Source organism: Triticum urartu, chromosome 6A, assembly GCF_056163025.1.
Source record: "Triticum urartu cultivar PI428250 chromosome 6A, HENAU_Tu73, whole genome shotgun sequence".
Classification (NCBI taxonomy): domain Eukaryota; kingdom Viridiplantae; phylum Streptophyta; class Magnoliopsida; order Poales; family Poaceae; genus Triticum; species Triticum urartu.
This window is the reverse complement of record NC_141878.1, coordinates 14,989,841-15,061,929: the sequence shown is the minus strand read 5'-3', so window position 1 is coordinate 15,061,929 and position 72,089 is coordinate 14,989,841. Positions and strand designations below refer to the sequence as shown.

Below are 72,089 nucleotides of genomic sequence, written 5' to 3'. Positions count from 1 at the left end.
CTTGCAAGCATTGCAACTAATGAGTTAGTTGCGAGATGATGTATTACAGAACGAGTAAAGAGACTTGCCGGTAACGAGATTGAACTAGGTATTGAGATATCGACGATCGAATCTCGGGCAAGTAACATACCGATGACAAAGGGAACAACGTATGTTGTTATGCGGTCTGGCCGATAAAGATCTTCGTAGAATATGTAAGAGCCAATATGGGAATCCATGTCCCACTATTGGTTATTGACCAGAGAGGTGTCTCGGTCATGTCTACATAATTCTCGAACCCGTAGGGTCCGCACGCTTAACGTTCGTTGACAATATAGTACTATGAGTTATGTATGTTGGTGACCGAATGTTGTTCGGAGTTTCGGATGAGATCACGGATATGACGAGGAACTCCGGAATGGTCCGGAAGTAAATATTGATATGTGGAGGCTTTTACTCCAAGTTTCGACCCCTCTAGTTTATCCTCCGTCATAGTTTTCGTAGTGCTTAGGCGAAGCCCTGTGGAGATTGTTCTTCACCAACACCGTCACCACGCCGTCGTGTTGCCCGAACTCATCTACTACTTCGCCCCTCTTGCTGGATCGAGAAGGCGAGGACGTCACCGAGCCGAACGTGTGCAGAACTCGGAGGTGCCGTGCTTTTGGTACTTGGATTGGTCGGATCGTGAAGATGTACGACTACATCAACCGCGTTGTTATAACACTTCCGCGAACGGTCTACAAGGGTACGTAGACAACACTCTCCCCTCTGGTTGCTATGCATCACCATGATCCTGCGTGTGTGTAGGAATTTTTTTGAAATTACTACGTTCCCCAACAATGTGTGCACCATCATCACATTCTCATCAGCATCTAGTTCGGTTCTTTTGCCCGTTTTGTGCCATGTCATCTGTCTGGCCGTCTCTTCGACCATGAAAAGACGTTGAAGTCTTGGTACGATTGGCATATACCGAAGAACATTAACGGGTATTTTGGTCTGCGTCTTCTCACCCATACCGTTGTCTACCACAACATACCTGGAAGAATTGCAAATGGGACAATAGTTCAAGTCCTCATACTGAAGCCTAAATAAGACACATCCTTTCTCACAGGCATGTATCTTCTCATAGGGCATCTTAAGAGCGCGGAGGATTTTGTCTGACTGGTACAGGTTTGGAGGTAGCACATGGCCTTTGGGTAGAAATCAGCCGAATACTGTCATCATCGCGTCGTAGCATTCTCTGCCCAAGTTGAATTGAGCCTTCAAAGCCATTATTTGTGAGATGGCATCCAGTTGACAAAGCTCAGTGTGCTCGTGGAGACGACATTTTGTGGACTCCAACATTTCAGTGAAGGCCTTTGCAGATTACTCCATCTCCTCGTCCGAGTCCCGAGCATCGTCAAAGTCTTGCATCATGTCTGCGGTCCCGGTACCATGCTCGTCGGTGCGATGACGAACCTCGGCTCTAGCACGTTGGGCAGACTCACCATGTAATGTCCAGACCGTGTAACCAGGCGTAAAACCAAACTTCTGCAGGTCTTTACTCATTTCAAGCTCGTCCCTCTTTTTATAGTTGTCGCAACGGGCACAGGGGCACCAGCTAAATTCCTGGCCATTTGCAAATGCGGCTCTAACAAACCCCTTGGTTTTTGTTAACCATTCCTCGGTCCAAACTTTCTGACTAGTGTAACCGGTGTACATCCATGCACGATCACTCATATTGACTTCCTACTGGACACACAAGAAATATATACATAATTAAGCAAACCACATCCATCAGTTAATGGAGTTTGTTAGTTTTATGACGTCCATGCAACCTACACGCTAATAGGTAAAGATAGGTCCTAATCCCACCCGAGTATGTGTAGATCGGGTTCGTTTTCCCATGCTCTGCTCCGGATCCGACGCAAAATTTCGGCAGCACCTCCCCTCTGTTCTCCTGATACACATCTCGGCAATAAGCAGAGAGAATGTGTACCCGGAGAACAACAGGGAGGCACTGACGAAATTCTGCATCGGATCCGGAGCTGCGCATATGGGAAAACGAACCCAATCTACACATACTCAGGCTGTCCATGGATAACGTTGGACAATTCGAAAGAATCATGATTATAAATATGCAAATGCATGCATATTTATAGATGTAACCCTTTCGAATGGGAGACGCATAGTGGTTACGCATACTGATGATTGACACCTATAGCTAGCAAGTTTCATCGGCACGAAGACCGAAACAAAGCAAATGAAGGGGGGAGGAGGAGGAGATGTCATTTGTGCTCACCAACGAACGCAGGGGCGGAGCTCGTCGAACACTAGACCATTGCAGTGACGAAATACCTGCATATTTAAATCGAAAGATGAGTAACATAGCAAGTATTCTTCTTCTTCTCCTCCTTTTTCCTCTTCTTAAACCGAGCACTAACCTAAACCTAAAAACTCAAAACTACACCTAAACCTAAAAACTCAAAACTACACCTAATTAAACCTAGCACTAACCTAAAACAAATCAAGAAAATAGAGAACAAAAAACAAGAAAAAAACAGAAAAAATTACCTCTTGCTCCGGCGAGGTCGACCGGTTGGGCGGGGCTGCGCAGGGGCCGCGGGGAGGAGGACGGCATCGGGGCGGGGCGGCGCAGGGACCTCTGGGAGGGGTCCGGCACCGGGGCGGCCCGGCGCAGGCCACTCCGGTGACGGGGCGTGGCGGGGCGACGGGGCGCAGCGGGGCGGCGAGGCGACGGGGGGCGGCGGGGCGACGGGGCGGGGATGGCCGGCGGCGGCGACAAAGGAGAGAGGCGGGCGCACGGGAGGGAGGGAGAGAGAGAAAGAGAGAGAGGGGGGAGACGGCTCAGCCCGTTAAGTGGGCCTTGTTTGCCGTCCGTTAGCAGACAGCAACGAGGGCCACCGTTAGGGCTGGCCCACATCTCCTCTTTGCCGTCCGCAAGCAGACGGCAAAGGACTAACATTGCCATCCGCCAGCAGACGGCAAAGTAATCACCTCTTCTGCCGTCCGCCAGCAGACAGCAAAGTAATCACCTTTTTTGTCGTCCGCTAGAATCTGACCTAGCCACGCCGTGCCCTATGGGGCCCACCTGGCTCTTTGCCGTCTACCTTATAGCTCTTTGCCGTTAGCTGGCCGACGGCAAATAGCATTTTTGCCATCTGCCCTTTCTTTGCCGTCCGCTTTGTGGAAGCGGACAGCAAGCTGACGGCAAAGACCCAGCGGACGGCAAAGAAGCTGATTCCAGTAGTGATTGAGCCGCTGGCCACTGCAGCCATGACCGTGCGGACTCGTCAATCGGCAAGCACCACTGCTCTTCCATGTCGCCATGCAGCGCTGCCTTCGCCCACCACCACGCCGCCCCTTGCGATGTTGCCGAAGATGATCCGCCGCCCCTTGCGCTGTTGCCGAAGGTGATCTCCCGCGCCATCGCGACCCAGATCCAGGAGAAGTGCCTCGGCTTCGTTGGGTGACCCGCCTCACCCGATCCCGACACGGGAGGCATCACATCAATCATACTGCCCCGTTCTATAATGTAGTGTCTATAATTTTTATTGGGAAGTTCATATTTATCAATTTTGACTAATTAATAAGTAGAAAAAGGTATGTACATATATAATACCAAATCCATATGCACTAGTAGAAAAACTACTTTACGTGAGACATATTATTCCCGGTTTGTAAATGAACCGGCACTAATGGTACCATTAGTCCCGGTTCATTTGTGACTTATAGTACCGGTTGGTGGCTCCAACCGGTACTAAAGACCCCCCTTTAGTACCGGTTAGAGCCACCAACCGGTACTAAAGACCCCCCTTTAGTACCGGTTAGAGCCACCAACCGGTACTAAAGGTGGTGTGCTGCCACCCGCAGTGCACAATGTTTAGTCCCATCTCGCTAGTTGAGAGGAGCTCGCACCGGTTTATAAGCCCCACCACGGCTACCGTGTCGAGCTCCACTCTAAGCAGGCCTTTGTGGGCTTATTTGCAAGTCTTCTGCCCTGTAGGGCCTACTGGGCCGTACGGGCCTGCATCCTGGCCCAACTAGAGGTTGGGTTTCTAGTCGTATGTAGGCCGTGCCGGCCCAGTAGGCGGGCTTTTTTCCTTTATTTTAAAAAAAGTCCCCCAGACCACGACGCGCCTCGTGCCACGTGGTGGGCCTTTGGTCCCGGTTCGTATTGAACCAGGACTAAATGAGGGACCTTTAGTCCTCACCCTTTAGTGCCGGTTCTAGAACCGGTACTACAGGTCCTTACGAACCGGTATTAAAAATCCTTTTTCTACTAGTGATGATAGCATAAAACATAAGATCTACTTTCATGTTATATTTACTTTGTATATTATTGTTGATATTTTTTCAATAAACTTGATCGAACTTTGTGATGTTTTACTTTTACAAAAAACTATACGCACTACATTGTGGAATGGAGGGAGTACTATGGAATTACGGACAGTTATGGGTGCACATTTACACATGCAAAGGATATATACTATGATATTGCTTTACGTTGGCGCTGCACGAACCAAAGAGGAAAGCACTTGATGGAAACGGAAAGGGCTGGCCAATCTGTAGGTTAATTGGCCTCACCGGCTACCGGGGGTCAGCCATGGGGTGCTCAAATTCAAAAGCCGTCTCCATGCATGGGGCCGGCTTAATTGGGAAGCGATGCAGTGTGAAGTCACTCATGTTTTTATTTCTTATATATGTAATTGTCACTCATTAGGATCATGATCTTAGTAACTTTTGTTGGGTTTCATATTATATAGAAGTGTCACTGAGTAGGATATCACAATCTCAGTAACTACATCCAATCTTTATGTGCCGTTTTGGATATCCAATGTAGATCCTGTCCATTTCTTTTTCTATCTACATGTAGCTAAACTATGAACAGTCCACTTGGTTTTAGGTGGAGGCAATGTCAGCACTTGCCCCGTTGCTCGCTGGGACGCGTTGCTTCTTGAGCTAAGCTTCTGTTTCGCCCTTGATGCCCCAAACGTTTTCCCATGGGATCTCGACGACTCGGGCCATTTCTATGTGCGATCCATGTACGACAAGCTAGTCAGGGGAGGACTGGCTAACCTCACGCCAAGCTGTTGTGGCCGGCGTCTTTGCCCTTGCTTGAAGACCAAAGATTTTCACTTGGCAGTTGGTCATGCTCCCATCGGCTATGAACATTGACATGGTCCTAGTAGTGATGGCTCTTGTACTTTGTGCCTTGAGCCGGAAGATGCTAACCATATTTCCTTCACTTGTGTGCCATCGAAACTGACGTGGAGCTATGTTTGGGACATCTCTGGTCTTCCGTGGAAACCACAACGTTCTGCGGAATAAACAGCTATTATGTGTGGGCTTAGATGTACCCCACGTAGGGTCATTTTTTGCTTTATGGAACCGTCAAAATAATTTTGCTATTGAGGTTGTTATCTCAGGGCATCCAACTGATTATATCTTCTGTTTTTGCAGCTTTGGCACTCCCGGATGAAGTGTTGCGTCAACTGAGTTAACTTCATGCCATCATTAGACTTCGACAATAACAACACCTAATAGGGCTTAGCGATGTTTGAGTCTCATGCTTTGTCTCGATCTCGAGCATGCTTCCTACTCAAGCATCTTTCAATCTCGATCGATCTCATGCTTCCTACTCGATCTCGTTTTTTCCTTCGAAAAAAATGAAACCACTTCATGAAAATAGAAGGGTTAGTTAGTCAGCAGTTTGATTAAATGGCCTCATCGCTTACCTGGGGTCAGTCACGAGGTGCTCAAATTGATCGAAGAGCCGTTACCATGTATTGGGCCGGCTTAATTGGCAACACATGTAGTGCAAAGTCAGTTGTGTGTAGGATTAACTTTTGTTGTGCTTAGTTTTATATGAAAGTGCCACTCATTAGGACCATGGTCTCGGTAACTTTAGTTTTGTTCCATTTTATATGTAAGTGTTACTCATTAGGGTCATGATCTCAACAACTTTTGTTGTGTGCGTTGCATTTTATATACAAGTGCCACTGATTAGGATCTTGATCTTACTAATTCCATCCATTCTTTATGTGCCATTTTGGATATCGAATGCAGATCATGTCCATTGCTTTTATAACTACATGCATCTAAATTGTTAAAAGCCAAATGATCTGCGATAAGCATATATATGAAGATAAACCTCATGTCAAAAGGAAAAAAAATCAATGTATGTCCATCTATCACTCTTCTTTCTAAATTTGTGTCCATGTTGTAAACCTTCCCTTAGAGACCTGGTCTATAATTCTTCCATGTTACGCCGTGTATAATATGTGTGTGTGTGGGGGGGGGGGGGGGGGGAGGGGAATCCTCGACTCAACCCGGACTACCATTTTTTTTTTGCAAGAAACTTTCAATCTATCCATCTTCAATCATGGCAGTAAAAATATAACAAAAGGTAATAAAAATTACAACCATGTGCATGGACCACTTAGCGATAACGACAAGCATTGGAGCAAGCCGAAAGCGCGCTGTCGTCATCGCCCATCCCTCATAGGAGCCGGACAAATCTTATTGTAATAGACAGTCGGGAAGTCGTCGTGCTAAGACCCCATAGGACCAACGTGTCTATGTAGCAACCATCGCCGATGAAGGAAGTCCTAGATCAAAAGGACCGAACCTATAAACACCGTCTACCATCACCTCTCTACCGGTCAATTTTTCAACCTAGACCCACCAACTCTGGCTACAACTGGAATAGGAATCCCTTCCAATTTTCATAAACTGGATTACCTTGTATTTACTCATACTGTTCCGATGGTCAGTAAACACTATGCACAAATATTGCTTGAATAATTAACAATCCTATAAATAGCTAATATAGATGTTGTTTTTATTACAAACCTTGCCTGATACACGACTCAAAAGTTGTGGCAGAAAATAAGGAAATATTCTAGCTTAGAGATATCTCAAGCACACAAGGAATTAGTTGAGGTGCCTACTGCTCGAAATCAACAGTTGGTAGTTCTAGAAGCTAGTAAACCTTGATTGCTTTTGAAATATGAGGGACAAATGAAAAAAAAAATACTACTCACTCGCCAAATTATAGTGCATACAAAATTTGGTTAAAAGTCAAACTTTGTAAATGTTTACCATATTTATAGAAAAATATCATAATTCAAAATACCAAATATATAACATACAAAAATATATAACAATACAATACTCTTCCACCAAATCCAGTTAAGCTAAATTTGCCCGAAAAATGTAATATAAAAACATGATGGAGGATCCAAATAAAGAGCGGCGCTTCAAAATCATTGCACATGGAAATGTACGCCGGGCACATAATAGTAAGCAATTAAGTATCTCCATGTTTTGTGATCATTTTGTGTGACTCGGCCAAAAATTGATCGACATTACTCCACTCGATGAACATGTTCAGATACGGTGCTCATGTTTGTTTTAGATTTTTTAGGTTTCGTTTTTGAGATGGCTCATGTTTGCAAGCGGGTTTGCCTTTTTTTTTTCTAGGGATGCCTTGATTATTATTACTTTGTGAGAAATTGCCTTGATTATTTTTGAGATTACAATGTGTTTTTGAGATTCTCCAGCCCAGCCCAGCCAGCCCATCCAAGCCCATTATCAGATGGCATGTGAGGTGAGAGACACGACGCACGAGTCCAGCCACAAACCCACTCCGTCTCTCACCACCAACCACGCCGCGCCGCCACCGGCCATCCCGCCGCCGCCGCCGCCATGCTCCGGCTCCGAAGCTGCACCCTCACCCAGCTCCTCTCTTCTCCCTACACCTCCCATCTCTCTCCTCTCCACCGTCTCCTCTCCGCCGCAGCCGCCTCCGCCGTTTCCCCGGCCGCCACCCCTGGCTTTGGCGCCGAGGAGTACCTCGTCTCCGCCTGCGGCTTGACCCGAGCCCAGGCCATCAAGGCCTCCACCAAGCTCTCCCACCTCAAGTCCCCCGCCAAGACCGACGCCGTCCTCGCCTTCCTCGCCGGCATCGGCCTCTCCGCCGCCGACGTCGCCACCGCCGTCGCCAAGGACCCGCTGTTACTCTGCGCCGGCGTGGAGAGGACCCTGGCCCCCGTCGTCGATGGGCTCACCGGCCTCGGCCTCTCGCGCTCTGAGGTCGCGCGCATCGCCGTGTTCGTCCCCAGCAAATTCCGCTGCAGATCCATCGTCTCCGCTCTACACTACTACCTGACCCTCTTCGGCTCCATGGACCACTTGCTCCGGTTGCTCAAACGCGGCTTCTGGCTACATGGTTCTGACCTCGAGAGGGTGGTCAAGCCCAACGTCGCGTTCCTGCGGGAGTGCGGGCTACAGGATTGCGACATTGCCAAGCTGTGCATCCGTGTGCCAAGGATCCTCAAAATCAACCAGCAGCGCCTCCGGGCGATGGTGGCATGTGCCAAAGCTCTCTGTGTGCCGCATGGCTCCGGGATGTTGGGACAAGCGGTGCAGGCTGTCGCATTCTTTGACGAGGAGAAGATCGCCACCAAGGTGGAATACCTGAAGAAGACATTTAGGTGGTCGGATACTGAGGTGGGCATTGCTTTGCCCAAGGCTCCGGTGCTGCTGAGGTCTTGCAAGGAAAGGCTGCAACGTGTCGCAGAGTTCCTCATCTCCGAGGTGGGGTTGGAACCAGGGTACATTGCTCATCGGCCGGCGCTTCTCACTTACAGCCTGCATGATCGGCTCAGGCCCCGGTACTATGTTGTGAAGTTTCTCAAGGAAAATGGATTGCTACATCGCGACCGGGATTACTATTATGCAGTCGCGGTGACTCCGAAGGTATTCATGGAGAAGTTCGTATGCCCACACAAGGAAGCTGCGCCGCACCTTGCTGAAGACTATGCAGCAGCTTGCAGAGGGGAAGTGCCGGCTAGATTCAGATTTACATGAACCATGACCAGCATGAAAATTGGTATGTTCATTTTCTCATTCAATAGAGAAGAAAGCATAGTACTGCTATCAACTTGTCCTTCATCCTGTCATATTGGCACACATATCATGACTGAGAGTGAGAGATCAGGGCATCCTGCAAACGCTTTGAAGTATCAATTAGTAGTATTTCTGCACACTCTGTATCTTTATGTTGTGAAATGGCCATTGCAATTTCAGTGCAATCTTCAACCTAGCTTTCCATGAAAGAATGTTCCCATTTTGGCCATGAAGATGATTTGAAGCCTCAAAACTTTCCTTTAGATGAAAATCGTGGACTTCTTTTTCCATGGGAAACAGTTTTGGCCGCACTTTTGAACATGTATACCACTATGTAGGTATTTTAGGTCCCCTGGTATTTGTATGGGAGAAGCAAATAGATGCTTGTACGGTATGATGCTGAAAAGCAGAGTGTATTTCATACAATAAGGGAACATATGTTATGGTAACCTTAAAAAGGGTTATGACCTTACCAAGTTAATTCTACCATATCTTTTAGCTAATTTTGTTCCATATTAGCACTATCTGTATAGGTAAAGAGAACTTCTTTACCCCTTAGCATATTTTGTTAAAATAGTATAGTGGTCTTATGTACCATCCCCTTTTTTCTTTTTGCAAATTTCTATCTGTAAAGTCAGAAAAGTAGTCAAAAGTGGTCTTATTTATCTCAGTTTAAGAACCAAATTGTGTGAGGATGGTGCCACATTTGTTTGTTCCTGATGTGAGGCTGTAGAAGTTGGAATAAATGAGATCTCAGGTGTGTTGCCTGCCTACCGAGTGAACAATTCTGTACCTCAATAAATCAACTGAACCGAGTGAGGCAACCTGAACAAAATAACTAGTTGAATAACTATCAGCATCTGGTGCTTTAGTGAATTCATACATTGAGCTCTGTGCTTCCTCTTGCTACTACATGTTGGATCTTCATTTGGACCGTTGGACAATTTGAACTAGTTATGCATGCATGTAAACAGTAAGCTTGATTGAAATTTTGTACTCTGAACTCTGAATTTGAATCAGAGTTGAAAGTTTAACTCTGAATCTTTCAGACGTCATGGATGAACTCTGAAGCTTGTTACACCCAAGTCAGTTGTGAAGCTATAATAAGCGTATAGAAATCCCGAGGAGCCAAGTTAACTTGAAGTAGAGCTGAAAGTTAACTTACAACAAAGTTTTTTAACTGTTTCTTTTCACCAACAACTTGATGTCTTCATACTTGGCTGCCAGAAGCAAATACTGTATATTTCTTATATGCTTCAGTTTAGACTCTTTGGAGCCAGACCTATTTTGTCAATATTTTCCATTCTCACAGCCCCAACTGTGTGACATGAGTTCTTATGTTTGAGAACATTGGGACTGAGCTTAACAAATTATGTTGACAAATCACTTTCTTATCTTAAAATACATCAGTGGTTAGTGTTTTTCTTCAGGGAAGAGGTCATCTATTGTTTTCATATGATCAAGATGTGGCAAATCCCTTGATGGGATTTAAAGGGAAACATCATGTGGTACCTTTCATAAGCTTAGCTGGGCTGTTTGAGTAATAATTCTGTAGGTATCCTCCTTTGCATTTTTTTGAGATGATGGCTGATTGATATAGCTGTTTATAGAGTGTACCGTTTTCTCGGAATAGATTACCTTTGGCTAACATATCGTAAACATGTGTGAGAGATTCCTTGATTGGTTTTGCAAAGATTGCTTGTCCAGTAGCTTCCCTTTACTGATTATTCTGTTATTTGTGTTTTGATTTTGGTGATGCACGTGAATGGTTATAGCACAACCACTGCCCATTGGTGTTGACGATGGTGTCTCGTCACTCTAGGAAGGCGGATAAAGAGGTCAAATTCAAGTTCCAAGTAGATTGGTGTTGATGAATGTGCAATGCATTTTTCTATTTAGGACAAACGTTAACACAAAAAGGCATAATGCCAGGGGCATAAAATTGTTTCACCTGAAAGTATAAATTGTACATTTTGGTTTCTAATGTGTTGAAGGCTTGCGATGAAACCATTTATGTTTCACCTGATTGCCTCATTCTTATTTCTGAAATTTATCCGTCCAGCATTTCGCTAAACTTGGTGTGTGCAGATCTGGAAAAGAAAAAGATGCGGAGGAATTCAGGGTGAGATTTTGGTGGAGGACTGATCTTCTCTCTCTAGCTTCCAGAGTGTTATGGTCCTCTGATACCGATTTCATTGTTTGTAGTTAATGCACACTCTGGATATTCAATCCTTTTACTAGTGGCTCATGCCCTGTTTGTTGTTGCATGGTTTGCAATGCAGTCACGCCAGTGTAGTTACATGTATAGTAACTATCTGATGTCATCATGATTAATTATTTATTTAGTGAAGCTGTGCGTAGAGAAGATTCTCTTTTATGTCGCCAGCATTCATATGCATGGTTTGGTTGGCTTCTGATGGGAAAATGATGAATACTGCTCCCACTGTAAACTAATATAAGATGTTTTAGGTCACTACTTAGTGACCTAAAACGTCTTACATTAGTTTACAGTGGTATCTACTCCCTCCGTTCGGAAATACTTGTCAGAGAAATGAATGTACCTAGATGTATTTTAGTTCTAGACTAGATACATCCATTTTGGTGACAAGTATTTCCGAACGGAGGGAGTAGCTGCTAAATAATCTGCTTCTATTTTGGTTCCATTTTCTTTGAGTTTCAAGGCTGAACTGGTTGCTGTTATGCACAGGGTGGCGACTGAGCTGAGTGTCATGGTGTTGTACCCAGCGAAGAACACGTCCTCGATGGTTACGCGGATGTCGACCACGGCGGCGTGCGGGGAGGGGAGGGGGGCAGCACCGGTGGTGCAGTAGGGGAAAGCGGTGCATGGTGACGCACCACTGGCCACGGCAACTCCACCGTTGTCACAAATTTTTTCGATACGCATGCTGTAGCTGCTACTGCAGGGTCGCCTTCTCCTACGGGAGCGGGGCATCAATGATGAAGCCGCCGCCCTATCTATCCTTCTCAGCGTCTGTGGTGCCGGGAGCTGGGGTGCGTCAACCGGTCAACGGGAAGCACAGCAGGCTTCACATGGGAGGGAGGGTGGCGACTTGACGTGAAACTTCCCTATCAAGTAGTTGCAATTGCTGCCTCATTTTTTGGTTGAATGGGTAGCGTGGGTGGTGCTACCGGTGCACCGGATGCCGTACAACATTTTAAAAATTCTGAAAAAAATTGAGCACATCAATGTATGTCATCACAAAATTTCGTATCAGAATTTGAAATATTTTTTGAGATACAAAAATGACAAAATTTACATCAGTGTGATAATGGGCCAAATCTAAAGCCCAACCTATGTTATATACTATTAGTGTTGAATTTGTCATTTTTGTTTTCGGAGCTGTGTTTCGAATTTTGACTTGAAATTTTGTGACAATCTACATTAATGATGTATCAATATGCTACATTTTTTTTAGAATTTTTCAAACATTTAAAATGTGCGACTTGAGTTCGGTGCACCCCGGGTGTCAATACCCTTTTTGAGTATTTGGGTGCAAAATATGGCACCTACCCAAAACACATGGGTACCCATGGAATTAAATACACATATTTTCTGTTCTTGTGTATTCTTTGAAATATCGGTATACTATCCGAGATACTCTTACACAGGTGTGGTAGAGGACGGAGATGAGGGTTGAATGGGGAAGGTTAGCTACCTGGACAACCTGGTGGTTGTCTTGTGGGACATAACTTGGTTGAGAAACAACATGGTATACTTTGGGAGATAAGACCTGATTCTGAGGTAATATACACCAGGACATGCAAGATTGAAAGTGTCACATATGGGAGTAATAGTCTGTTATTAATGGAATGAATGGCGTTCTCAAGATGGAACGGAGGTCAGCTCCTTGCAGCAATTCAACATCTCATTGATTACCCTATTCTCCATTGCTGCCAATTTTCTGGTTTCAAGCTACTCCCAATAGTGTTGCCATGTCGTGTTCTCCACTGAGCACCATTGCCCTCTTTCCTGGAGCCTCCTACTCCCTAACATTTTTAATTTCAAATCCTCCTCCTCTTCTCATTTCATGTCTCTGGCTACTACTTCCTTTGTCTTTCTCATCCTAGACCAAGATAGTAGTAAGCCTGCCACTACTTGGCTGAAGTTTGTGAGGTATATATGCACACCCGTCTCGACAGTGTCAAGTAGATTGGTTGGTGGGTCGATACTCTTTATTCACATTGATTTGATTCCACTGTATGATAAAGAAATAAAGATATAACAAAAAGATATGTTTTACCCAACCACGGAGCACTACCACCATGTATGGCCAAGGCCATAAGGATGATGTCACTAGTGGGCCCTTGATGTCAGGAATCCTTTACAAAACTTATGAACCGTGCAATTTGGGCTCGCTGGTAACTTCCTATTTTTTTTTTGTCAAGCATGTGCTTTTGTATTACCTAGGCATAATTTTCTCAAAAAAAAAACCTAGGCATAAAACATGCAGTAAACTCTGTTCCAAACTGAAAGTACAGTTCTTTATGTGTACTGAAATCTGTGTTTGATCAGTGTGTTCCTATTAGTAGATATCCTCTTTCTAAAGTTTGGTTGCTCCTGTCCTTCAGTTTGCTAGTAGATAGCCAGTCTCCCTTTTCAAACTTGGATGCTCATGTTGTTTATGTTCTGCTGAATGTGTAACTAAGAATCTCAGCATCCCAGCAACCCATGTGAGCTAGTAAATTCAGTTTTCGGTTTCAGTGTAATCTGCATGTGTTTTGCAAAATCTTGAGGTTTCCAGCAACCCTTTTGAAAGTTCTACTGATGAACCCCAGTAATCTTCATGTGTTTTGGACAAGTTTTCATGAATTTTTACTGTTTTTGTTCCTCAGTTAGTTAGTATTCCTCAGTATTTACTGAGCAGTACTGGGAAGAGCAATGCTAGAGTGGCTGGAGTTGCTCCCATCCTATTGTGAGGAAAACGAACAAAATATTGGATGTACATGAAGGAGTGCATCTTCTCCATCTTGTTGACACAGCCACCGCGTCCCATTTTTCCTTACCTTGCATCAGAAACCTATATATTCGACAAAAGTAGTAGTCATTGGAGTGTGTACAATGATCACTATTCCTTTGAAGTTCTCTTTACTGTCTAGTTAGACATGATTTACAATGTTGAGCTAATGTGGTTTTTGTGCCATGAGTTTTGTATCGTGCTTTTCTGTATAATTTAAAGTGGCAATGTTCTTATTTTTACCCTTTACAATGACTGGCTATGTTCTAATTATGTTTTGGTATTATTCCATCATGCTTTACTATTTTTAGATATGGCCCATTTTTACAATGAATTTATATATAGTTTTTAGTGGCAATGTTCTTATTTTTGTATAATTTACATAATGAATTTCCAGTGTAATCTATTTTTGGAAAACTGTAATTCACATTATACACTCCTACATAACCGTACATTATTAATGCAATGGAAAGTGATCCCAAGGTGGAAAGAGGGTACACATCAGTGAGGGGAGGTCCTGGAAGCTCCTCAGCATTTCCCGGTTGTTCTTGTGCTACTCAACTATACATTGAATTCTACTATTCTCCATGGGTGCTAATCCTCCGCCTCAAACTACTCGCGATAGTGTCGGATTGTCATGTTCTCCACTAAGCATCATTGTCCCCTTTCCTGGCGCCTCCTTACTCCCTAAATGCTTTTAATTTCAAATCCTCCTCTTCTCATCTCATGTCTCTGGGCTACTTCTACCTTTGTCTTTCTCATCCGAAACCAATCTGATAGCAGTAGATCGTCGAGCTTACCACTACTTGGCTGGTGGGTACTCTTTATTTGCATTATTCTGATGCCACTGTATGGTAAAGAAGGAAATAGATATAGTTTTGCCCAACCACATAGCAGCACATCCATGTAGGTCCAAGGCCATATGGATGGTCCCACAAGTGGGCCCTTGATGTCTGAAATCCTTCCAAAACTTATGTACCGTGCAAGGCTCCTGGTAACTTTTACCACAAATGTAATTGGGGGAAAGGCTTTTGTTCTGCTGACTGCATCTGCATGAATATCACTAGCACAAAGAAAAAAAAATAGAAATAGACAGCAGGTCTTGTATCAAGGTAGATAGATGGGGTTATCTGATATAAAGGAAAATTCATAGAACAAGGTGCAAGATAAGCAGTACCGATAAGGTTGAACAGATTTTTTTTTCAATTCTCGGGCTTGGCCTCGTGCTACAGTAGCTTATGACTGAGTGCCCGCCCAATCTGACAATGACAAGGAATCAACATAATATCTGAATTTTGCATTCTAACATGGCATGTATCGACAAGGAAGCAATGCTACATCGATCAGCATCGCGGTGGTTGAGACTCGGCCATGGTCCAGAATGTCCTGTCTCGTTGGATTATGTTCTGCACTAAGCACAGGTAACCTCATGCTACTCAAATGTGTATTGAATCATTGTGTCCTCCATTGAGAATTGATGCATTCCTGCGCTCACAAACTATGGAATGTACCACTGGATAATCATATCGTCCACTGAGCATCAGATCCCTCATTCCCGGCGTCTCCTACTCCCTAAAGCCTTTGGTTCCACATTTTCCTACTATTTCTCGTCCCATCTCTCTACTACTACTACCTCCTTTGTCTAGATGGTGCGCTATATATGCATATGGCCATCTGCACGGTGTTGGGTATGTACTGTTTTTCCTTAACTATTTAATGTCATTGCTTGGTAAAGTAGTACATAATGTACCTATGACAAAGTTAAATTTTTTTTGCGAGTATATGACAAAGTTAACTTTTTTTTGCGAGTATATGATAAAGTGTACTTTGACGTGGTTTGATATATTGTCTTGCATACCACCGGTTGTTGGAATACATTAATGCAATAATATGTACATCAAAATATGGTGCATCTCTTTTACCATCTATGGCATACAGTGGTTTGCGATAGTTCTATTCTTATAACATGGAATTGAATGGGTGATCTACAGTGAGTGCAGCATTTTGGTGCTCGAGCAACAAGTATCTCGTTATCCCAATAGTCCACCGGCCCATGGGGATCTCAATTGTTCACCGGCCCATCAGGATTTGAGCGAAAATCTGTTTCTGGAGAAGGTGAATGTGGCCATCGATGTGGAGCTCACATTTGAGGCCAAGCTATTCCTGTTAAAAAAAGGGCACGTACTTTAACGTTCTTGTCACAGCCTAGGCATGCCAAACCTTTTTTGGTTTCCCTCATTTGATACACCTTTGCTGCAACCTACATGACCTAGGAAGATGGTCTTGATCTTTCTTGGAAACCTGATGACAAGATCATCGTGTTCTACAACTCCCCTGACTCACTATAGTTCTTGGTGGTGATCCCGAATTTGTAGGCATGCTATAGCTATATGGTTCTAGATTATACTCCGCAACTTGCTGCCGGAATTGGTTGCAATGTATTTAAATGTTTTTTTTCTTTTCTTTTGTAGGAATACGAATATTGTTAATAAAATGACAACCGGAACTGAAAATAATACTATGATTTACTATACTTGATTATTGTATAGTTTTAAAATATCCATTACATATAAGTAGCATAATAGAACGCATGGTGGGTTTGTGTCCATGCAAGGATTTGCCAGACTCCTTTCAGGAAAAGCAAAATGAACAACTAGATTAGCATAATAACCATCAAGGATGTATGGTGGCAGCATCTCGCATCTCTGTAATTTTTTATAGTAATATTTCACTTAGAGTGTTCACACTGTTATTCCCTAAACACATTTTACTGGAAGGTAGTAATGTCGATGGAATTAAAGGCTGGCAATGGACTCTGAATTGAAATACATGACCTATGCAATTCTATATGAAAGGCTTGTAAGTTTGCAAACAAAATATAAGTTTCCAAATACATATCCCAACATGTAGTGACATATTTGTATATCAAAAATCATGTGCTCGAGATACAAACATGTGCAGAATTACACAGGGTAAAAGGGGCGAGCAAAATATGTGTTACATACAAGTTATTCTGGAATGACACAAAATAGTTTGTAGTATGGTGCGACGCAAGTGCTTCTGATCAACTCTGGTGGATAAGCTGAAGTGTCTTCCTATAAGTGACTGAAATTCCGCAATGATAAAAATTAGCTCGATTCAAGAGTAGAGAAAAAAAAATCCTCACCCGTCGGTCATATGTGGGATCGAGTCCAAGGGCAGAGAAGGTTGTTGGCCATCAATGTTGTGTGAGCCAATATTAATATGGGGATAATATAAAAGAATGCCTGGAGTGCAACGTGTACATATTTGGCTCCTGCACAAATGAATAAACCATGTTATTGCCAGAACATCCTGATCATAGTATAGAGATAATAACAAAGTAACTATATGCCTCTACTTCAATATTACACAATCATTCAATTTGCTCTGATTAATTCTATGTCTGGTTCTTTCTGATTGTGTGTTTTACTGTGATTAATCGTGTATCACGTGGATTTTATTTACCTTTGACTTAGGTGCAGTTTATTGCTTCCGCGAGATGCACGGTTTTGCTTTCGCAAGGGGCACGGCCGTGCCTCCATCGAAAACGAAAAAAATAACACAGTTTGTTGTTTTTTCCTTTCGCGTGAGGCACGATTTTGCTTCCACGAGAGGCTTGGTTTTGCTTTCGCGAGAGGCACAGCCGCGCCTCTTTTGGAAAGGAAAAAAAACGTGCTTCCGGTTCAGGTTTTTTCTTCCAGGTTTTTTCATAAAAAAAATGTTTGTCGAAACCTATCAACATACGATCTAGTTTTGTAGATCTCGACGCATGAAATCTAATGATGAAAATGGTTTGAGATTTGGACACGCGATTTAAGAGATGAAATATTTTGAATAAACGAATCTACAAAAAAAATGAAAACTGCCAGATTGCGACATGTGGCGCACATGTAGTGTGCCACTTGTCACAACCTGGGTGTGGGGAGTGATCTTTAAAAGGAGTACTCCTTAATAGCGATTTTGGTAATTCAATCTTTTCTCTTTGAGTAAACCAACCCGTCTGGACATAGCAGGAAACTGTGAAGCCTGCCCAGTTAAACGTGTGGGCGCAACAGCAAAACCGTGCGAGTGCTAATGGGAGGATAGGGGATGACGTGGCCGCACGAGAAGCGAGAGAAATCAGCTAGTGAGGCAGCTATTTCGATATAGAAGATAAAAACACAATAACATTCCTGTTTGATCCCATTAAATATGGGGAAAAAATTTGGAGTCGGCGTGCCGGCCAAATCTTCCGCGAGCCGTGAGCCACGTCGACATCCCGCGCCCACCCAAGCGACGACCCGCATGAGACCCATATTTTGTTGTACCCCACGTGGACCACCCCTCCTCCCTTATCCTTTTCTCCAACACACGTCTTCATCCCCTACCTTTAACCGCATCCTTGCCCCGCGCCATGTTTCTTCTTCCTTTTCCCCCGTGCTGCTGCCGGCCGGTGGCCTCTGCCGGCTGTGTGCTCCACCGAGACGGGGGACTACCCGATTGGTGCCGGTCGGGAATGCTGCATCGAGCTTTCTTCCTATGACCGGTGTACCCGTGTTCGAGGATGCTACCACCGACGGCCGCTTTTTTTGCTACAACCGAGAAATAGAAATAGAAATGCATGCAACCGTGCTCGTCGGTGCACTTGCAGTAGCATGGAAGCCATGAAAAATGGGTTGTAGCAAATTCCTTGGCCGGTTGTAGAAAAAACCGATTATGGTTGCAGCAAAACGTCGTCCTCGTCCTCGCAGGTTCGCAGCTAAGAAATGAAGTTTGATGCTTTTTTCAATGTCGGTTGTAGCTTTTGTGACGCCGGTTGCAACTTTTCATTGTCTTTCGTGGCTCTTCGTCTCTACAGTTGAAACTTTTTTCATCGCCGAATGAAGCTTTTTCCATCGTTAGATGAAGCTCTTTTCGTCACCGGTTGCAACTTCTCGTTGTCATCCATAGCTTTAGTTGTATACGGGTTGAAACTTTTCTCATCGTTAGTTGAAGCTTTTTTCCTTGCAGCCACAAACGCAAAGAGGCACCGAGTCATGGGCGCAGTGGTGTCGAAGTAGTGCTGCGCCGGGAAGAAGACGTTGTTGACGACGCGTCCCGCCAGGTTTGCCAGGCCCGGGGACATGTCCTAGATGATGGCACGCGCCGGTGTTGCCAGCACCGGGCATGCGTAGATGGGTGAAGACAAAGTCGACGAAGCGCCGAACAGGCTTGCCAGACCCGAGGACACTCATGGATGAAGGCATGCATTGGTGTTGCCAGCACCGGTCATGCGTAGACGAGGGACCTGCACGAGCTATACGCCATGTCGAGGAGCCAGAGGGACAACAGAGAAGAAGACTCGATGACGGTTGTGGTGCCAATCGGCGTGGGGCCGATGTCACCAATGGTGGTCGGAGTAGACAAAGTGGTCATGGAAGATGATGGCAACGCTGGCGAAGGGCTGGTGCTGGACAAAGACGAGAAGGGTGGACGGCCACTGGCGGCGACGGCGGCCGAAGAAGAGCGGCGGCTGCAGCGGCTAGGTTAGGAGCGCGGCGACGATGCTCGAAGTATGCAAGAAACCCGACAATACAATGAAGACTAGTGCGGCGCATACCACAGAAAGTTGACACGCGGGGACGCTAGAGTGGACCGTGGGCCGCGGCGCTAAGGCCCGAAGGGGCGATGTAGCAGCAGCAAGCGGGTCGGGGCGACGGCGGGTAGACATCAGGGCAGCGGCATGGTCCACGGACCGCGGCGCTATGGCCCGAAGGGGCGGTACAGCGACGGTGCACGGATCAGTGCAGCCACTGGGACGGCCTCGGGCGGCGGCGTGGATCACGTGACACGCTCGCTACGGCGGCCCGACGGGGCGACGCAGCGGCTGCTTGAGGGTCGGTGCAACCACGGAGACAACATGGAGCGGACGGCCTCGGGGTGGTGATGGAGGCCGCGGCACTACGGCCCGAAAGGGCGACGCAGCGGTGACACGGGTCGGTGCAGCCGCGCGGAGAACCACGGGACGACGCAGCGGCAGCCCGATGCTCGATCGGTGGAGGGACGCGCTGTACTCGGGACAATCTTCATAGGATCTGCGGAGACGTAGATCTAGATGTTAAATAAATGGATGGTCAAAAATTAAGAAAACCGAAATGTTAACCGTCGAATGTTCTCTTGGAGAGAATCACAAACGAATAGTCACAAGTGGCATCCCTCCCAGCGAACGTTTGCCAGTGAAGTCCTAAAAACCGTTATTCCAGTTCAGAAAAAATCTTATTGGCTCCCGTATTGGCGGGGGAGTAGTGAGATGGACCTTCACCACTAGCTTTTGGCATGTCAATGTGGTGTTGGCCTGCGCCAGTGATACCATGATGGAGCGAGGCGGCCGATAATTTTGACTCAGTGTCAGATGGGTGTGGAAGTAGGTTTGTAGTGAAGCAGTGCCAACACATTGATAATCAAGTAAAGCAATAATTCTCAAGTCAATTGGACATATCCAAAACATGAGAAACAAAAATGTAGTGGAAGGAGCTCTAAGCTCAAATTTAACAAAGTAAGAGGAGTGAAGATTACGGAGCGCCTTGAGGAAGGATATGTGTTGTCTGGACATTGTTTGGCAAGTTGTTTCTCCTCTTTTTAGAGTTGGCTGCTCTTTCTGATGCAGAGGCTTGGGGTGCCCCTTTTTTTTAAAAACAAAAATACTAACGCCCACATGTGTGTCAGTTTTGCAACTCGCTCACGCGCGTGGATTATCGTCCAGTGCAGTTTGCACGAATCTTGACATATTAAGGCAAAATTTGCATGCCACGTAGGACGGGGCTGGCGTGTCGGCGTTGAAGAGTTTGTCCACACGTCCGCACCACGTTGTTTACCAGCTGCGCTGTGTGGGCGAACTAGTTTCTGCCCACACAGCCACCACCTAGTTCATGCGCGTGTGGGCGAACTGCTTTTTGCCCACACGAAACTCCTACGTTGTGGATGGCAACTACAGTTATGCGAACATGGCAACTAGGTAAACACACATGGCAACTGTGATTCTTTGCTAGACGGTAACTGCAGTTGCGCGTATGTGGCAACCAAATAAACACACATGGCAACTGTGATTAACAATACATGGCAACTATGGTTGGACCACATGTGGCAACTAGGTAAACACATATGGCAACTACTGTTAATCATATGTGGCAAGTAGTTAATCACACACGGTAACTACGGTTTGATTATACGCGGCAATCACCATAAATTAGACATGGCAACTATAGTTAACCAAAATAGATAGAGTTGCCATGCTTTTACAACTACACTTGCCATCCCGGATAATTACATCTTCCAACCAGGATGACAACTAAATCGTCATCCCACGGGTACCTAACGTAGCTGTGTCAGGACGTGTGCGCATTTTTGCTTCGTGCCACACGCGTAGGGTGGAGATGAGTAATACTTGTTGGGCGTGTGACACGAAGTAGCTGCGCCCACATATGTGGGCAATTCTAATGTCCGCCCACACACAGTCCGTGTGGGCTGCTTCCTGCTCATACCATACATGGTGTGTGGGCGCATGTCGAATATACCACACGTGTGGTGGATATCGGCGTCCTAAAAAATATACTCCCTCCGTTCCAAAATTCTTATCTTAGATTTTTCTAGATACAGATGTATCAAATCACATTTTAGTATTAGATACATTCATATCTAGATAAATGTAAAACAAGAATTTTGGGATAGAGGGTGTATATCACAAAACAGAGGTGCACAAAAACTTTTTGCCAAAGGAACATGTGCCTTCCTTTTTCCTCTTTTTATTTTTTCCTTTTTTCGCCAAGTTACAACTCACTGCCGTATACACACACGTATATGTATATATGCAGCCCAGCCACCGGCCTGACACGTATACCTAAACCTGCTCGTACAAGATGAGTAGAATCCTAACCTGACTCAACATGACCTACACGGCCGGACAGAAGTACTATTAGTACACCTACGTACTCAAACCATACTACTACTCGGACACTAGGCATGCATGCCAACTCCTGCTACTACATCACATCACGTAGGACTCTACTAATTCAAGATTAATCCTAACAATCTCTTCTTAATTTTGATTTTCATCTTCTGTGCTGATTCGATCTTGACTCGTGTAGATCATCCTTTGTCGACTCATTCTCTCGCACCACGATAAGTCAAATTGATAGGCTTCATTGGTCGCAACAATCTCTCCTCAATTTTAACTTGACAAATTTACGAACCTCCTTAAATATATATGCCCTTGGACTACCCGGTCTGCTAGAACCTTGTGGAATACACCACTCTATAAACTTCACCATCCACCCTAGAGAGATACATGCCGGCTCCTTAGAGCATCTCCACTAGCCCCCCCCCCCCCCTCCCAAGAAGGTCGCCGACGGTAAAAATATGTCCCAGTCACGCCCCCAAACTTTTGATTTTCGCCGGATTTCGCAAAAACTAGCGCCGGCACTCTTATGCAGAACCCAGCCCATCGGGGAGCACCTGGGAGCGGAGAGAGAAAATTTTGCATGCATTTGGCCCACAATCAGCCTCCCACTCTCTCTTTCCTCCCTTTTTCTCCGGGTCCCACCCACTTGCATGCCTTCTCTTTTGGTATTGGTTCTCTCCACCAAACGCAGAATGAGATTTTTCAGGCCGCGCACTGCTCCTTGCACCTACCAGCGCCGCGCACGGGTCCGCCTCCACCACCGCGCCGCACCTTCCCGCGCCGCCGCGCCGCGAAGAAGGAGCCCTGCCCGCGCCCCAGCAGGCTGTGCCGCTCCAGCAGCTCCCACGGCGGCGCCGCGCTCGGGTCCGCCTCCACGGCAGCAGAACCCGCGCAGCTGCGGCCGCAGGAAGTGCAGCACCAGCTCGTCCTCCGTCGGGCGGCCCCGGCCACAACGAGCCACGGGCGACCCCGGCTCCTTTGTGCGCTCCACGGGCGGCCAGGGCGGGAGGCCGGGCGGCGCGTGGGGTGGCCGGGCTGGCCGGGGCGTGGCCGGCAAGCCCCCCACCTCCTTCTCCTCCTCCTCTCCATCCTTGTTGGCGGCGGTCAGGGAGGGCGCGCGCGGGGGCGCGGCCACGAGTGCGAGCGGGCGCGGCCACGGGCACGAGCGGGCGGCCACGGACGCGAGCGGGCGTGGGCGGCGGGGGCACGGACGCGAGCGGGCGGACACGGACGCGAGCGGGCGCGGGCGGCAGGGGCACGGACGCGAGCGGGCGGCCACGGACGCAAGCGGGCGCGGGCGGCGGGGGCACGGATGCGAGCGGGCGGCCACGGACGCGAGCGGGAGCGGGCGGCGGGGGCACGGACGCGAGCGGGCGCGGGCGCGGCCACGGGCGCGAGCGGGCGGCCACGGCCACGGAGTGGGTAGCCACGGACGCGAGCGAGCGAGGGCGGCGGGGGCATGGACGCGAGCAGGCGCAGCCACGGGCGCGAACGGGCAGCGGGGGCACGGGCGCGAGCGGGCGGCCACGGACGGCGCCGCCACGGATGCGAGCGGGCGCGGCCACGGGCGCGAGCAGCGGCGGCCATAGCGGGCGGGGGCAGCAGCGGCCAGCGGAGGCGGCGAGGACGCGCGGCTTGGGGGTAGACACGACTGGGAAGATTTTCATCCCTGAGCTAAAATCTTCGCCGGCAGCCCCCAGGCGGCGAAAAAATGCCTCCTAGAGGGCTCAACGGCTGAAGATGCTCTTATGGATCATACCACCCCGTGAACTACACTTCCCACTGCAGCCTCATGTAAAGACAATGACCAATAGATCATGCAAGCATAAACGCTGAATATGTTCACTGACGCCACCTCATAAACTTCAGTACAGTTACAACCAATTAAAACACAAAGAGTGCAGCTAAGGTTCACATGAGAATACTAAGCGTTCACTCAACTCGACCTAGATGCTCCTCTACTGAGATGCCCACTAGTTCACCCCACGGATTGTCTCCTCCTCCTCAGGCAATTAGTCGTTCTTGATGCTGAAGGAAACTACAGATCTCCTCCAGATTATGGCCACTAATCGTGTCGATAGTATGGCAAGTCAGGTCCAACAACCTCTTGATGTTGGAAAAAAATTATATGAGATCAGGTCTCACGGTTAGCAGGTGAGACCCATTCTGATGGATGACACGTGGCATTCACAAATCACAAAGCATCTAATCTCTCCCCCCTGATTTTAAGTGGGGGGTGGGGTGATTTGTGAATGCCACGTGTCATTTATCAGGATGGGTCCCGCGTGAGACCTGGTCTCATAGAATTCTTTTCCCTTGATGTTGAGGTAACTTGCAGTCTGGGAGGGAAAAAAATTGTATGAGACCAGGTCTCATGGTTAGCAGGTGAGACCCGTCCTGATGGATGACACATGGCATTCACAAATCACAAAGCATCTAATCTCTCTCCCCCCTGATTTTAAGGTGGGGTGGGACATGCTTTGTGATTTGTGAATGCCACATGTCATCCATCAGGATGGGTCTCGCGTGAGACCTGGTCTCATAGAATTCTTTTCTGCCTGGAAGGGGGTAAAAAGAACCATAGGGTGTCAAAGAGAAGCATTAATCTGTAATGGCTATAGAACATGGATAATTAGATAGACTTTCTTGCATTAAGATGTGTTACAAGCTAATAAAACACAAAACAGCACATGAAGTGACCTCGTGTGCTATATACACATTAATATATGTAGGATAATCATAAACACCATATATTGTTATGAGTAGTCTCATGTTTCCGCATGTTAATCATATACAATTTGCTGGCACATTGATAGTGCAGCTAGTAAGTTCACACTGATCATAGTAAAGATTCAAAGGTTACGCATAACAATGATATGCACATATCAGGGAAACATATCAGACCACAAGATGATGCCCTAACCAATTTACTAGGATTTTGTATGGCCGGCCAATGTCTGCGTCGCTAATAAAGCACAATCATGTATAATCTAAATCTAATCTAGTCCAATCGAATCGAATCTACCTTGATGGTTGTACGAGGAGTTCGTCCAATCTAATATAAATAGTATCAAGACGCGCAAGCCCAATCTAGATCGAGTGCCAGAAGGGGAACATCAAGAAAAAGTAGATCTAGAAAAAGAAAATGGTCGAATTGAAGGATATCATACCTGGTTGAGGTCGAAGAGGGTGGCACGGTTGACCTTGATGAATTCTCTGTCCCAGATCTTGAGGTCCTTTGCTAGGGCGGCGGGAGCCACGGTGTCAGACGCAGCGGCACCGGTGGCTCCAGTGGTTGGCATGGTCGGGACGTGTTTGTTGCAGTACTCGATGACCCTGGAGAGGATCTTGGAGTTGATGTTGGGGATCGGAATGCCTTTGTCGGCGCACTCATCCTCGATCATTTGGCGGATGGTCTGCGACTCCATGGCGACTACCTCCTCTACCTCGAACTCCATGGTGTCAGACGACATGAGCATGATCATCTTCTTCTCGCCCGCCTCTGCGGTCGCCATCACTGCTAGATCTGGGCCGGAGGTGGTGGCGGACGAATTGGGGATGGGGGAAACCCTAGAAACGCAGTGGCGGCGGCAGAGGAGAGGAAAAGATGGGAGATTTGGTTGCTGCGGATGGGCCGGGCTAGGTTGGACATCTATCTATCATACATCGCAAGGAAACGAAGCAAAGTACTACCAAACCAAACCGAACCAAATTTGGACCGAATTTGTTTGATGACATCCGCGGGAGTAGGGGTCCGAGCACACATTGGACCGTCCGATCTATATCTAGCACATGCAAGGCAGCGGTGGTACTTTAATAAAAAGACTCCCACCGCTCCCCTCTTCGCTTTTGCAAAAAAAACCTTTATCTCTCCCGTGCAACCCCATTCCTGCCGAACCTCCTCCAGCCAGCCATGGATCCCGATCTATCATGGTGGGCACCGCACCACCGTTCACCCCCAACGCCAAGCCATGGAAGCACTGGTCTTCATACGCACGCATACAATAATTCTTGTGTTGTTACCTAAATATAAATACATCTGTCGGCTAGTATTGGCGAGCAAAATCATCGCAACAATGCTATTGATTCAGTACATTTACATATTTGCAAGAGTTTTTGATATAGCTTATCGTTTCTCTGTTCATTTGGAACAAACTATTCAATTAAAGATGCACCAAAAGGACCACACATGGTACATCCCAGTCTCTTGAGGATAATGAAGAGATATAGGTAGTTGAAGATGTGAATGTTGTGCAGTGAAATGCAAACTACTATCACATATATTAGGAAAGTAACAATATGGTGATACAAACTGCAGCTCGGATGACAGACCAAGGAACCGTTAAACATATACCAGATACTAAATGCAACATTCAATGTGACAACACAACAACACATGGATATAAAGATAGGAAATAGAACAATGGAAAAAAATAGATGTAGTTTCCTTTTATGATATTCCGAGAAGCCCACTGATAGCAAGGTGCATATTAGTTAAGTCAAAAAATTGAAGACCTGCGACGCCATGTTGTGTGAAATAATAAAGTAACAATATGTGATACAAATTGCAGGTCTGATGACAGAATGCAACTGATAAGAAATGTGGACTAGTTAACTTAAAATTCATAAAATGAACCCAGGGTCTTTTAACTTGGCAGCTAATTTTGCTTTACTTTATGAACTCATAAATAGTCAAATCAACACTTTAACTTGGTATTTATGTTCACACTGATCCAAGTTTCCACTGATCAGTGCAGAAAAATTGCCACCGAGAGGGCGACTGAGGCCCAACAACCTCCTATATTTTGTGAAAAGCCCTTCGAGTCTTTGATTTTTCTGACACACCCATGTGTTTTGTGGTACAAGGAAGGGTGATCACACCATAGGCGTTAGACAATGATCTAATGATGCATTGTGATGGAACGACACACCCCTTCCAACTATGTTGTTGCTACTCGTTTCATATTCCAGCTTAGAGATTTAGGTAGGCTTTTACCAAATTATGATATGATGAATTTTGGCCTATACATAATTTTACATTATGAACATTGTGGTTTCTTAGCCCTGTTTCTTCTCTTTACCGTCAATGCGACCTAAGGCGGCAAATGCAAAAGCTTTCTCAAAATGTGGTTGCTTAAAGAAACTTAACAAACATCCATTGCATGGTTGTTGTGTCACATGTGTTTATATTTAAGCACGAGAAGGGACATGGAGCAGGGTCATAACTCATAAAGAAGCTATCGTGCACACCGGAGGCTGAGCAAAGGCTAGAGCTCACCATTGCTAGGATCATATCAAAATACACCCCAACCACATAAATAATGGATAGAAGTTTTGCACCGAGTCTAAACTGTTTTTGCGGTGCTGTTGAAGCCCAGATGTGTGCCCCATAGGAATCAGAAGCATCGGGATTTGTGACCCTCCCGCTCCCCCGCTAGGGTTCCCTCCCCCGCCGCCGCCGGCCTCCTCGCCTGCTTCCGCCGCCGCCGGCCGCCGGGCGAGCGCCGCCAGGCTCGCCCCGCTCCCTCCCCTCCCCCTCTCCTCCCCCACCCCCGCGGCACGCCCGCGCGTGCCGGCGGGGGGGACCTTACCTGCTGCAGCCTCGGACTCACCTTCCTCCCCTCCCCCCCGCCGTCGCCGGCGAACTCCGTCGGGCAAAGCCCGGTGGGCGCGGCGGCGGCGGGTGTCGTGGGAACGATTCCGACAATAATAAGGGATAGGGTAACGGAGCATGATCTATCGAGATGCATATGGGTGACACAGTGGTTTTAGCGAGTTCGGGCCTCTCACGGTGGAGATAACAACCCTACTTCTCGTGCTCCGGAGAGGCTTTGTTTATCTTAGTATGTATCCGGAGATTACAATGAGAGGAGAATGGATCCCCGTAGTCCTGAGACTAATGGCGAAAAGAGCAAGAGGTGGAAGAAAAGAGCCCCCTAGTCTAGTGGTGGGGGTGGCTTATATAGAGTGCGCCACCCCCTCACCTCCTATGTTACAAAGTGGGGCATGAATGTCATAATGCCAGCCCACTACCAAGCCCTCACTATGAGAGTGATGCCGACTGCTTTGCTGCCTGCTGGTCTTCGTATATCCGAGTGAGTCGTACGACCGAGTGGTGAACTATCATCCGAGTGGATGGTATGCTGCTTGGTCGAATGGATAGTATGCTACTTGTCCGAGTGGATAATATGTCTGTATGAAATTTATCTGGACCCACATGTTGTGTGGACCCCATGCTTCATGATATTTCGACCCTTCGTGGGCCTACCTGTTATGTGTATCCCCAACAGCGGGGCCCTTCTCCCCCCTGCTCGTGGGACGCCGGCGTGGGGCGGCCTCCTCGAGCTACGGCGCTGGACTTCGCGGGGTTCGGCGGCTTGGCGACGGGCTCACGGGGGCGGCCGGCTGGTGGCGGCGCGCCGGCGCCCTGGGTCTCGTGCGTGGCGGGGCGGCTGCGGAGCTCCCCGTCTCGGGAGGTGGCGCGCGGTCGGCCCCTTGCTGGATCCAGCCGGATCTGGTGGTGGGGGTCGGCCGGCGGCGCGTGGCGGCGGTGGTGCGTGCCCGGCGGCTCCGGCGCTATGAGCTCGCCGGGCGACGCAGGTAGGGCAGCGGTCGGGCGTGGCCGTTGCTCCGGCCGTGGGCGGCGACGTGTGGAGGTTCGGCGGTGGTGGACTTCCGGTGTCGTTGCCGCTTCATGGTGGCTTGGCGGATCTGCTTGCGGCGGCGGCCGACTTTTCCGGCGTCGGCTTGTCTGCGATCGGGCCGTTTCGGCCTTCACTCCATCTCCTCGGTGCTCGGTCGCTACTCCCTTCGAAGGGCTGGCCCTTTCCCAGCTACAGTTCATCGCTCGTCTCGCGCCCGGTGCAGCAAGACCGAGCTCGTCTCGCGCACAGTGCCGTAGGACCGAGCTCGTCTCGCGCACGGTGCAGAAGGACTGACCTCGTCCCGCCCCACGGTGCTGCAGGACCGATCTCGTCTCGCGCTCCGGGCTGCAGGCTGGGTCGATGGATGCCAGTGTTGGCCGACCTATTGGGTCTCGACGCTGGGGGTGGGCCAGGGGTGCAAAGGCGGATCCTTTTCTGCTCGTCTCTTTGGTTGGGGTAGCGGCGGGTCTCGGGTGCGGTGGTGTCAAGGTCTTGGATGCCGGGGCGGCGGCCCTGATGGCGGTGCACGGTGCTCTTGGGCAAAGCCCGTGTCCTGGCGCTGCCCGATGACCATGGCCGTGTGGGCGGCGTGGTAGCCGGGGTGTAGCATTCGGTGGCGGTGAGTGGTGGCCGGGGTGAAAACCTGATCTATCTTTGGACGGACCGGCGACGGCAAAGCTCGTTCCCTTTTTGAAGGTGTCGTCGCGGCTCTCACCGCCCGTCGTGCGGCTCCGGGGGAAACTCTGATCCTCGGATCGGGCGGTGGCGGCGCTCCGGTGTCGTATCCTTCCTGAAGGCGCCGTCTTGGAGTCCACGGTTCGTTGTATGCGGCTTCATCTCTTCGTGGTAGTGTGCTAGGGGTGGTGTTGCTGCGCTCAGTGCTTGTGTTTCCTGCCTTGGGTGTGTGTGGTGTTGGCGTGCGTTTGTATCGGTTGGTGTTGATCTTTACTTTATATATAAAACGGGGTGAAAGGCTTTTTCGGTAAATTGTGTGTGCACGGAGTAGCATCACCATGATGGTCAGAAGGATATAAACTATCATTCAAGGATTCATCACAGTACGTATCAACTGGGTCAGACTAGTACTAATTATCTCCACCTAAGGATTACTTTGAATTGCTGCAACACCCAAATTTTATTTTGTGAATACATGTTTGATAGTACTTCCTCTGTAAACTAATATAAGAGTGTTTAGATCACTACTTTAGTATTCTAAATGCTCTTATATTAGTTTACGGAGGGAGTAGTTGACAATATATCCAAAGTTATATGCTAGCGAGATTAGTAGATGTGTCGGAAGTGTGACCACATCTGTGTACTCAATTTCTTAGAGATATTCTTAGATAAGAAAGTAGAGGCTACTTTCTACCTTATACTCCCTCCGTAAAGAAATATAAAACCGTTTAGATCACTATAGTAGTGATATAAATATTTCTTTATAGAGGGAGTATATTCCAAAAAGATCTGAGAGTTGCTCAAAGGAGCAAGGCAACCTGAAGTAGACCATATCCAGGTCACACCACAGAGCAAAGGCCAATGCCAATAAAGAAAAAGCACGAAAACGAAAAAGAATAGAAGTGAAGAAATGATGCAGTATAGCAGAATGTTACATGAAACGACTATGCGGCCGTAAGAAAACATGTGCTATGCGGCCATAAGAAAACATGTACTCCCTCCATCCTGAATTATTTGTTTTAGATTTGTCTTGATACAGATATATCTACACGTTTTAGTGTTAGATACATCCTTGTATAGACAAATATAAGATAAGTAATTTGGGATGAAGGTAATACAATCTTTTTTGGGTCTTCTTCTCGAACAGAGAGCTCCATACCTAACTTTAGCAGCCTGTAGTTTGATGATAGGAGGTTTCAGTTGAGATGTGAACGCCCAAGCCTCTGTTCTTCATTGCGTAAATTGATTGGTTTGTTCCCAAGCAACAAGACAATCAGCCTTATGTTCATTTGACCATTCACCCTGGAGCAAAATTAATCATGTCGTCGGCATACTGCAGCACCAGGAAGTAGAGCATTGCTATCGATGGGGTTAGCAAGACAGCCATGATTAGAGTGTTGATGCACATCCTTTGGAGAATACCAGCAACACGAACGAAAGGGCAAGGCGATAACGACCCTCTTGTGAAACTCCACACTCGGAAGCAATCAAAACCATAAAGAAGAACCTGAGCTTGAACAATTTGCAGGATAGCCTTATTTCATTGTACCCGTTTTGTCACCAATGCCGCTATGTTACAGCGGGTAATTCAGAATGCAATCCCAACCGATATTGTGAAATACTTTTTGGAAGTTTAATTTTATTACGATCATGGGTAGCCGCCTCTTTTGCGCACATTTAACAGGCTCCGAGGCCTACGCAAAGTTTTTAACAATAGCCTTCCCTCTAATGTACCCTGCCTGCATGCTATGAACAAGATGTGCAGTGAATTGCTGCAGCTGGATAGCCAGAACCTTTGTCAGCAGTTTAATGAGACTATGGACCAAAAAGACTGGGGCGATAATGCTTTGATTTCCCAACGGACCTCAACTTTCGGTAGCAGAGAGATGCGTGCCAAATTGATGCATAGATTAACCTTATGCTCCAAGAAAGCAGCAACAATTCTAGCCAAATATCAGAAAAGCCAAAGCACCATCTGCCCCTGCCTATGCATGCAAATCTATTGAGACTAGCCAAGTGTTGCTAGCTAAAAACTCCACCAAAAGAACTTCATTATGAATCTCTTACGAGAAAAGCAATGCTATTAATCTGTTATCGAGAAATTGAGGTTCTTACGAGCAAGCTCCCAAGTTGCAATTTGCACAAATAAAAGTACATCAGCATGAACTTTACACACAAAAAGCCTAATTCATATGTACTGATAATAGGCCATGAGGATGATCAGGAGAGAACACAACAACGGGGGCAGCGGATAGGCTTTGTTCTTCGAGGAATATGTATGTGCCTGGCTTGCGACATGCCACCTGAACTGAACATGTTGCTTGTAACGCTGGTGATTTCAGAAAGAGGAAAAGAAGGAAAACACAGCTGAAGAATATCATGTTGTCACAACCTGTTGCCTTGGCGATCGCTAGACGTGGGCAGAGTATACGGTAGTCGCTTGTGGAGAATATATAACCGGACTAAGGAAGGAGATGGGATTGGGAGGAATAAGGAGCAAGCAGCAGCGCAGACAAAGTTTCTTCAGTTCATTTCTTCGATGATTCGTCATTCTCCCCTCCTGTGTGCTTTTACCCTTCTTCGCTCCAAGGATTGATGGGCTGGGACGGCCCACGTACAAGAGCACATAGCACAGGTGCGGACCAGCAGATGAAGAGGATGGTTGAACAGGGAAGGACAGCTACAACAAGGTGGTATATGACTTGGTAGAGAAATGACAGTAATATACATTGGCACATGCAGGATTGAAAATGTCACATATGGCAGTAAATGTCTGTTATTAAGTATTAACGCAATGGAAAGCAACCCTGAGGTGGAAAGAATGTACACATATCAGTGAGGGGAGCTCCTGGATGCTACTTAGCATTTCTCGGCTGCTCTCATGCTACTCGCAATTGTAGATTGAATTACGGTGTTCTTCAATGGTGCTGCCAATTTTTAGCTTCAAGCTACTGATGATGGCGGTTGACCGTCATGTTCTCCACTGAGCACCATTGCCCTTTTTCCTGGTGCCTCTTACTCCCTAAATGCTTTTAATTTCAAATCCTCTGACATTCCTCTTCTCATGTCATGTCTTTCTACTACTTCTTTTCTCTTTCTCATTTGAAACCAATCTTCTAGCAGTGCATGGTCGAGCTTCCCACTACTTTGCTGAAGTTAGTGATGTATATATGCATGCCCGTGTCAGGTAGGTTAGTTAGTTGGTCTATACTCTTTATTCGCATTGATCTAATATATATGCACGCCCGTGTCAGGTAGGTTAGTTGGTTGGTCTATACTCTTTATTCGCATTGATCTAATATATATGATGAAGAAAAATAGATATAGTTTTACCCAACCGCAGAGCACTACCGCCACATGGATGGTTTCAATAGTGGCCCCTTGATTTCAGGAATCCTTTCATATCTTATGAACCATGCAAAATGGGCTTGATGATGAATATCTGAAAAAAAAGGCCAAAATATGTGGTTATGTGTTATCTTAGCCCTAAAACATGTGGTTTTGTGCAATTAACTCAATAAAGCGCTTCACACAATGTCAATGAGCAAATACACTGTAAAATGGTCATCTATTACTTACAATAAGCATTTGCATTGCTGGTGATGATTCAACACCTTTATAGGTCTACAAGAGTAAATGGGTGAGTGACACAAGTCACATAAATAATCATTTGGCCATTCCACCTTTGGAAACAATGTATGCTGCAAAGATCCACAGCTGGCTTGCAGTTCATCTTTGAATTTGTTATTCTTTCCAGCTGTAACTTTTTTTTTTCTATTTGAGAGTAGCTCGCTACATTATTTAGAAATATTAAACGGGATACAATCATACAAATGGCCATCAGGTGACTCCACAAACCAAACTAGACGACCAGACTGAAATAAAGACGCAAAACGAGCGAGTTTATGAGCCTCTCCATTTGAGCTCTTGTTTTTGTGCTGGAAGATGGCAGATCATAGTATGCCAACCTCCCCTTGATCTCCTTTAGTTAGTATAGAACAATACGTGCCTAAGAAAGGCCTCTCCAAGTTGTTGATTAAGAGCCTGTTTGAAACTGCTCTGCTCCTTAAAATTCAGCTCCGCTTCACAAAACACAAGCTAGACGGGGTAGCTCCATGATACGCCTCTTCGCAAAAAATAATAATTAGAATCTGGGTACAGCTCCCAGTTTTTTATGAAGCTCTTCAGGGGGTGCTCCAAAAAAACTCTAGAAGCTGGAGTTGGGTGAAAATTACCCACCACCGTCACCAGTAAGTGGATACCCCTTCGTTTCGTCCCCCTCAACCAATCAAATAGATCCTTTCCACCAAATTTCCCATTCTTGAAGCTAGAGCTAGATGGAAGCCAAACATTCTCTTTAGTAGTGCTACAACTTTTAGATGAAACTGCTCCAACGTAAATTTAGTAGAGCAAACCTGACTTTGATTAAGCGGAGTAGTCCCAAACATGCCCTAACTATAGACAATTTGAAGCTACACAAATAGTGTGCTGACCAAGGTCCTCAACAAGTGTTAGTGCTTCTCTACACACCATCGCCTCAAGCATCGTTGGATCAGAAAAACCAGGAAAACTCATTGTCGAGGCTCCTGTAAAATTGACTTCTTAGCTGATGCATCAACATTGAGTTTAACCATAACTGTCAGGGCTGGGATCCAACACGAGTGGGCCATGGCCATCTCGGGTTTTCAGTTCACCGTCTTCTTCTTCCGCGAGATTGAGGCCATGAAGGGAACTCTGGATGAAGAAATGTGTTGTCATAGGACTTTGAAGTTCATGGATAAACCATCTCCGCACATACCAGATAGCCCAAAGTGTGACGACTACCGCCAGCCATTCCTTCCAAGGAAGAGGTGCCATGACAGTGAATAGCCAATTCTTTCCTGCCAGTTCCTGTGTGAAACCATTCAATGAAGGAGGGAATGCCTCCATGAATCTTCCTGACCACATATCGAGCATTAGCTGTTTTCTACCATATGGCGATGATGACTAATGTCACATGGCGGCAGCGATTGTCTTGTGTAGCACCTAAGTATATCACAACCGTGTACACTGCCTATCTTGCCTGGCTATATTGGATACTAGACCATGATGGCGCGCGTTGCTGCACCCGTCTATTGTGATGATGGATTGATAGGAATTTTCATAAGTTTATGGTGATACATAACATGAAAGTTAAATTTATATAAACCATCGCATACATTTGTAAGTTATCGAATGGGGGAGTTTAATCGATTTGCATTGAATTAGTGTGGTACGCCATGCATTGTCACACTCTTACATCTTGTTGAACGCTGGAAATACATTAGAAGATGTGAATGGATTGTTCGTTAAAAGTTTTAGTTTTACGTTTTGGATTGGTTCATAAAAAGAGAGGAGATAATATGATATTCAAACCAATTCTTGCATGAAAGCTTTGGAAATGTATTAAGGATCTATCTCATACAAAGCTGGAAGGCGGGTTGATATTTCTAGCAGGTGCTTTTTTTTCTAGGAAGCTAAGCTTTCATTCCTGCCTTGAAAGCTATCTCTAGCACAAAGATGGAACCTGGTAGCATCCATTTCAAATTACAATGTTTCAAGTGTATAGTCACAGAGAGATAGTATCTACTTTCAAAGCAGGAATGACCCAACTGTAGTTTGTAAATGGAGACTACTTCAACCATCTGGCACATGTAATGAACCCGAAGTTGAGCTTCAAAATATCAGAAAATGAGCTTCCCTAACCTGCATATGTCTGAAAGGAATTTATAGTCTATAGGCCCCATGGATATCATCAATATGAGATACAGACGAGCAAATATAGTACTCCCTCCGTTCCGAATTACTTGTCGCATGTATGTTGTATCTAGATGTATTTTAGTTCTACATACATCTATTTCTACGACGAGTAATTTGGAACGGAGAGAGTAGAACCTAATCAAAACAGCAATAAAAGTATGTGTATTTGCTTTCATTCAAGTACATAGATAGTTATGCGTAAAAATAGTAGAACCAACAGTAGTAGAAGAATGTCTAGCTAACATGTGACCCATGAAACATCAGATTGATAATCATCCCCTCAAAGACAAATATATTGTAAAGTTACATTGTAAGATATATCCCATGCAAATTTAAAGTAACAACACTAAAAATTAACAGCCTCTTCATTTGAATGACAATCTAAGCACATTACAAATATTCATGGAGTCAATCAAATAGGAAAGGAACAATCTTCTAAAAACTACCGGTCCAATTAATTTTGGAACATATATTGGTAGAACTTTCAAACTTGGTAACTGTTTATTTTATCCTTCAGATCATTTTGAAGAATGGTAACTGCTAACAAACGGTGGTAGATAAATGAACTACTCCCTCCGTCTAGGTGCGTAAGTCACCTTTTGAAAACCAAATAATCTCAAAACACTTAGGCACACCGTACATTAACTCCCTCCTCGTTTCTTGTTTTGTGACATGTCAACCAATAAGAGATGTGGGCCGTGCATGCTTTCAATGACTTGAGACTGCCAAACATGACATGCAGTGGTTAGTTCATTGCATGCAATGCTATTAATTAGCAAAAAGACATTAAGTTCTCTTGTTTTCCTCTCCACCATGGTCGCGGTGCACAACTTAAGATGACTTACACACCTAGACGGAGGGAGTATTCAGTTTCTTTGATACCTACAGGAGATTTCCAATCAACAGAAAATCATCATAGTTAAGGTCACTGGGTTACCTCAACATGATTAATAGGGAAATCATGTGAACACACTGTTGGTTTCCAACTTTTCTGTTCCCTTGGTTTGAAAGCTTGACTAATATCTCAGTTGTGATGAAAAATGCCAATTGCAAACATTAATCACGACATACAACCAAAACAGCGACATTAATATTTCCTTCTTTCAGTTTCTAATACAGGCCAAAAGGTTTCCCTTTGCGTATCGCACGTGTATTTAGTGAAGAAAGCATACTCAGAATTATTGGGCTTTTGCTCGTTTATGGGTTGAAGAAGAAAATGTTGTGGCTTTGCCCCCTCTAGAACAACATGGTTATGCTTTTTGCGCATTTTACTGTATTGTTCCAAGTAACCTGGCATATACGGCAGCAAAAGACACAGTGGTATGAATCACACATCATCATGTAATTTAAGCAATTGTACGTCATTAAAACATGGATGGTAATAGATGAAAGGATAAGTTCTGCAGCCCAGGTGAAGAAATCACTTGTCCAGAGGCCATTGGAGATTATCAACTCAGGAAATTCTGAAAAAAAAAATAGATATGAGAACCGATCTGCCTGAATCAGTTGACCACAATGAGTATGAATAACACCTGTAGAAAATTGGGACGGGGAGGATATTAGCACAATGTATGTAATCTTTGGGTGGAAGAAGGAATCGTGCTTGAAAATAAAATAAAGATAGAGCCGAACCATGCGGATAGTTCCGTTGGAGGATTAAGAAATGTGATCAGAGAGTGCTAAGAGGAAGCGTACATGCGCGTGAACTGCAGCAACAGAAGGTGGGCAAATCTTTGGGTAGTAGAAGGAATCGTGCTTGGAAATAAAATAAAGATAGAGACGAACCATGCGGATAGTTCCATTGGAGGATTAAGAAATGCGATCGGAGAGTGCTAAGAGGAAGCGTACATGCGCGTGAACTGCAGCAACAGAAGGTGGGCAAATCTTTGGGTGGTAGAAGGAATCGTGCTTGAAAAATAAAAATAAAGATAGAGCCGAACCATGCGGATAGTTCCGTTGGAGGATTAAGAAATGCGATCGGAGAGTGCTAAGAGGAAGCGTACATGCGCGTGAACTGCAGCAAGAGAAGGTGGGCAAATCTTTGGGTGGTAGAAGGAATCGTGCTTGAAAAATAAAAATAAAGATAGAGCCGAACCATGCGGATAGTTCCGTTGGAGGATTAAGAAATGCGATCGGAGAGTGCTAAGAGGAAGCGTACATGCGCGTGAACTGCAGCAAGAGAAGGTGGGCAAATCTTTGGGTGGTAGAAGGAATCGTGCTTGAAAAATAAAAATAAAGATAGAGCCGAACCATGCGGATAGTTCCGTTGGAGGATTAAGAAATGTGATCGGAGAGTGCTAAGAGGAAGCGTACATGCGCGTGAACTGCAGCAAGAGAAGGTGGGCAAATCTTTGGGTGGTAGAAGGAATCGTGCTTGAAAATAAAATAAAGATAGAGCCGAACCATGCGGATAGTTCCGTTGGAGGATTAAGAAACTGAACTGAACAGATGAAGTAATTTTCCAATTTGACCAAGTCCCATTCAACCATTGTGTTGTCAATGAAGTCGATGACTTTGACTGGTGCATCTTGCTGCCTACAAGCAATAGGCCACAACATGTAATCACGTGGCAACCAGTTTTGGTTGCAAGCATCGGTGCTTTCTGTCGTACCAATTGTATGTATAATTAATTGTATGAGCACATTTTCCCCTCAACAATGGCGTGTCATATCTGAGACAGGCTATGACCCACTGTTGCTTCGAGGAAATCCGTGGCGGAGAAATACACCGCCTTCAACACACATGCACTTTGAGATGCCGTTGTTGTAAGAATGGGCCATGCTTGGAGATTCAAAATTGCGAGGTTAAAAGGCTCTATGTCTCAAAAACCAAGGCCTCCATAGAATTTTGGGGAGTACATTTTCACCCATGATACCCAATAAGTTTTGCACTCTCCTCCATTGTTTCCTAAAGCATAGTAATTATTTAATGGTCTCATCGTAAGATTATGAAGGAGAACTCAATCAAAAACACCCAAGTGCATAATATTTTGGGAAGAAGCGGGTATCTCTGGAAGGGTGTTTGATTTGAGTAAAAAAATATTTGTGTGTTCGTAACTAGAAAATATTACTCATTAAACTGTCGTCTTAATTCAGGAGTCTTGCAGAGCTAATGAACATACATGTCTAATAATGTATGCATGAAGGGGTCCAAACCTAGTAGTATAAGTTTGCATGTCGAGTACAATGTGCCTGTGTGCATCAGTAGAGTTGCCGATGGACTCTTTTTCTAACGATACATCAAAACGTGAAGCTGTTGTGTTTCTTTGAAAAAGAAAAATGTACCTTTGTAGGATCAAGCATACAGTCATGCAGACGCTTCTCCCTCCCAGATCACAGTCATGATCTACGAACTAGGAGTAACCAGGTATAGTACCCTGATTGCTCTGAAGCAGAGCATTCAAGTATGGACCTGGAACAGTATGAACATCATTCTTATTAACAAGTAGGCCTAAGCAGTAAGCACCTCCCGCATGGGCATGTTGCCATAGTCAGGCCGGTAACGAACTGCCCATTAGCATGGTTGGACCTCAAGCAGATCATTAGTTGAAGGCATCGTCAATCTGTGCTTACTCGACACATGGAAAAATGATTATGCCGGGAACAGGGCAAACATAATTTGCAAGAGGACATGCAAGGTAAACAGTGATCATTCAGAAAGTCATTCTTGTAGGCAACTGATTCTGGATATAAACAGAACTGATTCAGAAGGCACAAACAGGGATGCTGCAGTGTTGTTCAGCACACCATGTGATACAATTACCAAGTTCCCTATCCAGGCCTGAAATAAGAAAGATTTTAGCATTCAGCCAACATTTTAGGATCAAAGGCACATATTATGATCTGAACGGTTTACACAAGTAGACCAAATTCGAACTAATTCTACAGGCAGAGAAATTTATACAGACAACATTGAAGACAGTGATGCTGATGCAGTCGGACCCTTGGAATGGACGGGCGTTAGCGAGCTAGGAGATGCAGAAATATCGTATGGAGCCATGGTGCAGCCGCACCTACGCTTGGTATCATAGATCATCTGAGAACTTGTATAGGGATTTGTGCATGATGTCTACAATAAAGAATGGCGCGAACAATGAAGAAGCGTTTATCAGGTCTACATGTACTAATTAAATCCTACATCTCCGTCACACCGTAGGCAATAAAATAGCTAGTTGCTTTGGACTACGTGAACCCTGTCCTTATGGGGCTGCACCAAGCACATTTGTTTAACAGGAGTGGTCCCACGACAGGTGAAGTAAAGATATTTAATTTATATATCTTTTCATACTGCCAACACAAACCTCAAATATATGTCTGTGACGGCTAATTTGCGCCCCTCTAATTTTTTGATAAAAGAATGGAACTATGTTTGTTGTGTATGACAAGTTATCTCTCAGTTTTTTTTTTGAGATAATTTTTCTTGTTCACTGATAAACTGTCAAGGTGATTGTTCCATATAGTTGTAGCACTGTAGCTGCACTCAGTAAAAAAAATTTGTGAGAAAGCTGCACTTATTTGTGCATACAAATTGTCAGAGGATACATTTGCTATTGTACACAGAATACAAATAGCGCCCAGACGAGCGCGCCCCGCCGCATTAGCGCGTTGGTGGCACCCCACACCAGGTCCACCGCCACCATGCTCACCGCATCGCCGCCCACCGCCGCCATGCTCGCTCGCTCGCTTGCTCGGGCGTGGTGGATCTGGGAGGCTGGGATGCGACGAGCCTCCCTCTGTCTCTCTCTACTTCCCATGTGACTGTGATCTTGCTGACTTGTTTGGATTATGCTGAAATTTTGCTTTGTGTAATTTCAAATTTTGGCTTCTCAAAAGGAAGTTCGTGTTTGGGAAATTTCAAATCTTGGCTAACCTGTAGAGTATAGAGAAGTTACAAAGGTTTGCCAAGTTCTAGGCATGCTAAATCTTCTAAATCACTAAGCTCCCTACAGCGTGTGACCCCGTAGGTTTCATAAATCATAGACATGAACGGAACCCCTTCGTTCAATGACCGACAACAGAACTGTGGACGCCCATATCGATCCCTATGATTACACGGATGACATTTGAGTGAACCTTTGGTTAGCATGTGATGTTCCTCTTGCTGTGTGATACTTTAACCTGAGGTGTGCTGGTATCGTCCTGAGTGCACATGCTCACTATGTCATTCTTCTCGTTACCGATTTTTGTTCTTCTTCCTCGTTGAAGTGTTCCGGCATTCCCGTGACATAGTCAACTATGTCTGGACAGACGATGATGGATGTCGTTACACCGAGAGGGCACTAAGAATATCTCTGCATTGTCAGAGGAGCAAATCCCACTCTCGAGCTATAAAGACCCTTCTCAAACTTTCTGATGAACCTGTAAGTTCTCCTTATGATCACCGTGTTACAGATGACATTTGAGCAACCCAAAGTACATAGTACGATAGGAAGTGACTATGATACTCTCACGTCCTGAGGAACTGAAAAGACATGCTAACACTCCAGGTTATAACAATTTATTTCAGACGATATTATCTCAAAATATAACAAACAAGTTTCGGTCGATTCAATATGATCGTTCTTCTGACGTCATACTCTCATTGTAGTTTTAGGACTATCATTACGCTTAACGATACCCTAAGATCCAGAAAACATGATCACTAACAACCCTTGAGCCAGTCATAGAGGCAAGACTAGGAACCTATTCTTTGTCGTTTATGATTTCACACGTGCATATGAGTTTTCCACTGAATCGTTTATTCCATAATCATAGCAGTTATATCATGAAATATGAACTCTTAATTATTAAAATGGAAATACAATAATACAATATTGTTGCCTCTAGGGCATATTTCCAACAGATAAAGTGTCCACCCCCCCCCCCCCGCCGCGCTTTATATTATAAACAACCATCCAATACAACAAGCTCGCTGAGGCCGCAACACAACCAAGCCCAAAAGGAAAACGAGAAAGAAAGAGAAAAAAATGCCGACACCGGCAGATCAATGAAACGAAGATGACCGGCAACTGTTGCACCCTCTGGAGATGTCCCTCCCCACTCCTAGCACTCCGAAGAGTCGTGTACATAGAAACACCTTCAAGAAGGAATGCAACGATGATGACGCTTCTGCTGCCCGAACAAGTCCTAGGGTTTCCCCCAGTATGAGGAGGGTAGTGGGGAAGGGGTATAACTGCCGCCCTTCACGAAGGAACGGTGGCGCCCACATGAGTCACCACGTCGGTGCCGGATGAGATGCCGGGGATTTCTCCTGGCCCTACAACCACCACCAGCCCGTACGGTCCATAGTGCACCACCCAACCTGCCACCCACCAGCCTGTGCCACCACGGTCAACAAACCATCCTCGTCATCTCACCGAGGCCACCGACACAACGCCTAGAGGAAGGAAGCGGAAGTTGGGCACACCTGCAACGCACCCGATGGGATGGAACAACCTCCACCGCTATCGCAGAGCCAATTGGACCCGACAACACAGACATACCAGGCCCCTACTGCCCCGGTTAGGCCCATATGGGCTCGTAAAGCCCCCGCCACCATGTTGTAGCACGCCAGCTAACGACAACGCCACCACCCGCGGACCGCCGAAGCCCCGCCACCACCACCGAGGACCAGAGCCACCACATGAAGAACCTTCGGCCCGCCCCAACCCAGATGGGGCCCAAAATGGCCCTGATCTGGGCCGAGCGGGTGCCGCCGGCCACCAGCACCAACACGCCGCCCCGCAGCCAACGGCCGCGCCGCCGCACCAAGGACACCCGAGGCTAGCGGGATCCCTACCGCCGAGCCAAACCGCCACCGGCCAAGCTGCACCGCCGCCATCAGGGGGCCCCCGCGCCCCCCCTCCGCGCGCTTGGGGAAAGACCGGCCCGCCACCGCTAGCACCACGTGGGTAGGGCCCGACGGTTCACGCCGGCAGCAGGGGAGATCAGCTGGGAGGGGGCCTTGAGGAGGGGAGAGGGACGAGGGTTCGCCCGTCGGGGGGGGGGGGGGGGGGGGGGGGGGAGCGAGATAGCTTTACCAATAGAGAGGCTTGTGGCAATCGACTTATTTCTTCACTCAGCCCGGATCGTTTCAAGTTAAGTTGAACATGACCCAAGGCAAAACATCGTTCGAGACCAAACTCAGGCCCCTGTCATTGGTGTTTTTTTTTAGCAAATTGGCCTATTCCTATAGCACGAGTGTAGGTTTTTTTAGCATGTCACCGGTGATCGATCACTAAAATTTAGTCTATCACAATATTCTAGATTGGAGCACAACAGACATCTTACTATTAATTAATGTTGATATTTGTCACAAAATAAAACAATGTACCAGTAGTATGATTATTTTATGTTTGCAGGGGAAAACAATACTATGAGATAGTATTGGTCACCATTTGTCCACAACAAAATAAGTAGTGGTCACCAATTTCATTTTGCATGCAAATAGGTCACTTGTAGGTGCTAGCGCTACATCCCCACATATACTCCTACAATGAGAGGAATACAAGCCATACCAAGAAGCAAACTACTTTAATAAAAAAGTTGATTGCACAAACATAGATTGTGGGGATAGTGTTACACATGGCCAAAGGTTTAGGCCAAAAATAAAAGGAAACCACATGTTCTTGTGTAATCATTCCCAACAATCCACCACATGTTCAAGCATTTGACGAGATTCAGGACATCAAGAATCCATCAGTCAGACCTGGACCCACATGGACTGAGAAATGGATGATTAATGCATGTATGTGGTTTATGCTGCTCACTCTTGATGTGTTCTCCGGAGAGTATTTGTGTGCTATAGCTACCAGCAACATGGCAGGTTGATCTTGTTCCCCGCCGAGCACCGGTGGTCTCTTTCCCAGCGTCTCCTATTCCCTAATGCTTTTAGCTTCACATTTTCCTCTTCCCGTCTCATCTCTCTAAGTTACCACCTCCGTTCTCTTCCTCGCCACAGCCAACTTATTTGATATAGTGGTAGACCAGTCAAGCTTTCCGCTACTTGGATAAAGGTGGTGTGGTATATATGCATGTGCTCATCTGCACATACGGTGTTTTGTTGGTTAGTGGGTTTGTACTATTTTTTTTGGCACTGAGTTACTTAGTAGTAAAGTAGTAGGTGTGCATGTGCCAAAGTGACTTGACACTTCACAGATGGTTTCATATATTGTCTTGCATACCACGGCTGTTGCCTGTTGGAATGTGGAACCACCTGCCATTCGGTACAAAATATATAGCGCATTTCTTTTAGATAGCTCAATTCGTATAACATGGAATTGAAAGTTGAGCGACATATTTGGATGCTTTCAAGGACTGATGATTCATTCTTAAGATAATTTGGGTGTGGCCCATTCGCTGCACACATGTTGAAAGTAAATAAAATCCTAAATGGGTAATGTTCGAGACGTGAGTAAAATTCTTGGTATCAAAGATTTATAAACGATGTATGGCTTGTTGGAAAATATAATCACAAACCATACGCTCTATGTGCTGCTCATGTGGCCATTCAAAGACTCATCCCCACGCGCACACAGATAATTCACATGTTGGTTTCTAGAAAAGATACAATTATAACAACTAGCTAGTATCAGTGAGCAAAGTCGCAAAATGTGTGTACGTTACCAAGAGGAAATTCAATGATTTTACCCATTGTCGGTGTGAAATCCGGCAAATCCCTCGATAGGGTATTGTTACCAACCCGGAAGGTCGAGAGGGGAAACAAATACTCAGAGGTTACCCACGCCTTCGGTGGAGGTAAAACCCTACTTCATTGATGATGAGGGTGTACAGAGTACAATGATGATCGTAGGTCTATCCAGAGGTGATGATGAGATTGTAAGGTGCCTATCAACTAGCCCAGCCTAGCCTTAATTATAAACTAGAACGAGACCTAGGGTTACATGTGCTTCCCTAATCCCTCACTCGGCAATAGCTTATGCACCTTCATCGGGAAAAAAATTATGCACAACATCATGGGATTATGTTTTACCTTTGGTTTAATGCCACATCCAAGTGTATCATACTTGGAACTGCCATGTTACATATTCTGCTCAAATAAGATGAAAAATCTTTAATCAATGCCTCTATATGTTATGTTGTGGGTAGCAACACACATGACACTTGAATAGTTTTATACATACTAGTAAGGTACACGTGCATTGCATGTCAAAGCTTAGACAACCAATGCACGATCAAATATTAACATATCACATTATAGCAGGTAAACATGTAGATGTAGATTTAGTTCTTGTAGTTCATCCTACTAAGAAAATAAATTACTTTATGAATCCTATAAATATATACTTAAGTAGTTGATCCCACTACTTCTATTTATCTCAACATGCACACATGCCACATGCCACATCATCAGCTGCACTACTTTTATTTCTCTTAACATGCATGCATAAAAATGGTACATATACTAATTCTTTCAACACACACACATAAAATTTTATCAACCCCGCTACTTTATTTCTCTCAACATTTGTGAGAAATAATACTTTATTAATATTTTGTAACTATATAACAATAAAATAAATCAAACCAAATGTATTTTTAATCTTTGGTATCACATTCAAATTTAAGACTACCAAATCTCATCAAAATAATACATTGAGCTAATTCCCACATGTTCCTGCAGCAGCGCGCGTATCATCTAGTGTACTATGAGAGTCTCGACATCGTCTAGTGTGCTATGAGAGTCTTGACAAAATTTTTAAATAAAAGTGGATGGAAATTCTTTTAGAGAAAAAATAGCTTGCGACAACTAAAATATGAAAGAAACTAAAATAAGTGCGAATTTTTATTTCTGGTTTTTCTTCTAATAACTTCCTCACGTTTTTTTGGTTTTTTCTGCTGTCTTTTATGTGTTAGTTTGCTGGTTTTTCTACAGATTTTCCTTGGGTTTTTCCCAAAAAAAATCATATCTTCTTTTTCGTGTTTTGTATTTTTTTTCAAAAAAATTCATGTATTTTCAAAATTTTGAACTTTTTAACAATTCTAGAATACTTTTTTCGAATATCTGAACTGTTTTTAAAATCTGTGAACTTTTTCAAAATTAGTGAGCATTTTTAAATTCATGATCAATTTTTCTAATTCTCGAACAAGTTTCCAAATCCTTGAACTTTTTTCAAAATATTTCACATTTTTAATTCATGAACTTCAAAAATTGTGAACTTTTTACAAATAGTTGAACTTTCTCAAACTCATGAATTTTTTTTGAACTTCATGAACTCTTTTTCAAAAATTCTCAGACAATTTTTGGAATATGTGAAGTTTTGTTCAAATATCTAAGAATTATTTTAAATTCGTGAACATGTTTCAAATCCCTGAACATTTTTCTAATTAGAGAATAGTTTTTTAAATCCATGATTTTTTTCAAAATTCATGAAATTTTTTGAATTTTTTCAAAAAATTGATGTTTCTCAAATTCATGAACTTTTTAAAATCCATGAATTTTTCCCAAATTGATGATTTTTCAAATCCACAAATCCTTTGGAAATCTGTAAAACTGTTTTTGTTTTGATAAATTTTTTAATTTTAAACTCTAAGACAAAGGGAGCAGAAAAATCGAGCGAATGTTTTTTTTTGGCTTGAACGATCTGCATGTTTTTAGGGCTGAGAAAGACCTACATATGGGCGAGAGAAAAGGCGAACATAGCAAAGGAAGCCTAAATGGGCGAGACCCAGAACTATCTGTAGTGTGCGCCAAGGGAGACTTCCTAGCACAACGGGCGCCGAAAAAGAACTCTCAAAGCATGGCATGTTCTATCCAGGTAAAAGAGATGAGGTGCCTCGCGCCCACCTGGTGAGATCTTGTGTGCTTGCATTAAATTGGCAGGCCATACATAATTGAAGCCTAGAAACTGTAATGAACCGAGTAACAATAGTAATGTTAAACTTATTTCGGCAAGAAAAAGTATCGATCACAAGTTTTATTTTACATGCTAACTAGTAATTCAACCATGGGTGCATGCGGTAAGATGCAACCAAGCAATGCAGTAAAGGACCCGCTGGTGGCATGAACTGGAACGAATGTTCCAAAATACAAGGAATAACTTCGTGATCACGAAAATCCAATTTGGTGCATAGGCTCATCTGCACCCGGTTAGAAAAAAATCAAAACAAATACTAAACAAATTAAAGAAATCCAATTTTTTTGTGTGATAGAAAATTGTATGCTTGAGGTTCGCTCCAAATTTTAACTTATTTGGACATCTGAGCAGCTCTCAGCAAAAGAAAATCAGGTCCGAACAGCGGTAAACTTTTTTACAGACCATTATTTTTTTTTTGCTGAGAGTTGCTCAGATGTCCAAATGAGTTGGAATTTGGAGCGCATCTCACGTATAAACTTATCTACCACACACACAAAATTTGGAATATTTTTTTAATTTTTTTAGTATTTTTTTTGAGTTTTTTTTTTGTCAGAGAGGGTGCAGATGAGCTCGGGAGCAGAAACGCCGCACTCGATCACTTCTTTGCACTGCGCACTGCTCCACCGGTATACCATACTACATCTATGATTTTGATCTAGGTGCATGCATTGCCTTCATGTCGTTTTTCTCATGTTACCCGCAAGTCTATTGAACAGTTATGTTCCGCACTAAGAACTGGTGTCCTCATGCTACTCAAAGTTGTATGTACTTGTTGTGTTCTTAATTGAGCATTGTTGCATCTATGAGCTCTCACACTATGTATCATGGCGAAGGAGCATCGTGTAGTGCACTGAGCATCGATCCTTTTTCCTGGCGCCTCCTACTCCCTAATGCGTTTAGTTTCACATCCCCCTCTCTTTCCATCTCATCTCTTTTGTGCTACTATGTCTTTTGTATAGATGGTGTGGTATAATATGCATATGCCCATCCATGGGAGTCGGGTTGGTGGGTATGTAGTACTATTATTTGTAACCTATTTAAAGGGGAAATACCCTTTGGTTCCTGAGTGTATATACATCTCATATGAGAAAAAATGATAATTTAAAAAAGTCAAAAAAGTTTGGAAGTTTTTTTTACAATAAATTTGACTTTCTTTTGCACTGGTATATAAATTTTCACGAATAGAAAACCAACATTGACTTCAGGGCAAAAAAATATATTTGCTATTAGAGGTCACTATTCACACTATTTTGACCAAATTTGTTGTCTCTTTTGAAAAGAACTCAATGAGATTTTTTCCTAATGTGGATTTTTTTACCAGTATAATGGTAGGTCAAGTTTATTTCAAAAATATTTTTAGAATTTGTTGACTTTTTATTTAATTTCTAATTTTTTTCCATATAGGGTGTATATACACCATATAATGGAAGGTCAACCCTATTTTATGGAACATGTACGTTGGCACATAATCGAGTGCTCAAAACCGAGTTTTGCGTAATCTGTTTCTTTTCATCGTTTTCGTACAATCCAGACGTCACCTCGTGAGATGTATGTATTGCTTAGTACTCCCTCCGTAAAGATCATTATTTTAGTGATATAAACGCTCTTACATTTTTTTACAGAGGTAGTAATAGACACTTAATCTACATATGTGTCTTGGTTGCAGATTCTACTCCCTCCGTCCCATAATATAAAAACGTTTTTGCCACTACACTAGTAGGGGCAAAAATGTTCTTATATTATGGGACGGAGCGAGTAGCTATTAAGGGGCAGACGTATAGGGTGTGTGAGTGCTCCTAGGCCAGTAATTTGAGTAACCGAATATGTATTGTATGTGATGAAAAAGTTTAAAACCTTCAACTATATATGAATCCAATGATTTGATTTTGGTGATCAGACCGAATTTCTGTATTCCGTAGTTAGCGATCGGTTCTACTAAATGTATGCTACGTAATTTTGGTCTCATTCTTCTACCGTCATTGAGGCCTTGAGGGACACCTTTTTATCTTGCACTCACAAGAGAAAAAGGAGAGCCAAGAAAAAAAAGGAGAACCAAGAAAAGGTTATCTTTTTTTAACACAAAAGTAAACCTTATCAAGATAAGTCGCTCGATATTTTGTTTTACATTACTCACTCTATTTTGTTTCATTGTAAACCTTTCAAATCAGTTTTTTTAGGGGCTTCAAATCAGATTTTGTTAGAACAACTTTCATAAAATTCCAAAGGAATAAACACATTCGTCTGCAAGCCCAGCCCAGCCCAGCCCAGCCCGTTGACATATGCCCCTAAGCCCTAATGAGAGACACTGGCACGTGGGGCCAGACACCACACCAACGCAAACCCTCACCACTCTCAAACAACAAACCAGTCCACGTCGGGTCATCGGCGGTGGCCATGTGGAAGAGGTTGTCGGTGACGGTGAGGTAGAGCCACTTGACGATGTGGTGGCGTCATGGCGTTGGCGGCGACGGACCCGTCGATGTGGTCGCGGAGGCGGTAGGAGGTGAAGAGCAGGCTGAAATAGGTGCGCCATGCAGTGTACGTCGGGGTGTCGAGGTCGAGGACGACGGGCACATGCTCCTTGATGGGGAGGTCCAGGATGCGGTCGCAGGAGACCGGCGGGAGGGCGAAGGGGTTGGTGTCGTTGTGGCCGTTGCCGGAGACGGAGGAACGGGCAGGGGAGCCCATGCTGGAGGGAGGTTAGAGCGGCGGAAGCTGAGGAGGAAGAAGAGGTCACTTGGTAACTGATACCATGTAGAAACGGGAGTGAAGAATAGAATGCAACGCGCTTAGAGCATCTCTAGTGGATCATCTATATGGACGTGTATAGCAAATATACACAATGCCAGCTAAAAAATTACTCCCAGCGACTCGTGTAAAAGGGCGTGTAAACATCCACGCCCAGTCCACGACGGTACGAGGCGTGGAAATATACACGAGCAAGCCACGCTCGTCAGCTCGCGAAAACGAGATGGCTGCTTCGTCCCGCGCCCGCCCGGAGGAAGAATCGGAGGAGCTCGCCCCCAGGTCGCCGTCGCGTTTCTTCTCCGGCTGTCGCCCAAGGTAACAATTTCTTCCTCTTCGGCCTTGCTCACGAGCGGGAGGGCGGGGACGGGGCGACGGGGGGGGGGGGGGGGGGGGCGGCGCACGCCCTGCAGCTAGATCTGGCGGCGGCGGGAGGTCGGCCGCGTGGGGAGGCTGTGCGGGCAGCGGGCGGCGCTAGCTGCGGGCGGGGCTAGCTGCGGGCAGCGTCGTGCGAGATGCGGGCGGCGGGGTGCGGGATGCGGGCGGCGGGGTGCGGGATGCGGGCGGCGGAGTGCGGGTGCGGGCGGCGCTAGCTGCGGCCTGGGGAGAGGTAGGAGGTCGACGGGCTGGGAAGGCCGGCGGCCTGCGACCTGGGGAGAGGAGTGAGGTCGACGGGCAGGGGAGAGGCAGCTCTGAATCGAAGCAGTGAGGCCGAGTGGGTGGGGAAAAGCAGGAAATTGCAATGCTTTCTCCATCTGGTGTTGATATTTGGTATTTGTCTATTGCAAATTGTTGCTTGGCCATGTCAATTTGATGTCAGATTGTGGTCTAAAATAGCTATGCATTGGTTGCTTGCAGATGGATGGTGACCAAAGCTTCTTGGAGACCATTGGTTTTGGTTACACACAAACACAACCAGATAGTCCAATTGAAGAGCAGGCAACTCCATCAACTCAGCATCGTTCTGCAATAACAGAGAAAGGAAAATCCAACAAAGGAAAAAATTGGTCTAGTGATGAGGACAAGGTTCTCATAGCAGCATGGGCAAATACAAGTTTGGATATTGTTGGGACAGATCAAAACCGAGATGCTTATTGGGATAGAATTTCAGAGTACTACAACACACACAAGGAATCATCATGGCCGGAGCGTAATGCTAATGCAATCAATTGTCGTTACACAACGATTAACAGAGAGACCTCTAAATTTTATGGTTGTCTTCAGCAGATTTTAAATAGGCAAGAAAGTGGAAGGACTATAGAAGAAAAGGTATGCGCATTTCTTGTAATTCTATATGTGATGTGCAATATTCTATATGTGTTGTGCTTATTTTGACAACATATTTATATGTGCAGACAAACGATGCACACATTTTGTTCAAGGAAATGGATCTTAAAAAAAAGAAGCCTTTCACACTGATGCATTGCTATGTGGAGTTTTCGAAGTATCCAAAGTGGCAGACAAGAGAAGTTGAAACTTCTCTTAAGAAACAAAAGAAGACCATTGATGCAAGTCCAGGCACAGCCACCAATGATCTGGGTGATGCATCCTCGGTACGTACTGATGCTACCTCGATACGCACTGATGCTCTTGAACATGAGAAAAGACCTGATGGTGTGAAGAAGGATAAGAGAGGTAAAGCTGATGACAGTGCTTGCAAGCTGTCATTAGAAACTGTGTGGGCAGCAAAGCTCGAGAAGGATGAGATCAAAGAGGCGACAAGAAATGCTCACTACGCACAACAATTGGAATTGCGAAAAGAGGAGATTGCACTCAAAAAGAATGAAGATGCACGAAATGAGTGGGAGGATGCACGGAGACAGTTTGAATTAGATGAGAGGGTCATGCTCATCGACACTAGTGGTATGACTGATGTGCTAAAGCAGTTCTACCAAGATAAGCAGAAGGAGATCCTTGCTCGCGGCCTAGGGTAATGTGAACTATATGTTGTAGTTGTAAGAACTATTTACTGCTTTCTGCTAGTTGAGGACATGGATTACATCACTCATTGCATAAATATTTTTTTGATAGCTGCATTACAAAGACATGGATTACATCACTCATTGCATAAATTATAACTACATGAAAAGAAATGGATTACAAACTTATAACTAGGACATCACTCGTTTCCAAACTTTTGCCACACATGGTCAATTAGATCAAGTTTAAGCTGATCATGTTCATCGAAATTTCTAATCCGGTGAGTCATCTGAATAAAAGAGCTCAGTTCTTCCGCATGAGTACGAGAGACTGTGACTCTTTCTTCCATTGCCTCAAAAGTGCAGCTTTGCCGACCAGTTTGTCGCTCCTCTTCAACTATCATATTGTGCATTATGACACAAGCTTTCATGACATCAGTGATTTCTTTACGTTTCCATCCTTTAGCAGGTCCACGAACAATGGCAAAACGGGATTGCAGAACTCCAAAGGCTCGTTCCACATCTTTCCTAGCCCCCTTTTGCTTCTTGACAAAAGTTTTATGCTTTCTGCTAGTTGGAGCTGGTATGCTCTTCACAAATGTTGCCCACCGTGGATAGATACCATCTGCAAGGTAATACCCCATTGTGTACTGATGGCCATTGATGCTATAATTCACTAGAGGAGTTTGGCCTTCGGCTAGCTTTGTAAAAACAGGAGAAACGTTGAAGAACATTTATATCATTTAGAGACCCTGGTAAACCAAAATAAGCATGCCAAATCCAAAGATCTTGTGAAGCAACTGCTTCCAAGATCATAGTGGGCTCGCTCACATGGCCTTTAAACATGCCATGCCATTTTTGGGGGCAATTTTTCCACCCCCAGTGCATGCAATCTATGCTCCCTAACATACCGGGAAATCCTCTTTCCTCCCCTATTGCAAGTAACCTAGCAATGTCTTCTTCATTTGGAGATCTCAGGTACTTTTCCCCAAAAACTTCACAAACTTTGATCACAAATTTCTTGCAAGACTCTAAATTAGTAGACTCAGCGGACCGGATGTACTCATCAACATCATCAGCTGCTAATCCATATGTTAGCATACGCATTGCCGCAGTCATCTTTTGCAGAGGATGTAACCCAAGAGCTCCAGAAGCACTTCTTTTTTGCGTAAAAAACCATCATAGTCATGCTCAAGTATACCATCAGCTATGCGGTTGAACAAAGTACGCGACATCCTAAATCTGTGCATAAAAAGTAAATGAGAAAGGGAAATGAAAAAATGACCAAAGCAGAGAAGTGTACTAATTACGAACCTTCGTCGAAACAAATGTTCGGGAAAGCGAGGAATCTCTTTGAAGTAGTCGTCCCACAGAAGAACAAATCTGGCATCTCTTCCTTGATCGATTGACTGACGTCCATGCTTGGAACCGCCATGGCGTCGAGCGTTCTTCCTCTCTTCCTCCTCGCGCTCGGCGAATGCTGCAAGTATGAGTTCATCGTCGCTAGATGAAGATGACGAAGAACTCATGTCCCAAGTGGATGTGTTCATTGTGTTGCGTGAGAAACGATAGAGAAATCTAGGTGAGAAGAGAAGTCACAGGTAGAAGTGTACTGGAAGAGAGGTGGTAGGGGTGGTTTATATAGATCGGAAATATAGCCGTTGGAAATATAGCCGCTTGAAAATATAGCCGTTGGAAATATACACGTTCCACTGAAAAACTGGGAGGTGTATAATTTAAAACTGGGAGGTGTATAATTTAGCAAGGTGTATATGGACATATATATGGAGATATACACATCCAAATTTACACCATCCACTAGAGATGCTCTTAGTATTGATTCAGCTGTTCTAGCCACCAAGAGCTATTCTAGCTGAGAGGATAAGCACGCTAGAGTACAGGGAAGAGGTGGTTGGACGTGGGCGTCGTGCATGCAATGCATGGACGTGGTACTACTCTGTCAACACCTTTTTTTTTTTGAGACAATACTCTGTCAACACCTTTGAAAAGAAATTCGTGTACAAGAGTGGTAGCCCATCCCATCCCAGCCCAGCCCAGCCCAGCCCGTCACTCGGCCATCCTCAAGGTGACACCAACGCAAGAAGCCTACCCATCACCTCAAAAAAAAAAAAACGCAAGCCTACCCTCGCTACTCTGTTCCCCATTCCCTCGCCGCCGGCCGCCGCGCCGCCATGCTCCGCCTCCGGAGCTGCGTCCTCGCCCACCTCCTCTCGTCTCCAGCCACCTCTCCGGTATCACCTCTCCACCGCCTCCTCTCCGCCGCAGCGCCAGCCATCTCCACCCCGACCACCGGGTTCGCCGTGGAGGACTACCTCGTCGGCACCTGCGGCCTCACCCGACCCCAAGCCCTCAAGGCCTCCGCCAAGCTCTCCCACCTCAGGTCCCCCGCCAAGCCCGACGCCGTCCTCGCCTTCCTCGCCGGGATCGGCCTCTCCGCCGGCGATGTCGCCGCCCTCGTCGCCAAGGACCCGCAGTTCCTCTGCGCCAGCGTGGAGAGAACACTGGCGCCCGTCGCCGCGGGGCTCTCCGGCCTCGGCTTATCGCGATCTGACATCTCGCGCCTCGTCTCGGTTACTGCCGGCCTCTTCCGGCATAGATCCATCGTCTCCAACGTACAGTACTGTTTGCCCCTCCTCGGCTCCTTCGAGAACCTCTTACACGCGGTCAGCCATGGCTCCAGCCTTGTCGGATCTGATCTCGAGCGGGTGGTCAAGCCCAATGTCGCTCTCCTGCAAGAGAGTGGGCTAGGTGTTTGTGATATTGCCAAGCTGTGCCTCAATAGGCCACGGCTGCTCAGCAGCAACCCAGAGCGCGTCCAGGCGGCGTTGGCGTCCGCCGAAGCACTCGGTGTACCCCGTGGATCCGGGATGTTCAGGTATGCGATTGAAGCTGTTGCATCCTTCACCGAGGAGAAGATCGCTGCCAGAGTGGACTACTTGAAGAAGACATTCAGGTGGTCGGATGCCGACGTGAGCATTGCTGTGTGTAAGGCTCCGAATTTGATCGTAAAATCAAAGGAATCACTGCAGTGCAGGTCTGAATTCCTCATCTCTGAGGTGGGGTTGGAACCGGCCTACCTCGCTCAACGTCCGGCAATGGTCTGTTACAGCCTACAGGGCCGGATGAGACCCCGGTACCACGTTGTAAAGTTTCTCAAGGAAAATGGATTGGTCAAGCACGACCCGAGCTACTATACTGTTTTCAAGGAGAGCGAGAAGTATTTCGTGGATAAGTTCATATGCCCTCACAAGGAAGCTGCACCACACCTTGCAGAAGATTATGCCGCCGCTTGCGGAGGGGAAGTGCCCGCTAGATTCAGATTTACATGAACCAACAATGGGCTGTGAGAAGCGATAATGCTGGTAATTTCTGATTCAGTGTTATTTGCCAAACTGAATGTTTGTTGTCTGATGCATGTTATTTAGTATTGGTAATCCTGGGTGAAACTGGTAATTTGATTATGTCTCACTGAATGATGGCACTGCAATGAACTTGTCCATCCTCATTCGCATAATATTGACACACATAGTGGAACTAAGAGTGTGGAGATCAGGGCATTCTACAAATGCTTTCAACTATCGATAAAGCGTATATCTGCACGCTCTATCTCTATGTTCTCAATGGTCATTGCAGTTTTCAATGCAATCCTCAATCTATCTTTCCATCGAAAAAGATTCTTATTTTGGCCATGATGATACGAAGTATCAAAATTTTCCTTTGGTCATCCAGTTTTGACCTAGTTTTTTGGCTGCTTCCTCTAGTTCTTGTAAGCTGAAACTCTTTGTTCTTCCTGCAATAGCTTTGTTTATGAGATATTGCCTGTTTGAGAAAGCTAGTCATTGTTTACTAGTAGTAGTTTGTATCAGTTTTCTTAGTTTTTTCCCCCGTATTTTTTGGATGGCCTACTGGCTGATACTTTTTCTACGGGCATATGAGCTCAAAATTGAATAATGCTATAATAGTTGCTCTGTTATTGATAGCTGTTGCTGTTCTGAAAGTACTTGGCAGTTTCATGGTTATTTCAGAGTTTTGGCTTAGCTTTTGAAAGCCTTATATTACTTAAGCTTTCTCAAGCACAGAAAGATAGGTCATGTTGTTTCCTTCAAATTATTTATTATGATGTAAATGTATAATGTATCTGGAGGATTATTTTGACTAAAATTCGAGCCACTGGGTCCATTTTATGCCACACGAGTTAAGCTCTATGTATCCGCACATATGGTGGGTGTAAACTTGGACTGTTGGAGTCATCAGGTTGATGTTGTAGTTAACACTTTAGTTATTTTTTTCCTCTTTATTCCCTTCAAGGATCACTGATGGCAGTGCGCTTAGTTACTTCCATGTTTTCTACCATCAACCTGTTCGTGGCCCTCTTGTTGGTGGAAGTGCTGAATCAAAGGATGTAAATAAATGGCTCGATTAGATGATTAATGGTATGAATCTTCGCCGGTCAATACCAGAGTGGTGATCCTCGCAAGTTACTTATTTAGTTGCTGCTGATACTATGTCAGCACTATGGGAAACTGCGTGTGCCTTTTGGGTCTAACCCATCACAAGAGGTGCTTCCTTTGTTTCATGCTTTATTTTGTTGCAGTTATAGTTGGACTTACATTACCATTATATTGTGTGCATGTTCCCCTTTCCATAATTATTAACTTGGAATTTTCATTAGAAGCAAGATGTCCATAATGCACGTTCTACTTAATCAAACCTTGTTCTGTCATACTGTGCATAGGATTACCATTTCTGAATGGTTATGATACATGCATTAGACTTGCTTTTTTTATGATTCTGTATGGTATTATTGTCTGGCTATATCTTAGGTTGTGATTGCACATTTCCCACTCCGTTGTTCTGTACCTAATACTACTGGCTACTGTCCGTCATGTTTTTTTTATGTAGGCTACTGTTTGGGATGGTTCCTTTCAAGGACCAATATATTACTGAGTTGGCTTTTATATCAAGTTGTATCTCAAATTATAGATTGGTGTTACGATCTAGATTTAGCTGAATGTCTTAACTCGTCTTTTAGAAATATCAGGTGGAACCTTGCAAACTTGATATCTTTTTTGTTCTTCTGTTGGTTAAAATAAACTAGACCATACATTTGTTAGCACCATTGATGATTTGAGTATTTCTTTAACCCTTGCATATCAAATTCTTGTTTGAGTTATTGTTAATAAGGTACAGACTGTCTAGAGATTGCAAATAACTAAGCTCTTTTCGTCTTGTAAGAGAAGTAGTGCTCATATGGGGGGGATTTTGGATCCAATTATCGTTTCATGAAAATATACACTCTGAAAGTCAGATGCAGGTAGTTCCTTTTTATTCTTTTAGCCAAGTGTCCCCCAGATGAGGCAACTATCCGTCTTTTAGTTAAGATCAATGAAAACTGGTCTTTCTGGGGCTCTTTGCCTTCAAGGAAAAACAATATTAGATGATTTTTCCTTGCGACCTGTTTACACTGTCTGAAACGAAGAGATAGATTTTTGTCGTACCCTTTTTTTGGTTAGACTCTATAGAGCAAGCATGTCACCAATTTGGCTACAACGTTCTCCATGTGTATATTCATTTAGTGTGCTAACTAGAGAAGACATGGCAGGCACACATAGGCAGTAATGGTCGAACCAAGGACATTTACACTGGAGATGTTGTTTTACACTAATCCACGCAAACTCTGAAGTTTTCACTTTACTGAATTTAGGTGGTGCTTTGTTTCTTCCAGGAGGAGAAAATGTGCTGAAACTGGATGTATCATGGTCCTTTCTTCTTCGAGGAGATGGAGCATGGCGCAAACTGGGGGTTTGCCTATACGTGATTCTGAAGGAGGATCAGCTCCGCTTCGATGCATATTTGTTGCAGGCATAACTAGGCGTGGTGCCTATGGTATATCGAGCTATAGTGCCGCAGACGCGGAGTATGGCATTTTATTGTAGGGCAAGTATAGTGTTTTGGTCTATTTTACTCAATGCATATTGACATGCTGCCTGGTCTCGTCTCTATTTTTTCTCTTTTGTGAGAGCTCCCTGATCTCATCTCACTAGGCAGTAACTTGTATGAGCACTGCCATGGGTTTAGTGCAACATTCAGAGTGTATCATGTTTGGAGCTGTTTTCATGTTTAACAGATGACCGCGTTCATGAAAAGAAGAGATATAATCCGTCTATTGTAGAAAAAGTTTAACAGCGTTCCAATATTACTCAGTTCTTTTGCCTCTCTCGAAACGCACAAATTTGAAAGCACTCTTTGTTTCCCGTGCTCTTTGTTGGCTGACACAAATTGTAAAACCATGGTGATCTCCAGATGCATGCTGCCAGCGGGATGAGATGTGTTCAGTTCCAGTGTGCTTGTATTTTACTTTATTTGCGTGAAAGTGTCCTAAAAGATTAGCAATGCAAATCTTGTGATTCGCCTGACTTATGCTGGATAACTCCGCTAGTTCTAGCACCAGTGATCCTTCCTTTTTGGTTGAGAATTGCACAACATAAATGCATTAAAGATTACAAGCATGATTTATGGACTCTTTGACACTTTGCACAAGTACCCCTATAGACAACACCGTCGACAAACCCCTAACCTACCCCTATCTATAGGCCAAACACGAGAGAAGGGGACCCCCCCACTAGTCAAAGCGATGGATGGTAGACAAGGGAACCCACATGGTCGTAAATGAGCGGCAACAAAAGGGAAAAGAAAAGATTGTACTTCATCTATATCAAGAAGCCGTTTGTAATCGCCTAAAAAGAGCCACCTTAAATGAGATCGGTTTTCTACCTTGTAAATGTGAACAAAATTACATATATATCACAAGATAACGGGTGAACAAAAAGATCAATGGTTTGGTCGCCGGAAAATCGCACCGACCTTGACTAGATACCCTAACCAAATGAACCCGTTATAAATTGCATCAACAAAGAGGGGGGCGGTGTACGGCAAACTTTGTTGGACGTAGCGCAACCTCTTCGACCCGACGACACCACTAATAAGCCCTAACCTACCTCTATCTATAGGTCCGACCCGAGGGTAGGGTTCCCCCACACACAAGAGTGACGGACAGGAGAGAAGTAAACCCACATGCTTCCCGATGAGCAGGCATCAAAGGGGTAATCAAGAAACTTCTTGTAATCGATCCCGGAAAATTACTAGCCTAGATGAGTCATCTATTTTGACTGGCTATATGAGTCATTTTGTTTGTATAAAATGCGCTCCGAATGTCTTTTTTTTTTACAAAAATATTGGACGAGAGAACACGTTTGTAAACGGGTCAGGCAGCATGAGCCATGAGGCGACACCGACGCGTGGGGCCCACTCCACTTTGGGTTGACCACCAACGAAAATCTTCTCCACGGCCTCCTCCTCATTCCCGCACCAACGCGTTCCCCTTTACCTCGCCGCCGGCGCCACCGCGCCGTCGCGCCGCCATGCTCCGCCTCCGCCTCCGATGCCGCGCCCTGTCCCAGCTCCTCCCGCCCCCATCCTCGTCTCCCATCTCCCAGCTCCTCGGCTACCACAGCCGCCTCCTCTCCGCGGCCGCGCCCGTCGTCTCCCCGAACCCTAGCTTCGCCGTCGAGGAGTACCTCGTCTCCACCTGCGGCCTGACCCGAGCCCAGGCACTCAAGGCCTCCCCCAAGCTCGCCCACCTCAGGTCCCCCGCCAACCCCGACGCCGTGCTCGCCTTCCTCGCCGGCCGCGGCCTCTCCGGCGCCGACGTCGCCGCCCTCGTCGCCAGGGAGCCCCAGTTGCTCTGCGCCAAAGTGGAGAGGACCCTGGCCCCCAACGTCGCCGCGCTCACCGGCGTTCTGAGATCGTCGGCCTCCTGTCGCTCGGATGCGGCAAACTCCGCTCTAGATCCGACGTCTCCAAGCTGCAGTACCACCTGTCCCTCTTCGGCTCCACCGACAACTTCCTCCATGCTCTCAAGCGCAAGGGATGCTCCATTCTCTGGGCTGACCTCGAGAGGGTGGTCAAGCCCAATGTCGCTTTCCTGCGAGAGTTTGGGCTTGGTCCTTGTGATATTGCCAAGCTGTGCGTCGCTCAGCCATGGCTACTCACCTCCAGGGCAGAGCGTGTCCGGGCGACGGCGGTGTGCGTCGAAGGTCTGGGTATACCCCGAGGGTCTGGGATGTTTAGGCATGCACTCAATGCTGTTGCATTCGTCAGCGAGGAGAAAATCGCCGCCAAAGTGGAGCACCTGAAGAAAACGTTCAGGTGGTCCGATGCTGAGGTGGGCATTGCTATTTCTAAGGCTCCAAATGTGCTGAATAAGACTAGGGAGTTTCTGCAGAGAAGGTCAGAGTTCCTCATCTCTGATTTGGGGTTGGAACCGGCATACATTGCTCGTCGCGCGGTAATGCTCTCGTACAGCCTGGAGGGCCGGCTAAGGCCCCGGAGCTACGTTGTGAAGTTTCTTAAGGCAAATGGATTGCTAGATCCTGACAGGGACTTGTATTCCGTGCTTGTAGTGACTGAGAAGGTATTCATGGAGAGGTACATATTCCCTCACAAGAAAGCTGCACCGTGCCTCGCTGGAGACTATGCTGATGCTTGCAAAGGGCTACTGCCGACTAATTTCAGATTTACATGAAGCAAGGACCGGCTATGGAAATTGGTAATTGTGTATGGCATAACAGAGTTTTCACCATTCCTAGTAAGCTGGTAATTCACATTAGTATTTTCCCCCCTAAATAGAGATTGGTTTTCTGCTGTAGTATGTCTTCCATATGCTGGTTTGGTCGCTGCTAATGCCTAATGAAATTGATAGTCTAATTCATGAACCCTGTGGTGTTGATGTATTGATGTTCTAGTTAAGTAGACATGAAAGCATCGCCTGCAATCTCTGGAAATGAGAGTCCATGAATATATTTGTGTTTCTGACTTCCATTTTTAGGATAATGGAAATTGAATATGTGGGTAGACCAATTTTCTTGTGAAACCAGAACCCAGAGAACAAGAAAGGATGAGAACTGTATTACATCATTTTCCAGTAAATATATCATATGAGTTGCTTTCATCCATATTTTTATTTCCATTTTCATTTCTGTCTTTTTTTTTGTTTTTCATCATTTACAGTTCATTTTTTCTATCCAGGTTATGCTTAGAAATGTATGTTTCCATTCGGTGTCTCATCATGCCTTTTGGTTTCTTTCCCATTTTCCTTCTAAGATTGAATATCTTTGTTCCTAAATCCTGTACCTGATTTTACTTCCGCTGAGAAAATTTCAAACTTGAAAAGGTAATCTATTTGGGACTAAACCATGGTCAACAATGAATTAGTCTCGTCATTTACATCTGTTTGTCAGAACTAGAGGGCCTGCTCAGGCCCTGATACTATGCTGTAAAGTTTCTCAAGGAAATTGATTGCTCAAGCGCAATCTGAGCTACAATAACGTTTTCATGGTGACCAATAAGGTTCTCATTGAAAATTTTCATATTGCCCTCACAAGGAAGCTGCCCCGCACCTAGCTAAAGAATATGCTGCCACTTGCAGAGGGGAAGTGCTATCTAATTTCTTTTTTTTTCTTGGAATACTTTTTTCTAGAAATCTGATCTCAAAACTGACAGCATTTATTTTGGCGCTAGCTGTTTCTGTTATGAAAAATACTTGGCTGTTCCCCGGATACTTAGAATTTTGGCTACCTTTGGAAAGCTTTATATTACTTTGCAATATTAAATGAACTTTAAATGCATTAGATATCTTGAGGACTACTAGGACTGAAGTTGTAGCCGTTGGGTCCATTTTATGCCAATATCCACACATACAGGTTAAACTTGGACTCTTGGAGTTAACAAGTTGGCATTGCGGTTGACACACTTGAGTTATTTTCCCCTTGTTTCTTTGATTTGTGTCATTCCCTGTTTGCACACAAACCCACGTTATGGTTGAGTAGATAATTAGAGGCGACATGAGCTGGTCGCTCTTCATCTTGTAGCACAAGGAAAAAGAGTCCTGGAAAGCACAGGAGGTGATGATGGTTCATGTAGCATTACTACTGGGTTCAATTCCATTACGCACATGGTACAGCATATCAGTCGAATTCCAGAGGGATTGATCCTTGCCTCATCTGTACATCCAGCCTATACACAGCTCGCCTTACTTAAAGGGTTCATCACTAACATCAGCGAAGAGGAAGATGCCCGGCGTACTTCTTTGATTAGACTCCGTTCTGGCGCTTTCCTGATTCCAATCATCCTTTCAGGTAGCAGTAGCCTTTTCTGATTTAAAAGCCTGGCTACCACGGTCCTTTCAGGTATATTCATTCTGTGTGCTAAGTGCTAACTAGAGAAGAGATAGCAGGCATGCACATAGGCTGTACAGGGGATGTTTATCTGGAAATATTGGTTTAGTCTAATCCATCCAAACTCAGTCTTCATTTTACTGAATTTAGGTTAGACGATGCCTTCTTTCTACCGGGATATGTTGGATGCAGACGCACACCGCCTCAATCCACAGACACCGGATATGGATTCTTGAATCTACAAGAATTTCTATGAAAACGTTTCATTTGCTTCTCTTCAATGAAAGTTTCATTTGCTTCTCTTCAATGTATCCCAAGAAATTCTTGACCCAACTGATGCTCAATCTTCTTGCAATCACAAAGAAAAAGAAAGAAAGAAGTAACTCGTCAAAATATTTTTGGTCACTCAATTTCTTTTATATTGTGAAAAAAGACAGGGCGTCTATCTAAAGCAAAATCGCTAAAAAAAATTATATCTAAAGAAAAGAGTCTAAGCCCAGAGCAGCCCAGCCTCTTTCACGCAGACGAAAAGCCCAGCCCACCAGTAAGTGTCTGTCTGTCAATGTGAGAGAGACTGGCCCACGGCTTCCCCGAGCTCCCTCCCTCCCCCCCTCGCCGCCGGCGCCGCCATGCTCCGGCGCCGAGGCCGCCTCCTCATCCAGATGCTCTCCACTCCCTCCGCCACCACCACCTCCCCTCTCCACCGCCCGGCCACAGCTACACGCTCGGAGCTGCATCCTCTCCTCTCCCCGCCGCCTCCTCTCCGGTGCCACAGCCCCCGGCATCTCCCCGACCACCGGGTTCGCCGTGGAGGAGTACCTCGTCTCCACCTGCGGCCTCACCCGAGCCCAGGCGCTCAAGGCCTCCCCCAAGCTCGCCCACCTCAGGTCCCCCGCCAACCCCGACGCCGTGCTCGCCTTCCTCGCCGGCCTCGGCCTCTCCGGCGCCGACGTCGCCGCCGTCGTCGCCCGGGACCCCAAGTTCCTCTGCACCGGCGTGGACAAGGGCCTGTCCCCCATCGTCCGGGGGCTCTCCGGCCTAGGTTTGTCACATTCTGAGATCGCGCGCCTCCTCTTGCAGTCCCCCAACAATTTCCGTTCCAGATCCATCGTCCCCAAGCTGCAGTACTACCTGCGCCTCTTCGGCTCCTCCGAGAGGCTGCTCCGTGCCACCAACTTCAACACCGCCCTCCTCGCATACAAGAGCAAGGTGGAGCTCAATGTCGCGTTCCTGTGTGTGGGTTCGGCGATCGCGATATGGCCAAGTTGTGCAGCTCGATACCGAGGATGGTCACCACCGACCTGGAGTGTGTTCAGAGAATGGTGGCATTGACCGAATCTCTCGGTGTGCCCCGGGGATCCGGAATGTTCAGGCATGCTCTCAGTGCTGTCGCATTCCGCGACAAGAAGCAGATCGCAGCCAAAGTGGATCACCTGAAGAAGACGTTAGGGTGGTCGGATGCCGAGGTGAGCACTGCTCTGCCTAAGGCCCCGTTTTTGCTCGCCAAGTCGAACGAATCACTGCAGCACAGCTCCGAGTTCCTCATGTCTGAGGTGGGGTTGGAACCGGCGTACATTGCTCATCGGCCAGTAATTCTCTGTTACAGCCTAGAGGGCCGGATGAGACCTCGGTACTATGTTGTAAGGTTTCTCAAGGAAAGTGGATTGCTCAAGCGCGACCCCAACTACTATACTGTTTTCAAGGAGACCGAGAAGTATTTCGTGGGGAAGTTCATATACCCTCACAAGGAAGCTGCACCACACCTTGCTGAAGATTATGCTGCAGCTTGCGGAGGGGAAGTGCCCGCTAGATTCAGATTTACATGAACCGAAGAATTCTGAGCAATATATGTAGTATCACGATGTAGTTCTGAAGCCAGATATGTTTTGGTCATTATTTTGTAATGGACAAGAAGATACATGTTCTCTAAAGATTTATGCGTCTTTCCAAAATCTATCATTTTGTTATGTATTGATTTCTCCTTTGTGCCATTCTAATCAGAAGATTACTTTATATGTTGAGCTTATGCTTCATGAACGTCATGAGAGGTTCAGTGCTTCATAAATAGTTGGTATTTACCATTTTACGAATTCCATTTCATATCACAGTTGTTTTTATTTTGTAGATTGTTGATTGCAGCATTGGAGATGCGTGAGCCACAAGCTGAGGTTTGGCCAACTTCAAATGCTTGAGACACCCAGGTCAGGGCAGGCCTGGGAGAGGCACTGATGATGGAGAGGGTGCAACTGGAAGACATGGAGACCCAACGACCTGGAACATCAACTCCTAAGCTTTCATAGGATGTACTAGCAAAATGCCTGTGTATTTCACGGAACATCAAGATGCATTTTTTTACAAAACACCTGTTGTGATTGACCCATGCAGGAGTAATCCCACGTGTAAAAACTAATGATATCTCGAGAATTTCATCAAAAAAAGATATCTCGAGATTTTCATCGAAAAAAATGATATCTCAAGAATTTCTCGAAAAAATGATATCTCAAGAAAAATGAGAGATAAGGTGAGAAGTGCGGCGCGGTCAGGGGCGTAGACAGGCCCCTGGCCTTGGCTCGGGGCGTGAGGGTTAAACCTAGGCTTGTTTATTGCTACAGTGGTGTACTGTAGCAAACTGTAGCCACAATGCCCTGAAGCTAGCCCGGGGTGTGCCGATATCCTAGCTACGCTACTGGGCGCGGTGGTGATTGATGGTCAGACTTAGCAGAGGCATGGGGATGGACGACGCTGGCAGCGGCCACCATGCCAGATTGTTACAGAGACTTCCTTTTTTAATTACTCAACAATGAAGTTGTGGGAGATAAGGATGAACGAGAGAGGTGCAGGTATCCTTTTGCGAAATTTTCATACTTTGCTTTCTATCCGTCAGATATAGATCGGACGGTCTATATTGCAAGATGCAGGCACACTATCATCACCAACTCGATTTTTTATAAGAGTAAAGATATGTGATTTTGTCAGGCCGTTCTTCTAAATCTGAAAGAAGTTTTCTGTCTATGAAGCAGACGACTTGTGATGATTATCAGGTGTCATTCAATTACTTTTAGACGATGTCCATAATCTTTTTGTGCAGTTCATGTTGGCAACCTTGCTATTGTGCCTGCAGGTTGAGGATATTGTCCATGCAGTGATCAGGCTTGCTAAGGAAACCCATGTGAGATACTTCATATTCGGAGGCTTTTACTTTCTCCTTTTTCATCACTAGCCTTAAAGATATGTTCCTCTCACAAAAAGCCGGTACCCGCATTTACCAAAACAAACTGTGAACTGCATTGGCTTCAGTCGCACGCATCACTGAATTCTCCCTCTGTGAATTTTGCGGTATGTTGAGTTGGTGATTAGTTCACTTGGTCTAATCATGTTAGTACACAAACTAAATATCCATATAAAACATGCCCAGTATATGACAGAACTTCATCCAATGTTATGAAGGATGAAAACCTTGATAGCTCGGCTGGTAAAGAAACTGAGGTGGCATGTTGATCTTTTTCCATCATGCTCTAATTCGTTGGTATGACCTATCGTTAAATTATTTTGCGGCGCCGGCTTTTGTTTGCACCTTGTGCTCATCATCTCTATGGTTGTTGTGTCAGGTTAGAGCATGGAGTGCACAGCCTTGCTCATGTGTGTGACGGCCTGATAAGCCAATTCCGCGGTTGTCAGATCCCCTGAGAGTGGATGCAGGACACAGGATTTGTCGGGCAGGTATTCATTTCTCTAGCACATGGCTAACAGAGAGACAAACATATGAATTGTTTGGACACGAATATAATGCTATATATGTTGTTAGAACTTAGCCCCTATTTTTTTCGATAAAGGGCTTTTCATTGAATTGAAATATCGAGTTGATACAACCGCATCAAAGATCACCCGGCCTCTGCATAGCTAGATGCACACAGCCAAAGTTTCAAAGTACTAGAAGCCAAAATAAAAAGGCAAAAAACGCCAGCAGTAGCGAAAAAAGATAAAAGAGGCCTAAGGTGATGCCGGTCCAATCCGAAGGTCACACCGCCATCCATGGGGGTAAAAAATGTCCCTGGCCGAGCACTCCAACCGGGTAGAAGCCATCATAAAAAAATCTCTGTCCTCCGGCCTCTGCAGGATAGACCATATACGGAGCCATCGCGAGCATATATGAATTACCTACATAGGAGATGAAACACTTTTATGATTAAAAACAATATCATTCCTGGTGAGCCACAACGCCCAACATAAGGCAGCCGCCCCCGCAAGAATGTGCTTAGACAATTGTTTATCTATTCCCGTCAACCAATTGCCGAACATATTCCGTACGCTGCGTGGAGGATATAGATTCGAAGCAATTTGGACTATTGCCCATACCGATCTAGCAAACTTGCAATCAAAAAATAGGTGTTTAATGGATTCATTATGATTGCAGAAAACACATTTTTTGCAGCCTTGCCAGTTTCGTCGAGCTAGATTGTCCCTAGTTAAGGTAACTCCTTTGTTGAGAAACCATAGGAAAATTTTCACTTTTAGAGGAATCTTAAGCTTCCACAATTTTCTATTATCAGATGGAACCTCGTTATGAACCAATGCATCATACATGGATTTAACCGAAAATCTTCCATTCAGATGCAGGTTCCATTTAAAGATGTCCGATTCAGCCGACAGTTGGACAGCTCCCAAACGAGTCAGCAAATCGTTCCATGCAGTCAGACGAGGTCCAGAAATCGTTCTGCGAAAAGAAATATCCGGGTGTTCTTGTCTCAATACCTGCTTAATCGTGACAAACTTATGTCTAACTATCCGATATGCACATTTAGAGGAGTAGTCCTGAGCCAGGTGTGTTCCCAGAATCGAATCTGGGAGCCGTCCCTAACCGAGAAAGTGCCAAATTGGAAAAAGAATTCTTTAGCTTTCATAACCCCACTCCAAAAATGAGAGTCACCTGGTTTCCAGTAGACCTGGGAGATTGCTTTGGACCCAACGTATTTATTACGAATGATCTCCTGCCAAACACCATCCTCAGTGAGTAATCTGTATACCCATTTGCTGAGCAATGCAATGTTTTTGATCTCAAGATCCTGGATTCCAAGTCCCCCTTGGCTTTTAGGACGACATAATATATTCCACCTAGCCAAGCGATATTTCTTTTTTTCATTGTCACTCTGCCAAGAAAACCTTGATCTAAAATAATCAAGGCGTTGGAGAACACCTTTTGGCAGATGAAAAAAAGATAGCATGTAAAGGACCATGTTGGTAAGAACCGAGTTGATCAAAACTAGTCGGCCCCCATAGGACAAGAGTTTGGCCTTCCAGCTCGCCAACCGTTTCTCCAGTCTCTCTTCAACATGTTTCCATTCAGCGATTGTCAAACGCCGATAATGAATAGGAATACCTAGATATCGAATCGGAAATTGGCCTAGTTGGCATCCAAATATATCAGCATATTCTTGTGAAGTTTCTATGGCTTCGCTAAAGCAGAAAAGTTCACTCTTATGAAAGTTTATCTTAAGGCCAGAAAGATCCTCAAAAGCACATAATAACAATTTGAGGTTTCTAGCCTTTTCTAGGTCGTGATTCAAAAACAAAATGGTGTCATCCGCATACTATAAGATTGACAGGCCTCCTTCTACTAGATGAGGAATGACCCCGGTGATTTGACTAGCTAGCTTGGCCCTCTCAATGAGAGTAACTAGCATATCAGCCACGATGTTGAAAAGGATAGGTGATGCAGGGTCACCTTGGCGTAGCCCCTTCCTAGTATGGAAATAATTGCCTACGTCACCGTTCACCTTGATAGCCACGCTACCTCCAGACACAAAGTTCTCAACCCATCGGCACCAAGTATCGGAAAACCCTTTCATACGAAGAGTTTGAAGCAAAAAAGGCCACTTCACCTTATCATAAGCTTTCTCGAAGTCAATCTTAAAGATGACCCCATTCAACTTTTTACGGTGGAGCTCATGAACAGTTTCATGTAGGACAGCAACACCGTCTAAGATGTTCCGTCCTTGCATGAAAGCTGTTTGTGTTGGTTTGACTACATGGTCTGCAACCCCATTCAGGCGGTTAGTCGCGACCTTGGTGAAAATTTTAAAGCTCACGTTTAATAAGCAAATCGGTCTATATTGTTGAATCCGATTGGCATCCTTTATCTTTGGTAAAAGGATAATTTCACCAAAATTGAGTCTGGAGATGTCTAGTCTATGAGCATGCAGTTCATTAAACAATTGAACCAGGTCAGACTTTAACATATCCCAAAAAAATTGATAAAACTCCGCCGGAAAACCATCCGGTCCCGGAGATTTGTTGTGTTGCATTTGAAAAATCGCAGTCCGTATTTCCTCCTCAGTGAAAGCAGAGGTTAGGAATTCATTTTCCGCAGCGGAAACCTGCTGGATGTCATGACAAATAGACTCATCCATCTCCAGCGTAGTTTCCGAGGAAGGACCAAATAAGTCTTTATAGTATTTTGTAATAAAGTCCTTGAGCGGAGCGTCCCCCTCAATGCGACCCTCGTCCTAATCAAGGGTGAATATTCGTTTCTTTCTATGTCTGCCATTGGCGAACATTTGAAAGTACTTCGTGTTATCATCCCCAAGTACCAACGAGTCGCTCTTGCACCGTTGGTACCATTTGATTTCCTCTTCGCGTAAGAGACGGGCTAGTTGCTCATTGAGATGACTTTTTTGCTCAATCTTAGCCGCAGATAGAAGCCTCACCTCTGCGATCTTATCTAAGGAGTCGATCATGACAGATAGTCGCAACTTCTCTTTCTTATAAATCCCAGCGGTGTGTTTAGCCCATCCGCGGAGGAATTGGCGCAACGCACGAATGCGATTATGTTGGAAATATGCCCTAGAGGCAATAATAAATTGGTTATTATTATATTTCCTTGTTCATGATAATCGTTTATTATCCATGCTAGAATTGTATTGATAGGAAACTTAGATACATGTGTGGATACATAGACAACACCATGTCCCTAGTAAGCCTCTAGTTGACTAGCTCGTTGATCAATAGATGGTTACGGTTTCCTGACCATGGACATTGGATGTCGTTGATAACGGGATCACATCATTAGGAGAATGATGTGATGGACAAGACCCAATCCTAAGCCTAGCACAAGATCGTATAGTTCGTATGCTAAAACTTTTCTAATGTCAAGTATCATTTCCTTAGACCATGAGATTGTGCAACTCCCGGATACCGTAGGAATACTTTGGGTATGCCAAACGTCACAACGTAACTGGGTGACTATAAAGGTGCACTACGGGTATCTCCGAAAGTGTCTGTTGGGTTGGCACGAATCGAGACTGGGATTTGTCACTCCGTGTGACGGAGAGGTATCTCTGGGCCCACTCGGTAGGACATCATCATAATGTGCACAATGTGATCAAGGAGTTGATCACGGGATGATGTGTTACGGAACGAGTAAAGAGACTTGCCGGTAATGAGATTGAACAAGGTATCGGGATACCGACGATCGAATCTCGGGCAAGTATCGTACCGCTAGACAAAGGGAATTGTATACGGGATTGATCGAATCCTCGACATCGTGGTTCATCCGATGAGATCATCGTGGAACATGTGGGAACCAACATGGGTATCCAGATCCCGATGTTGGTTATTGACCGGAGAAAGTCTTGGTCATGTCTGCATGCTTCCCGAACCCGTAGGGTCTACACACTTAAGGTTCGGTGACGCTAGGGTTATAGAGATATTAGTATGCGGTAACCCGAAAGTTGTTCGGAGTCCCGGACGAGATCCCGGACGTCACGGGGAGTTCCGGAATGGTCCGGAGGTAAAGATTTATATATATGAGAAGTCTTGTTTTGGTCGCCGGAAAAGTTTCGTGCATTATTGGTATTGTACCGGGAGTGCCGAAAGGGGTCCGGGGGTCCACCAAGGGGGTCCACCTGCCCCGGGGGGCCACATGGGCTGTAGGGGTGTGCGCCTTGGCCTATATGGGCCAAGGGCACCAGCCCCAAGAGGCCCATGTGCCAAGAGATAAGGGAAAGGAAGAGTCCTAAAAGGGGAAGGCACCTCCTAGGTGCCTTGGGGAGGATGGACTCCTCCCTGGCCGCACCCTTCCTTGGAGGAAGGGCCAAGGCTGCGCCACCCCCCTCTCCCTTGGCCCTATATATAGTGGGGGGAAGGGAGGGCAGCCGCACCTAAGCCCTGGCGCCTCCCTCTCCCTCCCGTGACACATCTCCCTCCTCCCGCAGCGCTTGGCGAAGCCCTGTTGGAATCCCGCTACTTTCACCACCACGCCGTTGTGCTGCTGGATCTCCATCAACCTCTCCTCCCCCCTTGCTGGATCAAGAAGGAGGAGACGTCGCTGCTCCGTACGTGTGTTGAACGCGGAGGTGCCGTCCGTTCGGCACTAGGATCATCGGTGATTTCACTAGTGCAGAACCGGGCAATAGCACCGGTTCGTAAGGCCCTTTAGTGCCGGTTCAGGAACCGACACTAAAGTTTCGGCACTAAAGGCCCCCCCCTTTAGTACCGGTTCAGCACGAACCGGTGCTAAAGGGGTACCACGTGGCACGAGCCAGCTCCAGGGGCCGGGAGCCCTTTAGTACCGGTTGGTAACACCAACAGGTACTAAATGGTTGTGGGTTTTTGTTTTATTTTGTATTTTTCAATTAAATTTGTGTTATCAATTTAATTTAGGATTGTTTTACGTTATAATGAGTTGTAGTCGTCATCATCATCATCATCGCATATTAATAAATAAATAAACTCTAGCTAGCTAAAAATCATCGTAGTCGTCGTCTAATTACCACTATTTAATCATCATAGTCATTACCGCTAGCGATGTAATCATCATCAACGTTGGCTAGCTTAAAGAGGAAACATTCACTTTGTAACAGAAGCAAAGATATCATCAAGTTCAACATAATCATCACCAACATCGAAGTTCAGGACACGGATCCATGAGACAAGTACTAATTAAGAGCATGAAGTAGTAGCTACTGATCCTGCTGCTCCCTCTCAGGTAGAATAGCATAGAACATGTATAGCTCTCCTGATTCATCATACTGGAGCATGCAGATGAATCTGTCTCCTAATCTTGGGTTGCGCTTCTCCTTACTGCCCCCTAGTACTTCTCTGCGATCGTTAACAATTTTGCTCCAATCTTTCACTATTAAGCATTCTTCGCTTTCAGAAATCCTGAATGCACTCATGTGCAATGTAGGAAATCTTGGTCGTAAGCTAACCATTGACATGCGACCTTTTGTCTCGATCCACTGAGGCACAACTGTCATCGGAAGTCCCTGTTGAACAACATCGTATAGTAATTAATATACTAAGCAATGAAAGTTTAGCTTCAAAAATAATGTATGCAAAAGATGCACTAATTAAGGACAAATATTTAAAATCTTACCATCTTTTGATTATAGATGTGACCGTAGTTCAATACGATCACCATTGGTCGCACGTTTTGAGTACTAACATTTCTAAGTTTAGGAAAAAATTTGTCTTGACAGTATTAAGATCCTCAAGCCATGAAACATAATGACTTATCTCCTTGCAGTTTAGTTGAGCCCCGGGGCAGTAGTAGGTCCTGTCTACCAAGCGCCGGACATGTTTGCTTGAACCGAAATAAGCTGACAATACAAATTAGTTGTCAACTATTTTTGAATAAACTGTATGAAAGACATAAACATATGCATGCATGGTTGAGAAAAACTCACCAAATGGTAGAACTGGAGGCGTTTGCACATCGACCCAGATGTCTATATTACCTTCAATATCATCTTCCGGACGAATATCAAAGGTGATAACCATATCAGGCTCAAATGCATAAGCCTTGCATAGTGCTTGCCAAGTTTTGCATTCAAAATGGGTGTATGTGTCTCCATTATATAATTTGACGTTGAAAGTATACCCATGCTCCGTCTTCAAGTAAACTCTCTTTACCTCCATATCATCTATAGCACTAAAACCTATCTTATCCAAGACAAAAATTCCTGCATGGCAGGGGATGCGCTAGTAGAATAGTGAAAATTTAAAATTATAAGTTGAAGCAAATGAAGCATAAGTTTTGCATTCAAATAATATATAATTGACAAAGTGACTTACTGTATCAACTTCGAATGTCTCATCCAGCTTGATGCTGAAGTGCCTACCATCAACAAGGAAATTTTGGTCGCACAGGCCGCGCTGGTCTTCACAGTGTTCGCACGTAATAAAATCTTTTTCGTCGTCAGATGACATTTCCTATATATGTTCATATAGGTGAAACATTAAACACCTATATCTAGCCAAATATATATTCATCTAACATTTGACATTAATATATCTAACTATATATTCAATTGACATTACTATATATTTAACTTTTCTATCTAATTCATCTAACATTCGACATTAATCTAACATTTATATAAACTCAAAATATATAAAAAATTAAATAAACAGAAAAACTCATATATTATTCAACTAGTTCTAATCTCATATATTATTTTTTTCTTGCTAAAAATAAACTAGTTATATTAATTATTCAACTAGTTCTAATCTCATATATTATTTTTTTCTTACTAAAAATAAACTAGTTATATTAATTATTCAACTAGTTCTAATCTCATATATTATTTTTTTCTTACTAAAAATAAACTAGTTATATTAATTATTCAACTAGTTCTAATCTCTAGTTCGACAATTTTTCTATCTAGCTAGCTAGCTAATTCATCTAACATTCGACATTAATCTAACATTCGATCATCTAATTAACTTTTCTAAAAAACAGAAAATAAGTAAAAAAAATGTGTGTGTGTGTATGTGTGTGTGTATGCATGTGTCAATGTGTGTGTATATATACGTATATGTGTGTACGTACGTATGTGTGTATGTGTGTGTGTATGCGTGTGTGTGTGGTATATGTGTGTGTGTGTGCGGCCCGGCCCGTACGCCGCCGCCCCGTACGTACGAGCGGGGGCGCCGGCGTACGGGGCGGGGGCGCCGGTGTGTGTGTGTATGTGTGTGTACGTATGCATGTGTGTGCGGGAGCGAGAGAGAGACGTACGGCGAGGCCGCGGCGATGACGACGGACGGCGGCGGTGTTCGGGGCGGCAGCGCGAGACGACGACGGGCGGCGGCGGGGACAGCGACGATGACGACGGACGACGGTACGGGCGACGGGCTCGAGCGGCGCGTGCGGCGGAGGTTGAAGAGGAAGTGGGGAGATGAAACTGAAATTTTCGTAAGTGCTATATATATAGGATGGGCCTTTAGTACCGGTTCGTGGCTCCAACCGGTACTAAAGGCCTATTTTCGCCAGCCCAAGCGGCGGGAAACGAAGGCTTTTAGTACCGGTTGGAGCCACCAACCGGTACTAAAGGGGGGCCTTTAGTACCGGTTGGAGCAACCAACCGGTACTAAAGGGTGTGCACTGCCAGGCGAGGGGCGCAGAAGTTTAGTCCCA

General features: G+C 45.3%; 3 protein-coding genes and 3 pseudogenes across 9 annotated transcripts; 5 read left to right on the top strand and 1 right to left on the bottom strand.

Annotated features, from left to right (window-relative positions):
- The first annotated feature begins 7,596 nt into the window (after window positions 1-7,596).
- On the top strand, window positions 7,597-12,174 carry LOC125528135 (transcription termination factor MTERF8, chloroplastic-like). 6 transcript variants are annotated; one of them, XR_015608070.1, is made up of 3 exons: window positions 7,597-8,875; window positions 10,981-11,014; window positions 11,600-12,174. XR_015608070.1 is itself a non-coding variant. In XM_087527775.1 (2 exons), the coding sequence occupies exon 1, from the start codon at window positions 7,690-7,692 to the stop codon at window positions 8,851-8,853; it is 1,164 nt and encodes a 387-aa protein (XP_087383901.1). In that variant the 5' UTR covers window positions 7,597-7,689; the 3' UTR covers window positions 8,854-8,875; window positions 11,600-12,174. The 6 variants fall into 6 exon arrangements, 3 of the variants coding, with proteins under 3 accessions (XP_087383901.1, XP_087383902.1, XP_087383903.1); XR_015608071.1 differs by having other exon boundaries at window positions 10,955-11,014; XR_015608069.1 differs by having other exon boundaries at window positions 7,597-11,014.
- Window positions 12,175-23,659: 11,485 nt separating this feature from the next.
- Window positions 23,660-25,448, bottom strand: LOC125555764 (SKP1-like protein 1 pseudogene; annotated as a pseudogene).
- Window positions 25,449-49,217: 23,769 nt separating this feature from the next.
- On the top strand, window positions 49,218-50,469 carry LOC147963231 (uncharacterized). The gene is made up of 2 exons (XM_087528533.1): window positions 49,218-49,770; window positions 49,857-50,469. Exons 1-2 carry the CDS (start codon window positions 49,360-49,362, stop codon window positions 50,433-50,435), a joined length of 990 nt encoding a protein of 329 aa, XP_087384659.1. The 5' UTR covers window positions 49,218-49,359; the 3' UTR covers window positions 50,436-50,469.
- A 2,018-nt stretch (window positions 50,470-52,487) lies between these two features.
- LOC147963230 (uncharacterized) lies at window positions 52,488-56,592 on the top strand. The gene is made up of 2 exons (XM_087527770.1): window positions 52,488-53,803; window positions 56,167-56,592. Exon 1 carries the CDS (start codon window positions 52,613-52,615, stop codon window positions 53,768-53,770), a length of 1,158 nt encoding a protein of 385 aa, XP_087383896.1. The 5' UTR covers window positions 52,488-52,612; the 3' UTR covers window positions 53,771-53,803; window positions 56,167-56,592.
- A 1,175-nt stretch (window positions 56,593-57,767) lies between these two features.
- LOC147963228 (uncharacterized) lies at window positions 57,768-63,106 on the top strand (annotated as a pseudogene). The gene is made up of 2 exons (XR_015608183.1): window positions 57,768-59,049; window positions 62,802-63,106. The product of XR_015608183.1 is annotated as an uncharacterized LOC147963228 (transcript).
- On the top strand, window positions 59,049-62,697 carry LOC147963229 (uncharacterized; annotated as a pseudogene).
- Window positions 63,107-72,089: the final 8,983 nt, after the last annotated feature.

Excerpts from the sequence above, each read along its gene's own strand:
- LOC125528135 (XM_087527775.1), top strand. The coding sequence starts at position 7,690 with ATGCTCCGGCTCCGAAGCTGCACCCTCACCCAGCTCCTCTCTTCTCCC.
- LOC147963231 (XM_087528533.1), top strand. The coding sequence starts at position 49,360 with ATGGATGGTGACCAAAGCTTCTTGGAGACCATTGGTTTTGGTTACACA. Across the intron at positions 49,771-49,856 it reads GAAGGACTATAGAAGAAAAG|ACAAACGATGCACACATTTT; the intron begins GTATGCGCATTT and ends TTATATGTGCAG.
- LOC147963230 (XM_087527770.1), top strand. The coding sequence starts at position 52,613 with ATGCTCCGCCTCCGGAGCTGCGTCCTCGCCCACCTCCTCTCGTCTCCA.